Source organism: Pleurodeles waltl, chromosome 10 (assembly GCF_031143425.1).
Source record: "Pleurodeles waltl isolate 20211129_DDA chromosome 10, aPleWal1.hap1.20221129, whole genome shotgun sequence".
In the NCBI taxonomy this organism is placed as follows: domain Eukaryota; kingdom Metazoa; phylum Chordata; class Amphibia; order Caudata; family Salamandridae; genus Pleurodeles; species Pleurodeles waltl.
This window is the reverse complement of record NC_090449.1, coordinates 907,770,707-907,842,795: the sequence shown is the minus strand read 5'-3', so window position 1 is coordinate 907,842,795 and position 72,089 is coordinate 907,770,707.

Genomic DNA, 72,089 nt, shown 5'->3' with positions numbered 1-72,089 from the left:
TTCACAAATGGTTGAATGATAGATCGAAAGATATTCAATTTACCATACATTCAAGTTCTTCTGAAATTGAATTTTTGAATGTAACCATTAAAGTGGAGGACAATCAATTGTAAACCACTCTACATAGAAAACCGAGTGAGAGAAATTCTCTTTTACAATATACGAGTCATCATCCTCATAATCTGAGAGTTAATTTGCCTTACGGGCAATTTCTTCATCTCAGAAGGAATTGCACTTGTAAACAAGATTATTTTGTGGAATTAGAAGATCTGTTGAATCGTCTTATAGCACGAGGTTATCCTAAAAGTATAGTTAAGAAGTCACTTAAGAGAGCTTGGTTCTGTCGTAGAGACCATTTACTTGAACCCAAGATAAGAACAGATAGTGATGTGAACAGGTTGGTGTGTGTTACGACATTCTGCCATTTCAGGGGCCCACATGGCTTCATTTGCTACTGCTTCACACATAGCTAGGCCTACACTCCACACACATACAGGAAGTGTTTTGTGTTGTGTTCTGTGTATCTGTGGGTACATACCTGGGAATTTGTTGACTCTGTGGTCGCTGTTGTCCTTCCTAGGCACCGTCAGCTGGGACATTTGAGAAGATGGCGGAATCCTCTGGTGTACCGACCGCTGTTGGACCTGTTGACAATGGAGGAGCGACATTTAATCGTCACCTACAGGTTTGACCGTGCCACTATCCAGGAACTATGTACCCAGTTGGAGCCAGACCTGATGTCACCAAACCGCCATCCCACTGGAATCCCCTCCTGACGTGCAGGTGCTGTCAGTGCTCCATTTCCTTGCTAGTGGGTCTTTTCAGACAACAGTGGCCATGGCATCAGGGATGTCCCAGCCTATGTTTTCCAACGTGTTGTCCAGAGTGTTGGCTGCCCTTCTGAAACACGTAAGGAGATACATCGTTTTCCCTGAGGTGGAGGATTTGGCTACAGTGAAAGGTGACTTCTATGCCCTGCGACATATCCCTAACATCATAGGTGCCATTGATGGGACCCATGTAGCTCTGGTCCCCCCCCACAGGAGTGAACAGGTGTACAGGAACAGGAAGAGTTATCATTCGATGAATGTACAGATGGTATGTTTGGCAGACCAGTACATCTCGCAGGTAAATGCTATGTTCCCTGGCTCAGTGCATGACGCCTACATCCTGCGGAATAGCAGCATCCCTTATATGATGTGTCAACTCCAGGGGCACCGGGGGTGGCTATTAGGGGACTCTGGTTACCCCAACCTGTCCTGGCTATTGACCCCCGTGAGGAATACTAGGACCAGGGCAGAGGAACGCTACAATGAGGCCCATGGGCGGACTAGGAGGGTGATCGAATGCACCTTCGGCCTCCTGAAGGCCAGGTTCAGGTGCCTCCATATGACAGGTGGTTCCCTATTCTACTCACCGAAGAAGGTGTGCCAGATCATCATCGCCTGCTCGATGCTTCACAATCTTGCTTTGCTACGCCAGGTGCCTTTTCTGCAGGAGGATGGTCCAGATGACGGTGTTGTGGCAGCTGTGGAGCCTGTGGACAGTGATGAGGAGGAAGCTGAGGAAGAAGACATCGACAACAGGGAGTCAGTCATACAGCAATATTTCCAGTGACACACAGGTGAGAACATATTCATTTTTACCATTCAATTAACTTTCACACGTCTACCTCTATCCTGTATGTCATTTAATAGCAGTATTTGGTCACTGAGTTGTACCTTTCTATTACGGTTTCACAGGTGTGGTTACCAACGTGTGTCATCTGCTTGCATCCTTCAAGGACTTGTGATGTGTGACATAGGTATGTTGGCTTTACAATTGGAAACGCATTATGACACGGTCATTGATAATACATATTTTCAAAATCACAGACTGACTCCAGATTTTTTTGTGGTTCAAGGGTGTTTATTGAAGTGCTCAACAATGGAGTGGGGTTGTAATATGGTGATGGGGGACGGTGAAGGAATGTCCATGGCAGAGTCCCGTCCATTGGTCACACATGTGCACTGCCCATATGGGCATAGGAAGTAGAGCTGGGGCAGTTTAAGTATGGACAGGGTAACAAAGTGGGACAGTGGGAGGACAATCAGGGTGGTCTCATTTCCTGGCGGGGGTCTTGCCATCTTGCTCTGTCCTGTTCCTGGATCTCAGGGACCGTTTGCGTGGTGGTTGTCCGTCTTCAGGGGGTGGGGTGCTGGTGTGGTGGTCCTGTGGCGGGGCGTCCTGTCCACTAGCGCCGGCGGAGGTGGTGGGCAGTTCATCGTCCATGCTAGTGTCAGGGGAACCTTGGAGTGCCACGGTGTCCCTCATGGTCTGCTTTATGTCCTTCAGCACCTCTACGATGGTGCCCAGGGCGGAGCTGATGGTCCTGAGTTCCTCCCTGAACTCCAAATACTGCTCCTCCTGCAGGCGCTGGGTCTCCTGAAACTTGGCCAGGACCGTTGCCATTGTCTCCTGGAAGTGGTGGTATGCTCCCATGATGGAGGATAGGGCCTCGTGGAGAGTGGGTTCCCTTGGCCGGTCCGCACCCTGTCGCACAGCAGCCCTCCCAGTTCCCCTGTGTTCCTGTGCCTCAGTCCCCTGGACCGTGTGCCCACTACCACTTCCCCCCGGTCCCTGATTTTCTTGGGGTGGTGGGTTGTCCTGGGTTCCCTGTAGTGGTGGACACACCGCTGATTGACGTGTCCTGGGTACGGAGGTATGGGCCCGCTGGGTGGGTGCTGTGCTGGTGTTACCAGAGGGTGGAAGGTCAGTGTTGGGCTGTGCCTGTGCAAGGGGAACCGACTGTCCCGAGGCCCACAATGGTCCGGGCTGGTCATCAGGATCCAGTAGGGCAGAGCTGCTATCGTAACTGTGGGCCTCTTCTGTGGGTGGAGTGGAGTTGTCTGGACCCTCCGGTGTGGTGACGTTCCTTAGTGGTCCTGCAGGGACATAAGATCATGATTATTGCATGTGTGTGTGTAATGGTGTGCAATGGGTGGGTGGGTGTGTCCCCCAGTGCAAGCATTCCTGTGTGTGGGTTTGTGTGATGATGGTTAGGGGGTTGTTCTGGGTATGTGCAGTGAGCATGCTTTGGTGAGGGGTGACCATGCTTTGTTGTGTCATGCAGGGCTTGGTGTTGGAATGGGTGGTTTGAGTTATTAGTACATTAGTGAGGAGTTGGAGTGATAGGGGAGGGGTTGAGGGTGAGGGTGTGTGATAGCATGCAGGTAGGGTGGGGGATATGATAGTTAAGATTTGACTTACCAGTGTCCATTCCTCCACTGACTCCTCCAAGGCCCTCTGGATGCATGATGGTCAAGACTTGCTCCTCCCATGTTGTTAGTTGTGGGGGAGGAGGTGGAGGTCTGCCGCCAGTCCGCTGAACCGTGATGTTGTGCCTGGAGACCACTGAACGCACCTTCCCCCGTAGGTCGTTCCACCTCTTCCTGATGTCCTCCCGATTTCTTGGATGCTGTCCCACTGCGTTGACCCTGTCGACTATTCTGCGCCATAGCTCCTTCTTCCTGGCTGTGGATGTGTGCTGCACCTGTGAGCCAAATAGCTGTGGCTCTACCGGTAGGATTTCCTCCACCATGACCCTGAGCTCCTCCTCGGAAAACCGGGGGTGTCTTTGGCATGACATGGGGTGGTGTGTGGGGTGGTGTCAGTGTTGATATGTGTGGTGATGTGTAGTGGTGTGTGGTGTATTGTGCGTGTAATGTTGTATGTGTGATGGTGTTGTGTGCCTCTGTGTGGTGGGGTTCTCAGTTGCTGTGCTCTCTGTCTCTCTGGCCTTCGGTCGTGAATTGTGGTCGTAGGCGTTTGTGGGTGATGTGGGTGTGTGTTTTATGTTGTGTTGGGTATGTGGGAGTGGTGTGTGTATGTGTATCAGGTGTGTGTCCAATGTGGCGGTGTTTTGGAGATGTGTGTGTATTTTGAGCGCGGCGGTATATACCGCCAATGGAATACCGCGGTTGAAAAACCGCCGCGTGGATTCGTGGGTCGTAATAGCATGGGCGTGTTTCTGTTGCCGTGGAGGTGGAGGTTTTGTTTTCGCCAGTTTTACACTGACCTTTGGTGTGGCGGACTTGTGTGGGTGTCTGAATTTCGTCGGATTCCGAGATGTGTGTCATAATAGCTGTGGCGGAATTCCGCGGCGGTGTATTGGCGGTCTTCTGCACGGCGGTAAGCGGCTTTTACCGCCGATGTTGTAATGACCCCCAAAGTGTCCATGTGATCTTTTGTATGTGGGGCAAACTAAACAAAAAATAAAGTTGCACATTTTACAACAATGCAGTCGAACAAGATACAAGGTGCAAGGGGCACCGTTGGTTGAAAAGTTTTCTACATTGAATCATTCAGTAGATTTCCTAAAATGGGGGATGATTGATAAGATTACCGTCACCCCTCGGGGTGGCAATTTGACAAATATACTGAACCTACGACAATGCAAATGGATCCATCTTTTGGACTCTGTTGCTCAAGGCCTGAATGAATATGAGGAGATAGCTAGGCAGACAGCTAGTTTGTCCAAGGGTTAGATCAGATTTCATGAATTTGATATGGGTTGATTGCTATTTTCAATAGGTCGTTTGGGATCCATATTGTTTATGGTGAATAAGATAAGATATTGATCTTACGGTTTGATTAATATACCTTGGATGATTGGATGTCTGGGTTGCATGGGTCTGCGGATGATTTGGTAAAATGATGTTATATAAATCATTTCATGTTTTGATAACATGATTGGGTATATTATGGTTGATATCTGTAAGAGTGAGATATGAATCAATTATCCTAAATACCTTTTTTGTCCATCTGGGTATTTGAAGAATTGTTGGCAATATTAAAGGGTCTGTGAAGTAATATGTGTAATTGGATTTTTCGTTGGTTGCTTATACAGATTAAAAAGGGTGCTGAGAACACATAGCCTTCTGTATACTCAGATAGGACGAGGCCACTCGTTCCGTTGTACATCGTTCTGTTTGATTTACTCGTTTGTGGCATTGAAGGAATTTTTATTGCCGAGGAGAGTGCATTAATAACCTTCCGTGTTTTGATCGGAATGGAACTAGTGAGTTTGTCCATTTCTGCGTTATACGATGAAGTTGTTTATTTCTTTAGAATGTTGGAGAGGACGCAAGGAATGTTTTTGAATAGGCTGACTTTTTTCGTTCATTTCCGTGGTAAACAAAGATGTAATTAATTTCCATGTATTGCCGGAGAGGGCATTGGGAATGTTTTTACAAAGGCGGACCAGAGTGGAACACCGTATTAATGGGCGTCACACCTGTGTCTGCTCAAGGCAACTGATGAGGATATTTAAGCGCGTTGAATTAACGGCGCATTTTCTTTACTGATGGTTTGATGTGGATTGAGTCCGCTACGGTGTAAACACTTCAACGTATATTTTTCAATGTATGGGTATGGGTATATAAGAAGGGTTTGTTGTGTGATTAGATAAGGATGTTGGAGATAATTATTGTGTACAAATAAGTATGGGATAGTGGCACTTATGAGGTATGTCTGCTATACAGGAGAGAGTTGGTTGTTGTTTGGAGAGGTTCTTATGATTTATGATATAATTATGTTTGTTTTTAAGGTGTTATTGTGGATTAAACGGCTTTAATGAAAATATAAGGAGTACCTTTCTGGGAACCTTTGGTAAGAATATGGGCTGTGTCGGTCAATTTAGGAATATTATGTGGTTTGGTGTTTTAGTCACTAAAGTGTTTTGTATGTTTTTAGATGTGACGTTTGGTGTTTTCTGGAAGAATATTTGGTGAATGGAAGTGTTGGTTTTAATGGTGTTCTAGCAGCATAATAATGATTAATTATTAATTATGGAAGTGTTTATAAGAGTGGACTAAGCTTGATTATTATTTTGTGATTGATTAAATTAGACCCCCATCATTCTAGTCCTGATGAAGACCCTTATATGAGCCCGGATTTAGCCCGAGAACTGGATGGGTTGAAACGTTGACGATAGTATTCTGAGTCTGGTTGTAGTTTTGTTTGGACTTCACTGAGGATTTATTATTTCCTGTTTTAATGATTCAGTGAGGAGAAAGTTGAAACAACAGGCTCTTTGTCTGTGAATTTATGTTTCTATTGGATGGACCTTTTCTGTCCCCTTTTTCTTATAACCACGTGCACTTTACTTCTGAGCACTTTATTCTGTCCTACATAATTTTAATGTTGTGATAGGGTTTTTTGTAGTTGTGTATGTGATTTAATTGTTTGTATAATAATAAATGATGTGTTTTCTACATTGATTTTATTATGCTGCTAACTGGTCAGTATATCAGCAATGCTCAATGAGGCTACACTCTTATTATGATAGTTAGAGATAAAGGTGAGCAAAAATGATTACCCAGACCATGATATGGTGATTATTAAAGGTGTTTATTTCCCTATGTTAATACAGTGGTGATGGTGAGTTGATTCAAAAGAAATTGTTGACAATATGTTGGCGCCTACGCAATCCTGCAGCTGTGTTTGGTTTGTCCCCCTGATGTTGATGGCCAGCATCCTCCTCTTCCTCCTCTTCAGGCATTTGTGGTTCTGGTTCTAATAGGGGAATGTTCCTTCGTACACAAATGTTGTTCAGGATGGCACAGGTTAAAATGATCTTGCAGGCCCTTTCTGGTGAGTATAGGAGGCTGCCTCCAGTGATGCTGAGGCACCTGAATCTCGACTTCAGGATGCCAAAGGTCCTCTCGACTATGGTGCGTGTCCTACTATGCGCCTCATTGTAGGCACGCTCTGCTGCAGTGCCTGGGTTGCCTAATGGGGTCATAATCCATGGCTGGATTCCATACCCCTGATCAGCTGAAAGGGAAAATGATTGAGATCATGTTGATGTAGATTACCCCATTAATCTCAGCTTGCATGGCAGTAGTTCTCTTGTGTTGTCTGTGACTCATTTGTGTATGTGTTATTGTGTTGATTCCTAGGCTTCTAGGATGTACCATCAGCTTTGGGTTGTTTCCTTGGCTGAACAAGTGTTTGGCTGCTGACCGGTTGTCAGCAGTATATTTTGAGAGTTGCAGTACAGTGAGTACTCCGTTGCATTGTGAGTTGTGATACAGGTGTCCCTGTGTCTTCACTGGGAGTGAGATGATAGTTCCATACACAGAATCAAATCAACAGTGGTGGTGACAATTAGCCAAACTTCTCTGTACGTTGTGATCATTGACGTCTTAACATTGGACTGTACAATGATTACACATGTGTGACAAGTTCACTGCAGACCTATTTCTCTGCCCTTGGCAAGTTGACTCAGGTTGTAACGTCTACCTAGACTACTGCACATGGTCAAGTTTAGCTGCCTAACTTGGTTGTAAGGTTGTCGTTTTGTGTTTCAGAAGGTCCGTATGGCAGTACATCTGTTGTGTGTGTGTTAATTTGTCACAATGTGTATGTGTAGGAATGTGCACCTTCCATATAGTACCATCAAGATGTTTTCTTCGCACATTCCACTTGCCTCTTGGTAGAGGGCAATGGGAGAGCAGGAGTGATGTGAGATATTGGAATGGCCTCCGTGATTGCATGTGACCTTTATTGTAGTCATCATAATGCTATGTGAGTCACGGTGTTTGACCTGCAGCTAATTACATTCCACACCCCTTAAACAGTACGTATTGGCTGGAAGGGTGTTTGATTGGGTGTTATTGATGTGTTATTGGAGTTTTATCTTCGCAGATGTAATGCCATTTGGCACCATGTGTTTGTCATTGTGTTGTTTTACATTTTCCCCTTCTGTCTGCAGGGTGGCATCAGTTTTTATTTGGAACTGTACTTTGTCCCTAGGTGTGTCTCCCATTGGGTGAGGATATCAAACATGCCTAGCAGTGTCACAACCTCCGTGTGTTCCTGTCCACATGTCGCTGTCGTGGTGTATGTGTTGTTTGTCCTAGAGGGTTGCTGTGCAGTGTATATATAAGTAGGGTTCTGTACTTACCAAAAAGTAGTCCATTTCCATATCGTCCATCCTGGAAGTGTTGATTGATGTTACAGTGACGGAAGATGAATGAATCATGTACACTCCCAGGATACTTTGCCACGATGTTGGTGATCAATCCCTGGTGATCACAATGGACTGCACATTGATGGAGTGTGTGTGCTTCCTGTTGCGGTATAGATGTTCAGTTGCAGCAGGTGGCACAAGGCATACATGTGTGCAGTCAATGGCACCAAGGACGTGTGGAAATCCATTAATGAGGTAAACCCCTGTTTTGTCTCCTGCTGCTTCTGCTGTGTGTTGGGGAAGCAGATGTAGCGGGGTGTGAGTGTGATGATGGTATCCAATTCCTTGGGCAGGAAGGCAGAGAATGATGGCTGTGAGATCCCAGCAACCAGGGCGCCAGTGGTTTGAAAGGAGCCACTTGCCAACATTAGTACAGCTAGCAGCTTGGTTTCTGGTGGGATGGTGCGGGTGTCTGCAAGCTGGGTGCCAACTGTGGCTCAATGTTGCGCAGCAGCTGCTGAATGGCTTGCCAGTTCAACCTGTACCTCTGGATGATGTCATGTTCCCTGAGGCCATGAAGGGTTGTCCTGGTGCGGAATATCCTCTCCTGTCTTGTGCGTTGCCTTTGGGGTCCCTGCTGGTGTTGTGGAAGCTGCTGTTGCTGGTCCTGTGCTCTGTGTCTGCGTGCACGCTGGATGAAAAGCACCTCCATGTCTTCCTTTTGGAACTCTGCTGTTTCTTCTGTGTGTTTTCATTAAATACAGGTGTGTTTGCCCCATTTTAACGCCTGCCCTGACCCAGGCGTTGATTTTTGACGCAAATCGGGCTGTGCGTCATTTTCCGTCTCCATCTCCCGGCCATGAGGGATTTTTGCACGGTAGCATTAATAAGGCGCACAGGTGTTTGTGTAATTTTTTGGATGGGAACGCCTACCTTGCATATCGTAAACGCAAGGTGGTTTCCCGCATCCAGAAAATGACGCACACGGCGGGATTTTGACGTCCGCGGGCGTCAAAGTTTAAATATGGTGCACTGTTTGCGCTGAATATACGTCAAACCTTTTGATGCACATTTGGCGCAGACGTAGTATAACTATGCCCCTGAGAGTCTCCTGTCTGAATTGCGTCTGTTTGTATGTATGGTTGTACTGCCACTGACGGCTGCCACCCCACAGTATTCTAATGAATAACTAAATTGCTAACATTCTATATTTATTACAAAAGTGTGGCATGCCTGACTACCTCTTGATATTATCAAAATTGTAATACCAAAAGCATTTCCTTTAGAAATTATAAAAATGAGAAGGTCTTATGTCCATAGAAAGGATCTAAACAACTAAAATGAGAAATATATTGCCTGATTTCTTAAAATTCTGACAAAGCACTTTTAAATTATTTGCTATCTTTATGTTTTTCTATCTTCTTCATCACTTGATTATGTTTCATTTATTCACTTAGGGAGTAGGTGGTGTTACAGCCAGAGCTGCAAACTTTGCAACTGGGGAACTAGGTTTGAGTTTCGGCATCAGCTCAAAATCTTGTAATTCTGGGCAAATCACTTAATCTATGCATACCTAAACCCAAACTGCGTAATGTAACTGATTCTAATGTAAAGCACTCCAATACCTTTGAGTCAAGCCTGCGTAATATATAAAACTGCAAAAAAAACAAAGAAATTATTTACTTGTACAATTCTGTCATTGGGCCATACTTAGGCTACATTTGGGATATATTTGTGCTACATCTGGTTTTTTTTCCCTCTGGTGTCCATCTTGGGAGACTTAGGGGCTGATTTAGATGCTGGCAATAACAGTCTCTCTGTTGACTTTTCAACTGTAAACCTGCTGGCTGCAGTGATGGTCAGCCTGCCCAATTTAGATGTCAGCGGGAGCATAGGCGAAAGACCACCATCACCTGCTTCAACAGCACCATAGGCAAAAGCTGGCGATGGTGGGACAACAGACCCTTTTACCACTGAGCGGATCACTGTGTGCATTCCCACCGATGCAACTGTGGTGTCTAAAATTCCACACCTGAGTTGGCAGATTGGGAGCTACATAAGGATGAAACTCAACTTTTTAACGTTTTGCACATTTCATGCTGCCATGAACCCACTGCTACCAGTCATACCGTTGCTCCTGGGCCAGGTCCAAGATGGAAATCAACTCCGTAATTTCTGTAACAGAAGGTAAATCATGGGTATTTCTGTTATCCTCAGAGTTGTAGCTTCACAGTAGTACTGGATTTGTGCATGGCTCAATAATTTATGCCAACACTACCATAATGCTGCACAATGCTGAAGTGTGTAATGTTGTACTCAGAAAATGTATCAGACCTGACCTCGAGATATGAGAGTAGGTACATGACATACTTATCAGCACAAAGAACATCATCAGCAAACATTTAGTAACAATCACAAAATAAGGCCAGGGCCAAGGTATTTTCCAAAGAACAATTATTTATATGAATGAGATACCTCTATCATATATAAAATCAAGAAAATAACAAATAAACAACCAAAGGCACTAGTTCATTAGTCCATTGTGTGGGTGTTTGCTCACAACCTGAATCTTAAAGTCAGTGCCAAAATAAACCTCCTCTGAAATGGGCCTCTATGGGGCACAGAGCAGACACCTCAATGATCTTAGTGTGGGGGGCGGGGTCCTTGGGCTGGGGGTGGTTTCAGATGTGGGGGGACAACTTTGGGTTTGGGGGGTGGTTTTTGGTTTAGGAGGGGTGGGTTTGGATTTGGGAGAGGTGGGTTTGGATTGGGAAGGGGTTTGGGTGGGGTAGTGTAAGACAAGGAAAGGATCAGGGACAGGGCAAACATGAGGTTTTTAAGAAAAGAGGTAGAGTGTTTGTGAGGGAGTTGGGTTGAGAGGTAGAGGGAGTGTCTGTGTCTGTTGTGCATGTGTGTTTTTAAGGTATGGATGCTTGAGGGACTGGTGTATGTGGTCTCTTACTGATTGTCTGTTGGGTGGGTGAGTGTGGGCATTTGGGACCAGTATGTATGATGTGGAGGTGTGTGTAGCAGATCTGGTATGTGTTGGTGTGGTATCTCTGGGTGTGTTGGTGCATCTATGTGTGGTGGTGGGTGCACTGACTGGGGTGTGCTTGTGGTGTGTGTGGGTGTTGCTGTAGTGGTGGGCGTTGTTCCTGTGGGCGTGCTGGTAGTGAAGTGTGTGTTCATGTCCTGGTGGATTTATTGAATGGGGTGTGCCTGTGGTGTGTGTGTGTGTGCTGGTGTAGTGATGGGTATTGGGTCTTTGGGTGTGCTGGTGGTGGGGCTGTGTGTTTGTGCCATGGTGGGTAAACTGACTGGGTATATGCTTGTGGTGTGTGTGGGTGTTGGTGTAGTGGTGGGTGGTGTATCTAGGGGTATGCTTGTGGTGTGTGTTTGTGACTTGCGGGTGTGATACCTTTGGTTATGCATGTGGTGGTGTTGTGTGTTGTCTCTGCATGTGAGTGTCTGTGCCTCTGCTTTTTGCTGTATCAGTGTTCGGATGTGCTGGTTGTGGTTGTTGTTGTGGGTGCATGCGTGCATGTTTGCTTCTGATTTGTATAGGGCTGGGCTGAGGGATTTGGGATGGGTAAGGGGTGGTAGTGTGGGCACGAGTTTGGGGCTGGATGGGAGGCTGCAGCCAATGAGGTGGCCAGACCCTGGAATGAACACTGCAGGCCAGATAGGGCACAGTGAATGCTTTCAGCCAAGCCAGCATCTGGGTGTTCTGGCCTGCCTGCTCCTGGATGGCATTCAGAAGTACAGTCTGGTCTACAGCCTCCAATCTGAGTGCAGCCTGGGACATCATGGCAGGGGCAGAGGTACCTGCAGCAAAGGTGATAACACCCCTTTTAGCAGGGCAGCTATGGCTAACTGGAAGGGAGTAAAAGGGAGGGCAGAGATTGAAACTGAGGAACAGAAAAAGACACAGGGGTTACAGTCGCTCCAGGATTCACCACCACTCAGGACTGGCCTTCATTTAACTACTATTCATGATCTCCTGGCCAGACCCCTCACCCTCCATGCCACTGGGTCCCTCGGTGTTGGTGGTGTTGACACCCAATCCCTAGTGGCCAGTTTCATCCCCGTCGATGTGGGCGCTGTCACCTTTGCCTTGCCCAGTTGATGCTGATAACACAGATACAACAACTATAGTATATATATGTGAGAATACAACTAGACATCAGTGTATATCACACAACATTTGCAGTAAATTCAGTAATCCTCCATCCCAGCTCACATATCTGATATGCCTTTGTCACTTATACACTTGTAGTACACTCCATGACAAAAGGTTCCAACATGATGAATAAAAAACACATAGGCCTGGGGACACCTCTGAACCACTGCAGTACAGAGCTAAAATTGATTTGCATCTTCCAGAGGGCATTTTATTTGGAAAGAAATGTAACTGCTCAAGATGGAACCCCACAAGATCTATGTGATGTAACAGTCCATATGCAAATATCCCTTTTAGTATCACATTGCTCTCCATCATCAGTTTCCCCTCTGGGCAGAACTAAGGACACATAAATGTTGACTGTGGGATGTACAACTCTCTCACCAATGTGGACACATTCCTGTCTGTTGCAATCAATACAGGTTGGAAAACAAATTCACGTTGGTGATCACAGACTGGCTCACATGAACATTTGTGATGGACTACGGACTCTGGTCCACCTGTTCCTGTCCACATTAACGTACTAGAAGTTTGCGCGACAAACTGCTTTAAAACATGTGTTGAATAAGGAATTATGTCACTATACACATAATTCCAATGCTTTTGGTGCAGATGCACACTCTCATAGTGTCATAGCACCGACTTACCAATGTTAACTCTCATACATCAGCTGCATTATAATTGTGCACTTTGCTACAGCTACCAGTATTGGGGCCTACATTCACTATCCATATTTGTGATGTACCATCCCACTTGACCCAATCATGACATAGGGCATGTTTTGTGAAACTGTCCTTCATGTCATTATGAAAATGCTTGAAGTTTCCCTTTGTTTGAATCAGTCATGTATCCACCCAAAACAGTGCTTGCCTTGTGAAGAGAAATATAGTTGCATCCTTGTGCACAAAGCAATACACTACACAAAGCATCAGACACTGTCTGATCAACTTACATCTCCAGAAACCCTCATGTGCTTTGGATGTGTGTCAACCTCAATGTGGAAGGCATACAAAACAATATCTACAGACATTAACTTACCCTCTTGTTGGGCCCCCAACTGCCTATCTGGGAAGCTCTGGGAAAGCCACCACATGGATGCTGGCTATTATGTGGGGTCAGAATGGGGTGCACCCTTCTGGATCACTGGTAGGACTGCCCAACTTGACTCTCAGCAGACTTCAGTGTCATGCCGCGCAGGTCCTCCCTCCTTTTTCTACTGTGCAATCTGTGTCACTTGTGGACCCCCAGGGGCCACATATTCTTTGGGAAGACCTTCCACATTTCCAGCTTCTGATGAGCATTGACCTGTAAGGTTGACAGAAAAGAAAAAAAAAAACTTGACTGTTTCTGTTTGACAGTACTGCTATGAAATTACATTTTGGATATTTACATGTAAAGTCACCAAACAGTAACTAGACTTTTTTTCAAACATATATTACAGGTAACTCAGAAATACTGATTTGCGGTGATCTCATAAGCACCATAAATACTTTCTAGCTCCTCATTCTTAGAAATGGGGTCTCTGGTCGGCAGTCAGTTTGCACTTTGTCCAAGCAGGACAGAGTTAACTCTAGTCGGGGTAAGGGAGGTACACACTTGGCTAACCCCTGCTAGTCCCCTTGGTAGCTTGGCACGAGCAGTCAGGCTTATCCCAAAGGCAAAGTGTAAAGTATTTGTACCAACACACACAGTAATACATTAGAAATATTACAAAATGGACACCACACTGGTTTAATTAAAGAAAAAACAGCCAATATTTATCCAAACCAAACAAGACCAATACCATCAAAATCCGACATACATTAGAAAAGATATGACTCTCCCAAGAATAAACACAAAATAGAAGCACAAATGCTGCAATTTGTTGTAATCACAGCCTTGTGACAGAGTCGTATTCCACAATGCGATGCCACTGACTTCAGTCATGGAGTAAAACGGTCCTCCAGGTACAGTACCTTAGCAAAAGTGAAGAAACAAGCCAGTGCACGGAGTCGGGAACCGAGGCATCGCTGGATCCGATGCGGCCTCGGTTCCGGTGCCTCGGGGCGAAGGAGCGGAAGTGTCGGTGGGAAGCATCGGGTTCTTGAGCATGAGCTGTGGAGCTGAGGTGGGGTCAATTGCAAGATGTCAGTCCCTTACGCCTTTGGCAGCATCGATGCTCAGCGAAGTCAAGATGCTGTGGGGCGAATTCACAGGGTCACGATCACACCACAGGGCCCCAAGCACTGTTACAGAGTTGGGTGTCACAAACATCAGTGCTACAACACTCCGAGCTCACAAGTTCTTTGGACGTCTGCGGCTGAAGTGATGTTGAGCCTGTATTGCCAGTGGGGTTGTGTTTCAGTGAGGACTGTGCCTTCAGGTGCAGGCGGCTTTAGGGGTTTCGTGCAGCGGGTATCCTTTGAGAAGTCGCATGGAGTCATCTGAGGTGTTTCACAAGGAATTTCACCAGGTTTTACTTCCAGAGGCCCAGGAGTTGGAATGGCACCCTCTGCCAAGCTAGAGTCCACAGCAAGCTGACTCAGAGACTAGTTGGCAAAGTCTTTGCTGTCCCTGAGACTTTTAAAACAGGAGACAAGCTCAGTCCAAGCCCAGCAAGCAGCTGCAGGCCAACCCAGCAAAGCACAGTCACAGGCAAATGGGCAGTACTCTTCCTCCATATTTTCAGCTCTTCTCCTTAGCAGAGGTTCCTTTTGAATCTAAATCTAAGTAATCTAAAAGTCTGGGGTTTAGGGTCCGCTACTTATACCCCTTTCTGCCTTTGAAGTTGACAAAGACATGGAGGTGCTATTCATCCAGCTCCAGACTCACACCAGGGGGTTGGAGACTGCATTGTGTAAGGGCAGGGACAGCCCTTTCAAGTGTAAGCGACCACTCCAGCCTATCCCAGATGACCCATCAGGATATGCAGGTTACACTCCAGCACATTTTGTTTCACTGTCTAGTGGAGATTCACAAATTGGCCAACTATCAGTCTGACCGAGACAAGGAATACACAAGCAGGAAGAGTCACAGAATTCTTTAAGCAAGAAAATGCCGCATTTTTAAACTGACAAATTAAAAAACAACTTTACTGAAAGATATATTTTTAAATTGTGAGTTCAAACTCCACATCTCTCTATGCTCCCAAAGGGAAACTGCACTTAAAAGTTTTTTAAAGGCAGCCCCTATGTTAACCTATCAGAAAGATAGGCTTTGCAACAGTGAAACCCGAATTTGGCAGTATTTCACTGTTAGGACATGTAAAAACATGCAAGTACATGTCTGTGGCAGGTCTGAGACATATTTACAGGGCTACTCATGTGGGTGGCACTATCGGTGCTGCAGGCCCACTAGTAGCTTTTCAGTTACATATCCTTGGCACCTCTAGTGCACTTAACTGGGAACTTACAAGTAAATAAAATATGCCAATAATGGAGAAGCCAAATATACATACAATGTACAGAGGGAGCACTTGCACTTTAGCACTGGTCAGCAGTGGTAAAGTGCCCAGAGTAACATGACCAGCAAAAACATAGTCTAGCACACAGTCAAAATATGACAAGCAGATGCAAAATAGATAGGGGAGACCACACCAAGGATGCCAGGTCTAACACTCATATTACCCAATCAGACCTACAAGGTCCGCTTGGGCAGAGCTATGCCACCTATCCTGTTGTGAGACCCACCCATGATTACTCACAATCATTGTGAGCTACTAAAGACCAAACAACCTATACAATCCTTGCACATAATCTCACTTACAGCTGTATTGGCTTCCTGTCTTAACTTCCAAGAGTCAAACCCCATGGTCTGCATCACATACAGTGACTAAGAGCTGCTATGTGTCAGTGAGAACAGGGATTTGTGGGATGTATGAACAAGTATGTGTTGGAATGTGGCAGACTGGGATGGATGATTATGAGCCAGTGGCATCTGAACTTGGTGCCCATAAACTAACGTTACCCATATATATGGCACTGTGACAGGTTTAAACCATACAGAGCAATCTAATGCACATTTTGTGCTGGAGTCCCACTTGACAGAACAGCACCAGACAGCTTCAGACCCTCTACATTTTTACCAGAACATCACTATCATTTTGTATTGGCTACATGTTGTCAGCCATACTACTAGTACACTGTCTACTGGCCACTTGTAATCAGTGGCCTGCAGTTTGTTTGATAAAATAGGATTTTTGTAGTACTTGGACACACATTACAGCTTCTACTTTCAGGTGACTTGCACACACGTTTTAAACAGTGACAAAAAACAATCTGTCCCAGCTACATCAGCCTGTCAACTCCAATCACAACACTTCCTGCATTACCAAAAAGGAACAAAATAGCCTGTGTATCAGAAAGGAAGAGGTTACTCAGTCAGACACTCCCCAATCAGACATATACCTGTTCCTCTGAAGTCCCATAAAGATGGTACAGGGACTGGACCTCCCTGGCAAGGAGTGCCAGCTCTTCTGTGCTGAAGGCAGGGGCTCTGTCACCTGATTTGCCGGCATCCTACTTCCCAGAGGTCAGTAACAGAAGCAAAAAATCGAGGAGGCCTTGTTGGCTGCAGTGTTAGGGAGCAAGTGAGTGTTTTTTCAAAACAAGGTGAACAAGTACACAGTGGACGCGATCTGTGATGGATATGGACACAGCCACTGGCTTTCATGCATACCCATCACACACATTAGCCTGTGGCAGGAACCGTTGTGGAGGGTACCACCTACTATGCAGTCAAATTCCACAGATGGCCATCGAAGAGCCAGTGTCCTGATGGCAAGGTCAGGCAGCTGCCATTTTAGGGTGTGAAGATGCACATTCTTCAGTTGTCGGCACATCAACAGTACTTAAAATGGAGGCTAATATATTTCTAAATCAAATAGAAATTATGCTTTTCTTGGCAAGATATGACTCGAAAAAATGCGAATCATGACTGTGTTTGACACCAATATTGCTGCAGGGGAAGTATTACCTCTGTTGATGGCATTTTAAATTTTTTTTAAAAAAGAAACACATATATGTGCAAATAATCCATTTCAAATGTATTATTTGCACATAATGGCAGAAATAAGAATTGAAAATAATTTTTGAGGTCCAAAAATGTGATGTTAATGTATGTATATGTATTACCCAATGACATTTCCACTGTTACCAAGAAGTCAAATGTGTGTTGACATTAAAAATATTTCAGCTGATATTTTCTTTTCCACACATACAGACGTCTGAACCCAGTGATGGGTAGGATGCAATGGCCTCAGGTGCTCTGACCTTTCCAGACCTTGCCACCATGGAGGAAAGGAACGTCATCAAGAAATCTTGACTAAATAGGCAAACTATCCTGGATTTGTGTCGGCATTTTGAGCCTAATGTCCTTTCTCACTATATGAATCCAATAGCCGTAACACCAATAGTGAAACACATGGCAGTACTGCATTTTGTTGCCACTGGGACTTTTCAGTACACTGTGGCATTTTCAGGGGTCATGTCCCAGCCAACTTTCAGTGGTGTGCTACAGTAAGTCTTTGCTTCCTTGATGAAACATATCAACAGCTACCTCCAGTTCCCACGTCCACAGGATTTGGACTACCACATGTGGTTAGAGCAGTAGATGACACACATATTGCCTAGGTGCCACCACATACAAGGGAACAGGTCTCCCACAATCAGGAGAACTTACATTCCATCAATGTGCAAGTTTTCTGCTTACCAGACTTATACATCTCAAGTGTGTGTGCCCACTTCCCCGGGTCAACAAATGATTCATTTTTACTACAGAATAACAAAATACCCATGCAGATGTCACAACTTGGACCAAAGACGGCTTGGCTTGTTGGTGAGTACAATATGACTTGAGGATCTTTTGCCTGAATACTGGTTTAGGAAGGGGCAATGGCTTGATATGTGAGTAATCTGTTGATGTGTTGCGTCCGTGTTGGAGACTGAACGGATCCTAACCAACCGTGGCTATTGGCATCACTGAGGAAACCAACAACGCCAGGGAAAGTACGCTTCAATAAGGCCCATGGAAGAATTCAGAGACCAGTGGACTGGGCATTCAGGCTCCTGAAGGGCAAGTTTAAGTGCCTGGACAAGACCAGTGGAGCCTTCATCTACTCACCTGATAAGGTGTGCCAAATCATATTGCCTGCTGCATTTTCCATAACACTGCCCTGCGGAGGAACATGCCTGTAATTGCAGAGGAGGGACACCATGATGAGCCACGAGAAGGATGATGAAATGCCCAATGAATATGACAGTTGTGAAGAAGAAGGAGTTGACTTACATCAAGATGTGATTGATCACATCTTCAGTCTGAGTGTACGTTTGCCTTTACAAATTGCAACCTCCAATGTTAGAAAAGTTTATGACTTATGGAGCATATCAGTCTGCTATGGTAATTTGTTTGGAATGGTCAGTACAGGGAAGTCCCAGGTAAAGATGTTAGTGGAAAGGAGTTTCCCTACATTGAGTACTGTGGTCACTGAAAGAGATTAACTGTGTTTGTGCTAAGTATGTGTGTCCTCATGACTTGTCAATTGAGTTTGATTTAACGTGGTAAAATTAAATTTTCCCTTGTCATTCTGTTACAGGGTCATTCACCGTGTCATCTTCGTTTGGGCACTTGAAAGTTGATACATTTGCAGTGATATGTTGCTTTTTGAAAGTAGAAAGAGAACATGTGTTGATCCTTGGAGAGATACACACTTGGGATGGACAAATCTTTTACAGAGGCAACTTTCACTCAGATAATGTGGAAGTGCAGATGATTGTAGTAGATCTGCTTTCTGTTTGATGCTGCCTTCAAGGCAATATATGACACTTTACTTGCTCAAACGGCATGTGTATATCAAGCCCTAGCGTGCTGTTCTTCCTTCACATTGGCTAAGTCTTCAATTTGTAGACAGTGGAGGTAGCTGTTGATATATTTCCTCATAGTTTGTAGAACGTTTTGTGAGCACACCATTGAATGGTGAATGTGTCATTGCACCAGATACTACCACAGTGTCCTCTAATGGTCATGTGGCCTCAAATGTTGTTACTGCTATGATGTAGACTATTGGTATTATTGATCTAGGATTCCTACTGTGAGGGCAGGATGTATGCCTCCAACTGAGGTCATGCATCAGTGATATTTTTCCATTTTATTTGATCCCATTGCATTTTCCTAGTTATTGAAACCCAGATTTTTTTTCTTCAAGGACTTGTTGCCAACATATGTAAGTTCCAAATACATTCTGATTTGAGCTTGTTTTCTTTAAATAAATTGGAGAACACTTTCACTCTTTGTCATTTCTACATTTTTTGGCAAATGAATGTTCGAACGATTTGACAACTTGATGGTGGAAGACAGACCTGACAAATGAAAGGCCACAAATAATCCAACAAGAGTCTTGTAGCCTGTGTTCATAACATTTATTTTTATGACATGAATGAATAAGGTGAATCAAAAAAATATTAAATGAACAAATAAAGTCTATCATGGTGGATGGAAACATGGTAATAGAGCCAAAAACAGTTTGGAGTCCAATGTCCAAGATACAACTGTCCTCAGAAAAGCTAAATGTGTCCATGAAGTACTCCACATAGTGAATGGTAGACACACACTGGAAGAAATTAAGTTCTGCGACTCTTGGAGGTGGTGGTGTTGGTCTTGCTATCCTCTCCTGCTAGTCCGGATGACCGTCTCCTCCAGAATGGAGAGGAGCACAGGTGCAGAGATGTGAATGGGGTGGGGGGGACTCCTTGGCTGTGGCTGGCAGTGGTATGCATGGCCTAGTTGTGGAGGGAGCACAGACAGGGACATATGGTGATAGATGTCAAAAAGCATCTAGTTATGGATATCATTCTTTCATTGTGATTCTGTAGTTCCAAGATGTGCTCCTTCTGTACCTCCTTAATTGCCTGGAGCTCAGTTACAAGCCAGCCCATTATGTCTTTGGACTATTGTACTGATCCCAAGACTTGGTCAATGGTGGTCTGGCTGACAAAGAACCCAGGGTTTTTGGGTCCTATTTAAGTTAATGGAATTTTGATTTCTCCTTGAGCATTTCCTGGATTGGAATGTATTTATAGTTTGGACATTGATTAAAAATGTATGGAATACTAAGATTCAACAAAAGAAGACTTCTTCAAGTACTGTTTTAATTTAATTTTCAAAAAACTGCCGATTAGAATTGTGTTTAATTTTTGCAAGACAAGATAATGAAGTCAGGTTGTATTATAACTACAGTTAGTATTGTACAATGCAGCAATGGGCTCTAGATAGTCCATGCAACCGAACATGCCAAATTGAGGTACTTTTCTAAGGAGTCTTCCAATAATTTCTTTAGTTTTTTAGGTATTCATGGCTGAGAAACAAAATGCAAAATATTCACTTTCTCTCAAATTGTGAACATTTTTCTACTTTTTGAAAATTTCTAAAACATTTAGGCTGGGATGTTACAACTGAGCTCCTAAAAAGTTATGCCAACCCTCAGGATCATTATAAGTACTTGCCCTTCCCTCTAAGGAGGTATGGTAGCATTTCCACCTCTCAAATTGAGATGTTGCAGCTCTTCTTCTGCCTGGCCTGGTTAGATGACCAGTCCATGTTTCCTTAAAGTAATTTAGAAGCGGTGCATTAAATTAATTTAGATGCAGTGTCATTCCTTCTTCTTTTGATAAAATTAACTTAGAGTGAAGAATAGTTATATATTGAAAATCACTTGAGCAGGAGGGCAAAAAAAACGAAAGAAGTTATTTTAAAAAATTTTAAATTATAGTTTACTCTCAGGCGTGTACTCAGCTGCATGTGATGTTTTAAAAAAAAATAATTCAAACTAGCCTGAGGAAAATTTAAAACATCCTTGTAAATGACTAGGTAAATTGTTCTAATCATTTAAATCATGGCTTATGTGCTTTGGCCCTGATTTAAGAAAAATGATGCACAACTGCACTAGACGAGTTGTGCCTAAAAACAAATAATGCTACCTAATGACATTCCTTTGCACCATCCACATACCGGATGTAAAAAATGATGCATAATGATGCAAAGGAAAGGTTAACGTAAAAAAAAAATTACGCTTACCATTGCGACATGCCAGAAAGAAAATTGACACTAATGAAGCAAAAGTGGTGTTAGAGTTTTTTGATGCATGTTTGTTGATGCAAATCGTGTTAGCACAATATTTAGCAGCATTAGCGTAAAAAAGCGAGCGAGCAACAAAATAATAGGGAGCAAAGATGGAGAATGCAGGCCAGGAGAGACCCCAGAGAGATCCTAAATCAACCCAGTAAGAGCCAGGATGGACCAGCAAAGTCCCAGGAGAATGAGACAAGGAAGAAGAAGTGTCACTTCAGTGAGGAGGACAATGACATCTTGGTCAAAGAGGTGACGGAGCACCAAAACCAGCTTCACATCGCCTCCAAATTGCCAATAGATAGGAGAGAGGCTATATGGCAGGAAATAGTGGATTAAGTCAACAGTATGCAGAGGTGAAGAGGACTGTCACCAATTGTAAGAAACGATGGCACAGTTGCAAGCACATAACAAAACTGTCCAGGAACCGATTGGCAGCTCTGCAGACTGGAGGTTGAAATCACGCACCCCAGGAGGACCTGGATGAGCTGGAGGAGATGGTGGCTGCAGTCAACTTGCAGGAGCTGGTCCCCACAATCTCATGAAAGGACAGCGCAGACTATCCAGGCCTACTACAAATGCATGGTAAATTGCAGTGGGGGACTATCTGGAAATGTACAAATGGCAGAAGGGGGAATGTTAGACCTGAGAGCCTTAGAGTGGTCATCCACCAACTTTTTGCCTGTCTCCCTGTATTTTCCTGACACTGTTTTTGGTGGTTTTAGGACTATGTACAGTTTACCACTGCTAACCAGTGCTAAAGTGCATATAGTCTCTCCCTTGAACATGGTAACATGGTTTCATCCCCAGTGGGCATACTTTATATACTTATAAGTCCCTGGAAAAGTGCACTACATGTTCCCAGGGCCCGTAGATTAAATGCTACTAGTGGGCCACCCACATAAGTAGCCCCTTCACCATGTATCAAGCTTGCCATTGCAAGGCCTGTGTGTGCAGTTTCACTCCCACCTCGACTTGGCATTTAAAAGTACTTGCCAAGCCTTAAACTGTCCTTTTTCTACATATAAGTCACCCCTAAGGTAGGCATTAGGTAGCCCATTGGCCACGGTGCTATGTAGGTGAAAGGCAGGATATGTACATATGTGTTTCATATGTCCTGCTAGTGGAATACTCCTAAATTTGTTTTCCACTATTCCATTCATAGACTAGCATTAGGACTGCCCTCATATCATTTTTGTGTGGTAGATTCTGATCTGAAAGGGGTAACTAGGTCATATTTAGTATGGCCAGAATGGTAATAGAAAATCCTGCTTATTGGTGAGATTGGATTTTATATTACTACTTTAGAAATGCCACTTATAGAAAGTGCAAACAGAACAGATGATGGACTTTTTTGCACTTATAGAAAGTGAGCATTTCTCTGCACTTAAAACCATCTGTGCCTTACAGCCTGTCTCCAATCAAAGTCTAGTCTGTGCTGGGTGACAGCTCCCTTGTGCATTTCATCCAGACAACTACAAACACAGGACACTCAGTCAAATCTGCATTCATCTGCATACTTAATGGGTCTTCCTGGGCTGGAAGGGCGGAGGGCCTGCCACTTATATTTCGAAGGCCAGTGGCCTGCCCTTACAGAATGGACTGCTAACCCCCCCCACTGGGAACCTGGAAGATAGGACTGGGCTGAAAGGAGAACTTGTGCATGTCAAAACCACTCTTTGAAGTTTTTCCCACTTCTAAGGCATTTTTAAGTATATAAACCCGGTCTCTGACACTACCAACTCAGATACTTCTGGACCTACAACTGCACACTGTCAGAGGAGCTGCTGGCTGCCCAAAGTATTCATCTGGACTGCTTTGCTGAGAAGGGCTGCTGCCCTGCTGTTGTCCTGCTGCCCTGCTGCCCTCTGACTTTGCTAGAAGGACTCTGCCTTCCCCAAAACTGCTCTTGAGGGCTTGGATTGAGCTTGGGTCTTGTTTCTGAAGTCTCAGGGCCAACAAAGACTTCACCTCTGTAAGAAATTCCTTGTGTGCTGAAAATCGACGCAATGCCTGCAGAAATTGCCGCGAAGCCTGCATTGCGGCTAGGAAATTGCCACACAGTCGACCGGAACTATGCAACCCGACTTCCTGACTGGAAATTCGGCGTAGCGCATACCTTATGAGTAAAAATTCTATGCATCGGCAACCAGATCGACACAGCATCTGTTTCTTCTTCCAGTGTGTCAAGGATTTTCAATGCATTGTCCCTGGGCATCAAAATATCCCCGCATCACATTGAGGAACAAAGACTGCACACCGCAAAATGACACAACCCCCTTGCAGTGAAGAAAGAAAAAACGCATTGTTTGTGCCATGTCGGAAATTCTGATGTGACACCTTATTTTTACACACATCTCCTCCTCTGTGGTCTCTGTTGTTGTTACATTTTATGCATCCCAGGTACTGTGTCTAACAAGAGACATCTGTTTATTTTTAAGGATTGAGACTCTTTTAAACATTTTAAAAGTGATATTTCAACTTGTGCTTAGTGGAGATTTGTCATTTGACCTTATTTTATTCAGATAAATATCTATTTTTCTAAACCTGTGTGGTGTATTTTTTAGTGTTTTCACTGTGTTACTGTATGATTTATTTCACAAATACTTTACACATTGCCTTCTAAATTAAGTCAGACTGCTCAGTGCCAAGCTACCAGAGGGTTGGCACAGGATAATTTGGATTGTGTTGTGACTTACCCTGACTAGGATTATGGTCCCTACTTGGACAAGGGTGTATACCACTGCCAACTAGAGATCCCATTTCTAACAGGGAGGCACATAAGACACTCTGAATGCATGCAATAAGGTTAGCCTAGCACACAGGGGAGGGGGGGAGGAAAGAGAGAGTGACACACACCCCCAACACGCAACACCCCCACCCTCACCCACGACACCATACACACAAACACATGCATCAACATTACATTTACACCTCGTAACCCCCTGGAAGAACGCAAGGACAAAAGGAATTGAGTTTTAACAAGTGTAATAATCAAACTATCAGGTAGGCCAAGATAACTTTAAATCATCAGTATATACAAATATATTTACAGCAACTACAAAAGTCCGTACACAGTCCCAATAAATGTTTGTGGACCAGCGGCCCCAAAAAGCATGGGCAAAGCCCATACATGACACCTGCCTCGAAGTGGAGAGAACACTGCAGGGGCATCAGGTCGGAAAAAAATAGGCACCTCAGGGGAGGGAGGGCACCTCACCCGAATGATGGGACGACGCCAATGCTCCTCGAGGGGGCTCCATGCCCACTGCTTGGTTCTGAGGAGTGCAGAAGCCACAGTCTCTCAGGTCTCTCAAGTGGGTGGGTTGCCCACTGCTTTATCCTGGGGAGTGTAAAGCCACAGTCTCTCAAGTCTCTCCAGTGGGTGGTTTGCCCACTGCTTTATCCTGGGGAGTGCAAAGCCACAGTTTCTCAAGTGGATAACAGTCTCCACTGGTTCTGGAGGGGGCTTTGTGCCCAGAGTGCTTCATCCTGCCAAGGACAGAGGTAATGGATGCCTTACTCCACTGGAGGCAGAGCCACACTCCTCCTTGCGATGACTTAGGCTGCAAACTGCTGGTAGTGTTGGTGGTGTTGGCTCATGTAATGTGTGCAGGGTCCAGGACGTCTCCTGCAGCCTCAGACGCCGGCCCACTGGGGATGCTGCTGATGTCCGCTGTAGTGGCACTGGCTGGGCACATCGTGGGGCAGGTTGCAGTGGCTGCGGCAGTGTCTGCGGCAGAGATGCCGCCGGTGGTGCAGGTGTCTGCACTTGTGGAGGGAGACACCAGGCCGTCTCCTGCCGCCTCAGAAGGCTCCCCACTGGGGATGATGCTGGTGACTGTAGTAGAGACAGCAGACGTGAAGGTGGCGGTGCAGGTGGTGGTGCAGATAGAGGTGCAGGTGGCGGTGCAGATGGCAGTGCAGGTGGCGGGTGTTGCGGCGGTGCCCACCGCCGTACAGGTTGCTGGCCTGTCTTGCGAAAGGGGTGACACCAGTCCCTGAGATGACTTCCCTTTGCCTCTCTGTCCCCTCCCCACCTTGGAAGTCGCTGCTGGGATCTTAGCACTGTCCTTTTTAATTCTGGAAGAGGCCTTGCTGGGTGGTTGGTGCAGATTTTCTGCTCGACATGCTGGCCCCTTCTTTACCTTGGCAGGTGGTGGAAGAGGTTGGTCCTTGGCCGCACTAGGTGGCACACTGGCAGCCCTGATGGGTGCCCCCTTCGATTTTCCCGGACTTTCAGAGACCACACTGGATGAGGATTTGGTGGCTGAGGTGCTGGGATGGGATCTAGACATCCTGGCCCTAGGCGAAGGACGGGGGGTGTAGGGAAGAGTTCAAAGTTAGTTAGGAAAAGTTTTTTAGACACACTGGAACATGAAGATGGAGGGGGTTTGGGAGTGGAGGAAGAGGTAGTGGTTGTAGGAGGTGTACATCTGCTGAGTTTGGGTGAAGGTGCATGGGCTGGAGGCTGTTGTGAGGTGGATGGCCGCAGACACACTGGGAGAGGACACAGGGGATGTGTGCATGGTAGTGGGGGTGGTGATTGCACGTCAGCGGTGTGTGGTGATGGGCATGCTAGTGATGGTGGTAGTGGCTGAGGATGTAGTTCATGCAGGTGTGAGTGGAGACAAGACTGGAAGGGAGGTAGACAACATGGAGGAGGGGGACACAGTGGAGGCAGTGGATGTTGTTGTGTTTGCATGGGTGTGGTGCTTGTGTGAGTGCCTGTTGGATGTGTGGTGCTCATGCTTGCCTGAGCCACTTTTGTGTGTTGATGTGTGTGCATGCTGGTCTGATGGTGTGCTTGGGAGAGGCTGCGGTATAGGGGATTAGGTCTAGGTAGTGGAGGTTGGAGGGGGAGGTTGGACACAGGGACAATGGCTGCCATCAGTGCTGAGGCCAGAGCCTGAAATGCTCTCTGTTGGGCCACCACGCCAGAATGAATGCCCTCCAGGTATGTCTTTGTTTGCTGCAAATGCCTCTTGATACCATGGATGGCATTCAGAACGGTTGACTGCCCAACAGTGAGGGATCTCAGGCTGTCAATAGCTTCCTCACTGAGGGCAGCAGGGCTGACTGGGGAAGGGCCTGAGGTGCCTGGGACGAAAGAGATGCCTACCCTCCTGGGTGAGCGTGCACGGGAAACACACTGAGAGTCTTCGGGGAGGGCAGTGCTGGTAGGGGGGGTTGTGCGGCTGTACCTGTTGTTGCTGGGGGCTTAGATGTGCCCGCCACCGCAAGGGAGCTCCCATCAGAGGAGGAGTCGCTGTCGCTGGTGTCCCCTCCCTTTCCCCATCGTGGAGCTCCCCTTGCCCTCCGTCCCACTGGTGCCTTCAGACTCTGTACATTCACCCTACAGGCCATGTGGGTTGAAGCTCCCTCCTGCTCTGGTGCCACTGGTCCTCCGCCAGATGATGCTAAAGCACACAAGGACAGGGTGACAAAACAAAAAGGTGGGGAAAGACAGAGAACACACATGGTCAACGCCAGCAACACCACTTCTGTTGGTGGACACAACACATAGGGAGCAGTCCTATGCACTAGCACATGCACTAACAGTTCTTAGGAAAATCACCTGCCCATGGGCGACTATGCCTATCCCCATTTGCTGCACACCTGAAACCCACAGGAGCCTGACTAGTTGTCGATGGTCACTACCACTATTCGGGTTGGAGTGCCACAGAGCCTGCCTAACAAGGGACCTACCCTTGTAAGTTTGCCCTGGCCTCGGGGAACCCACAGCCCACATCCCCCATCCAGACACCTCGTTCAGCTGAATGAGACTGTACTCACCCCCTTGTGGCTGCTGTGATGCCCTCAAGCACCCATCCAACTCCGGATGTGCCACTGCCAGGATCTGGAACATCAGGGGTGTCATGGTGCGACGGGCACCCCTTCCACGTTGGGAGGCTGTCTCCAGCTGGGCCTCAGCCGTCTTCAGCGGTGCAGGTCCTCCCATCTCTTGCGGCAGTAGGTGCTCCGTCTATGATAGACCCCCAGGGTCCGCACATCCTTGGCGATGGCCCGCCAAACACTCTTCTTCTGGTGTGTGCTGACCTACAGGAAATGTTAAGTAAGAATAGAACTTACTCCCCCGTCTGGTTCTTCTTACTCATTGGCTATAACTTCTTTCCACCCATGCCTTAAAGCACATACACCTACCATCCTCACATGCAGGCCACAGCACCCCCCATGTGTCTGCTATCCAGACCACTCCATACATTCATGTCCCATCCATCATGCTCACAGTGTACTCACCTGTTGGTCTAGAGGACCTTAGAGTAGCGTGTACTGGGGGAGGACCTCATCCACCAGTTTGTCCAACTCCTCCGCGGTGAAGGCAGGGGCCCTTTCCCCAGACACTGTAGCCATTGTCGCTTCCAGACGCAGGTCACAGCAGCACCTGCAGTGTCGGTCCTCTCCTGTTGAAGGTCAGGTACCAAGTGAGTGAACAGCTAGAAAGTGGCGGTCACGTCTGCGGCGGTGCGTATTGTCACCGCCGGCATACATCGTCATTGGCCCCTGGAACCCATAGGGCCAAATGATAACCAAAGCTGAATTGCGCTGCGGTCTTCGACCGCCTACTGTGACGTTGCACAACACCAGCCCAGTTACCTCATTTCCCCTTGTCCCTCCTTACAGGTCAGGCAGCCGCCATTTCAGGGGGGCACATTGCAGGGCACCTAACTGCGTCACAGCACATTTGAGCGGAAATACGGACAGACAGCGCCTCACACCGATTAAATCACTATAGTGCAGAACACCCTTGTGCAACCTATGTGGTATATGACCCTCTGCTCACCATTCTCTTCATAGGGCCCATCCGCTGGGGCAGATGATGAGATGGTGTCATTCTCCGGTGTACAGAACCCTGGTGGACCTGTCGACAATGGAAGACAGACACATCATTATCACCTACAGACTTGATCGTGCCACAATCCATGAACTGTGTGCCCAGTTGGAGCCTGATCTGATGTCAGCTATCCACCATCCCACAGGAATCCCCCCTCTAGTGCAGGTCCTGTCAGTGCTCCATTTTCTGGTCAGTGGTTCCTTTCAAACAACAGTGGCCATGGCATCAGGGATGTCACAGCCAATGTTCTCTAACGTGTTGACCAGAGTGTTATCTGCCCTGCTGAAACCTCATGCACAGCTACATCGTTTTCCCCCAGGTGGAGGATTTGCCCACAGTGAAAGGTGACTTCTATGCCCTGGGACATATCCCCAACATCATTGGTGCCATTGATGGTACACATGTGGCATTTTCCACCCCGCAGGAATGAACAGGTGTACAGAAACTATAAAAGCTACCATTCGATGAATGTGCAGATGGTGTGTTTGGCAGACCAGTACATCTCTCATGTGAATACCAAGTATCCTGGCTCTGTGCATGAAGCTTACCTTTTGAGGAGTAGCAGAATCCCTTATGTGATGGGCCAACTCCAGAGACACCATGTGTGGCTAATAGGTGAGCCCAAGGACCCCACACGGTTTGAATAGGTGTCTGTGTATGGGAGAGTCCCTAATAGTTGGTGTATGTCTAACAGATATCCCTTGATATTTGCAGGTGATTCTTGTTACCTCAACCTGCCATGGCTACAGACCCCAGTGAGGAATCCCAGGACAAGGGCAGAGGAACACTACAATGAGGCACATGGTGAACTAGGAGCGGACTTTCGGCCTCCTGAATGCCAGATTCTGGTGCCTCCATCTAACAGGTGGCTCCCTATACTACTTACAGAAGAAGGTGTGCCAGATAATTGTGGCATGCTGTATGTTGCACAACCTGGCTTTGTGACGCCAGGTGCCTTTTCTGCAGGAGGATGGGCCTGATGTTGGTCTTGTGGCAGAGGTGGAGCCTGTGGAGAGTGAAGAAGAGGAGGCAGAAAAAGAAGATATTGACAACCGAAACAACATCATCATGCAATACTTCCAGTGAGACACAGGTAAGAGACTGGCACTGCTTATCTCATATCAGACTACTGTAGGACATTGTATAAGTCTGCCTTTTTACCTCTGTGAATAGACCCCGACAGTTCACTTTGCTTTTACTTTTAATAGATCTGGGTACCACATTCTGCCTTCTACTTGTTCACTGCTGCCCAACAACTGTGATACTTTGGTATGTGCAAATGAACACTAACATTGATATTTGTCAGAGAGGTTGTAATAACACATTTGTGAAAGTACAGACTGACTCCAGATTGTTTTGTGATTCAAGGTGTTTATTTCAGTGCTAATAAGTGGAGGGGGGTGTGCAATGGGCTAGGGTGATGGTGGAGGAATATCCATGGTAGAGTCCAGTCTCTTGGTATCACAGGAGTATGTCCAAGGGGGCATAGGAAGTGGTGCAATGGCCGTTGAAGGTGGTCAGGGTGACACAGTGGGACAAAAGGGTGACAATCAGGAGAGTCTTATTTCCTGGTGGGGGTCTTGGCAATGTTCTCTGTCTTGTGCCTGGATCGCAGGTACCGTTTGCGGGGTGGCTCTCCTTCTGCAGGGAGTGGGGTGCTGGTGGCCTATGGACCTGTGGTGGGACCTTCTGCCCACCTGCGCTGCCGTACGTGGAGGGCTGTTTATCGTTCAGGCTAGTGTCTGGTGTGCCACTGTCTCCCTCTTGGTGTTGGCCATGGCTGCCAGAACCCCTGCAATAGTGACCAGGGTGGTGTTAATGAACTTCAAGTCCTCCCTGATCCCCAGGTAGTGTTCCTCCTGCAGCCGCTGGGTCTCCTGAAACTTGGCCAGTACCGTGCCCATGGTCTCCTGGGAATGGTGGTATGCTCCCATGATGTTGGAGAGTGCCTTGCGGAGAGTGGGTTCCCTGGGCCTGTCCTCCCCCTGTTGCACAGCAGTCCTCCCAGCTTCTTTGCTGTCCTGTGCCTCTGTACCCTGAACCGTGTGCCCACTGCCACTGACCCCAGGTCCCTGATTGTCCTGTGTTTGTGGGTTTGCCTGGGGTCCCTGTAGTGGTGAACACACTGATGATTGACGTGTCCTGGGACAGTGGCATGGGCCAGCTGGGTAGGTGCTGTGGTGGTGTTTCCTGAGGGGGGAGGTTCAGTGGTGGTTTGTGACTGTGGCAGGGGAATCGACTGTCCAGAGGTCCCTGATGGGCCAGGCTGGTCATCTTGATCAAGGCATGCAGAGCTGCTGTCGTCACTGTGAGTCTCTTCTTTGGGGAGACTCGATATGGCTGGCACCTCCTGTCCGGTGACGTTGGGTGGGGGTCCTGTTGGGGTGTAAATGCATAGTTATTGTATCTATGTGTGCCATCTTGTGCAATTGGTGAGTTTCCCCCTAATCCTGTACTTGTATTACTGCCTTGGCCTTTGTGTGAGTGGTGATTGGGTGACGTGGCTGTGTCTCTCTACTGGACATGCTTTGGTGATGGGTAGAGGTCTGTAATGGGTACCCATGCATTGTTGTTGTCACATGAAGGCCTTGGTTTTGGGATGTGTGGGTTGTGATAGTGTGGAATCTGTGAGGTGTAGGGGTGATGGTTGTGAGGGTAGGGGTAGGTGTTTGTGAAGGCATGCAGGTAGGGTGGGTGATATAGTAGTAAAGATTTGACTTACCAGAGTCCAGTCCTCCTTCTTCTCCTGCGAAGCCCTCAGGATGCATGATTGCCAAGACTTGCTCCTCCCATGTTGTTAGTTGTGGGGGAGGAGGTGGGGGTCCACCGCCAGTCCTCTGTACGGCTACCTGGTGTCTGAATACCACGGAATGCACCTTCCCCCATAGGTCGTTCCACCTCTTCCTGATGCCATCCCGTGTTCTTAGGTGCTGTCCCACGGCGTTGACCCTGTCGACAATTCTGCACCATAGCTCCATCTTCCTTGCAATGGACGTCTGCTGCACCTGTGATCCGAATAGCTGTGGCTCTACCCGGATGATCTCCTCCCCTATGACCCTGAGCTCCTCCTCAGAAAACCTGGGGTGTCTTTGAGGTGCAATGATGTGGTGTGAGTTATGTGTGAGGTGATGGTTGATGTGATGTGTGGGGTGATGTATTGGTGTGTGTTCTTAGAGGTGCAAGGATGTTGTATAAGTGATGGTGTTGTGTGCCTCTGGATGCTGGTTTGTCTTTGCTATTCTCTCTCTCTGTGCTTCTTCCAAAATGTTCATTGTAAGGGGTTGTGGGTAATGTGGGTGTGTGTTTTATAGTGTTGTGGGTGTGTGGGTGTGCTGTGTGTATGTGTATCAGGTGTGTATTTTGAATTGTCCAATGTGGTGTTGTTTTGTAAGTGTGTGTGTATTTTGACTGCGGCTGTGTGTGCCGCCAATGGTTTACTGTGGTTGAAAGACCGCCATGTCGATTCGTGGGTCGTGATAGTGTGGGCGTATTCCTGTTAGTGTGACGGTGTGGGTTTTGCTATTGCCAGATTATCACTGACCTTTGGTTTGGCGAACTTGTGTGGGTGTCTGTGTTGTGGTGAATTTCTAGATGTGAGTCATAATACCTGTAGCGGATTTCCGTCGCGGCCATGGTATGTTGGAGGCCGTCAGCACGGCAGTAAGCGGGATTTACCGCCAGGGTTGTAATGAGGGCCATAGTGCCAAATCAAAAAGCCCTATCACCACAGGATTCCCACATGAAGTGACGCTATGGTGGCACTATGCACTCCACCATATTCACCATGTGGCATTAAGCACTTTTTGTGGCTTAACACCACCTTGTAAATATGGCCCCTTTACACGCAGCACTTTGCCTGGAAGGGTTGTGCAATAGATGTTGCTGTGGCTGTGCCACAACAACACCCATTGCATATTGTTGTTGCCCCAGATTTAAGAAGACTTTCTGTAAACCTGAGGCTGCGACTAAATCTAACACCACCCGGGGGGTTGGGGGGGGTGGGGGGATGTTCAAATGGCAAACAAGGAGAAATGCTTTCCTTCCTCCTCATGTTTCTGCTCGTCCTATGTGTGCAGCATCCTGCAGCAAACATAGAAAGTGGAAATGTCCAGAGAAGATTGTATTTTCCTTCCCAAAAACAATCACCCACTCAGCCATCGGCAGCAAATATAGAGCTGATGCAGGGGCCTACATAGGGCTGTGTCATATACGCTTTAAAATGGTGCATAGAAGCATATTGAAAATGACGGAGTGTGGCACTGCCAAATGTGGCACAACGTTGCACTCTGTCATTTTCCCTGAAACCTGGGCAATAATGGTACAACACTTCAGATGCACCCACATCTTCCCCCTATATGCACCAACCATTTCTCAACCATCCCAGCAATCGCTTCACTATTGCCACTGATCCACCTGCCCGTGTGTAACACTCAGTGGGCAACATGTACTACACTAATTTGCACAAGGTGGCCCAACAGCTTTCACACACCTCTGTGCACCATTTGGGAATGGGCACAAAAGTGAACATATACAACATAAAAGGCATGTCTGTGATCATCATTTGTGCTGCTTTACAAGTAGCTTCTATTTCGCCATGTAACAAGGTTGCCTGTTTTGTGAGAACAGTTGGTGTCATGCACAAAGGGGCACCTTCATTCGTGAAAACAGTCAAAAGTGCCATCAATGTTGCAATAGGGGCCCAAATATACAAGCCTGTAATACAGCATTAGCATCATACAAATCGTTTTCAATGTGGATCAAAACTGCCCATTTCCCTTGTGCCACTTTAAAAAGTCACACAATGGATTGATCCACTTTGTACATTCTTACACTACTATATGCATGTAGCAGATATGCTGTATGCAAGGAAATATCCCTTGCGCAGGGAGGGAAGAACTCATGGGGCTGGCAACTGATAACAGTTGCTCTGTGCCATCTAATTATCTTATGTGTGACACCTGCAAAAGGAAGATGGCAAAGTGACGCAAGGATTGTAAGCAATGGACCTCCTTGTGCTTTGCTGCACTAGTGCCATCATTCATGGTGCCAATACTGTAAAGCACCAAAATAGTGACAAAACTCATTATACTACTGTGGGAATGTCCACCATGGTAAATAGTAATGAAAATGATGTGCTACCATGCTGTCAGTGGCTAGGGCAAGGGAAATGGTGGTGTGGGATCAATGCACCAAATACCTTGAAAGGTTTCCGTATGTGTGATGCACAATGCAACACATAATAAACAACTACAACCTGTAGAATTAAAAACTTGTCCCACACCACCATGGGTTCTTGGACTACACTAAACCTAATCCAAATGTGCTGACCTTTCCAAAGGAATCAGAACGTGGGTGAGTCACACATGTATTGCATGGGAAATTTGCACATGGAATGGCTATTAAATGCAGAGTCAGGCGTGAGAGGGGCACGTGGAAAATACACTGGGATAGGTTATGCAAGGTGCTTCACCTTTGCATGTTAAGTATGACCTATCACTATCAACCACTCAAGTATCATTTTAGATGCTTGGGTATAGCACTATAATGTCTGTGTCTGGATACATGGGCACATATTTACCCATTTATAAAGAAACAAGCAGTGCAGCAGCTCTGCTTGCTCCACTGCACAGTATCAATTCAAATGTCCTGGGATGTGTACTTGTCACAGATAGTCAATGCATCCCTTACTAACCTTGGTAATGCCCAAATATATGAGGGACCTTACCAACATTGTCACACAACCTGCAAGGTGTAGGGGTGTCCCTCTTGTCTGTCCTAATGCACATCTGCAGGAAGAAGCACATCCTGATCTATCTACTAACAGAAATGCTGTCTGCCACTTACAATGTTTGACAATGAGTGCAACACATATTGAAAGTAGTCCACAATAGGATTACTACAATGTATTATGTTCTTAGTACCACAACTGCATTGCCACCCTTGATGTGCGGTCCCAACATGATGAATCCACACATCAACAAGCCTCTGAATGTTTCAGGTTTCTCTTCTACCACATATGTGTTCACAGAGTGACGGAAGTGGATGGGCTTTCCACATACAGCCCCCTAGCCACTTAGTCCCAGATACCTGACAAAGTGGTGCAGCATGCATCAAAAATAACAGTGCTGCACCACTTTTGAAATGCATGGATGCACCTTATTTATAGGAATATATCTCACTCCTGCTGTCAGGAATCCCCAAGGTGCCTCCTGCGTTATCTGTCAGCATCTCCAGGGATTAGGGTTAAATCATATCTCTGTTTTTGGTTAAACCTTCATGTTTCTAAGTAAACATAATGTGCTGTGTTACACAATTGGTTTTATCAATGCTTGTTTTTACCAATGCTTGTTTGCTAATGTGAGCAGCTGTAGACATGTGCTTCTAATTGGGTGTGGTGTAGACATGTGCTTCTAATTGGGTGTGGCAACTCATCCACATGTGGAAACTCAACTGCTTTCCTGATTGGCTATAAATAGCAGAGTGAAGCATGCCTTCCTGCTTGGCTGTGTTTTGCTTAATGATCTCAGCTTCTGATTTGGCAGTCCAGCCCCTGCTGTCATCCTTGTATTCAGGACTTTTTAGGCAATTCTTTTCTTCATTCCTGTAGCAGCTGACATCAGGCATTCCTCCAGCCTTCCCGGAAAAGACTGCAGCTAAGTGACTAGTATTCTCCAGGGAGTTTGTTCTTTAAGCGCCGTGCTTTTCTAGAACAGCTGGTATATTTCAGACCTCGTATTTTTGGCAGAGTGCTTATCTTGAAGAAACAAATGCATTTCTGAACATTCTACATTATTATTGTAGTTACTTGCCTAAAAGTGCTTCAGGAAATCTGTTTGAGCTCAAGTACTACAAAAAGTGACAGTGCAATTTTAAAAGAGCATTTACGTGACTTTTCTTTCTCTAATAGCATAAATATTGGATTTCAATTGTGTCATTCATGCCTGTGTTGCAGGTTTGAGGAATTTGCTTTTTGAAGGGTTTTTCACACACAGAGTGAAATCAAACCAAACTGTGCCACACTAACTGTTTGAACCCAGAGTGGACATTTGTATTTCTTGGATTGTTTTTGTTCCTTTTAGTTTAACCCTATGCATGCAGGAAACATATATGTGATATAATTAATGCCCTTGTTTGTCTTTCTTGTGCATGATAAGTGCAAGCACAGTTCTAATTGTAGTGTGCAACAGTGCATCTCTGTGAAGTCAGCCCTAGTGTCGCAGCACTTATTGTTATGGTACTCAGTTTGGGTTTTTGGTAATGCAGTGTTAGTAATTGTGCCAACAGCTATTATTTTTCAAAAAGTGCTGGAGCATCCCGGTGTTCTTCTACTGCACCTGTGTCCTTATCAGAAAGAGAGATTCAGTTTCAAGGAAGTTGAGTGCACTAACTCTACTATCACTCTGTCAACAACGACCTGCCCCCGAAGACACAGGGTCCCTGGCTGGACCGGCAAGACATGGCCATGTTTTGTCTCTTTCTCTTCTACTCCCCTTTCCTTTTGGGACAACTGCCGGGGTTTCTGTGTCCACCAGGAAGTGCCGAGAGGTGTTCCAGGAGGTCAGGGGGCATACCATCACCCCTGCAGATATTTTGCTTTTCAGGTGGGAGTGGCCCATCTCGACACCTGCGGTTCCCCTTATGCTGGCGCTGAAGTAAGCTGCATGCGCCAACGTAGGCATCCTTGCACCATAGTGTAAGGGTGTCTGCTTGGAGGCGACTGAATTTTTATGAGCAGGAAGGAACACCTTCCTGTGCATAAACAAACATCCATGGCATTGTGCTTCTCCTATGTGTGCTGCATTATGCTGCACATATGAAAAAACCAAACAACAAGGAGGAATAAAACCATGCCTCCTTATTTTGCCATGTTAATGCCAACCCTAGGTTGCTGTCAGTTTTTGCCGCAGCCACAAATTTAGGATTTCTTGTATATCTGTGATAGCATGATAAGTTATGGAGGTTGTGGTTGGAGGCATCTGCAACACCCATTGCATGCCCTTCTGATGTAGAAAACTGTATTGGAGGGGCCCATTTTTACAAGGACGCATAATGCCACAAAACATGGCATTACACCTCCTTGGAAAAATGGAGCATTAAAAAGCCCCACTGGACTATTTCTAAAGGTTAAGCTCCGGTGATAATAGGGCCTTGTTAATCTTGCCCCCAGAGTCATGTATTCTGCATCCTGCACCACAAAACATAACAATGAATCATACTGTGTGTATGTGTGCAAACAAGAAGGTCTACCTTCCACCAAAACAGCACTCTGTCCAGCAATGCAGCCATCCTTGTAGCTATGCAACAATGAAACCTGAGATACACGGATGAAAGTTGTCCTGCGGGAAGGGAGAAAATCCTGTTTGGTCACATTCACACAATGTGGTTGAAACTCACAATGGGTGGTGCAGGATGCTGGACACATCACTCAAAGTGTCTAGGAGGATACATGTGGACAGCTCACTCCCTACTATCACTCCAACAACACACGTATGATGGCAGATGAGTCAGTTAATAACTCAAATATCTGGAAGAACAAATTCCAAGCATATCTGAATACCAGTCTCTTGCATATTTTACACAGTCAAGTCAATGAAAGAGGTACATATATCGAAGACCATGATTAAAAAATCAAGGTGGGTGTAACATACTAGGAACTGGGAACTGGCAGATTGTGCAAATTGTGACTAGACATTAATGATGTTCAGGTGGCATAGTGAATGTCCAAGTGGACAAATTAGCACGAACAAGCTTCATCACCTTGAAGACTTTACGACGCATCTTCCCCCACCTCGGATTTCCACACAAGGTGCAAGCTACTATCTCGCTTGTACTATCCAAACTGGATTATGCCAATGGCCTCTTCCATGGATCATCTCTATCTATTATGAAAAAACTACAACGTATCCAGAATTCCGCAGCCCGGCTACTATTACATGTAAAGCCGCAAGCCCACATCTCCCCTGCCTTGAGAGCACTACACTGGTTACCCGTTGCCAGAAGATGCACTTTCAAGCTACTTTGTATCACCCACAGAGCTTTACATGGAACAGGACCGCTTTTTATCAGAAACAAAATAACCAAATACACATAACAAAGAAACCTCTGCTCAAGATTGGCATCCCGCCTTAGAACACCACCATACAAGAAAAAGTCTATAGGTGGTACATTCTTCTCCGTTCAAGCAGCCAAACTATTGAATTCATTACCCCCAACTATAAGAGCCACAGATAACTTTCTTGTCTTCAGAAAACTACTCAAGAGTTGGCTCTTTCCTTCATAACCACCATATTCAAACAACTATGGACTGCATATGCCTATGTTGATAAATATTTTTTTCAGATTATGTGTATATTTCTAGTTATGTATAGTTCTGTAGAAAATATGTATCGCTACCATGTCATAACAATAAAATACACACACACTCTTTAAACCTGTTTGACCAAGTATATTTTACCCATGGTTCTAATTATGTATTGTATGTGCATATGTGTGTGTATTCATGTGTGTTTGTATGTGTGCATGTGCATATATATATATATATATATATATATATATATATATATATATATGTATGTATGTATGTATGTGTACATGTTGTTTTTGTGCTTGCCATGTTCGTGGGTCATTGCATGGCTCCTGGGTGGGTTGTTATACTAGATATCTATGAATTCCTGCTCTCATCTTATCACACTTATCTACCCATCATCATATGTCATGTCTCTATCAAACTATCCTCCATTCTCACTCTGACTCATCCCAAATCCTTTCTACTATTTTAATCTCCTAAATAACTCTGCCTAAGCTCTTCCCTCCGCTTCCACATCTAACTCACCAAACCTCACTCTACTACTGTGCCCTCCCACACAACCCTACTAAATTCTCCCGCATTTATCTCACCCTGCTACTATGCTCTCCCTAACCCTTCCACAGACTCTTCCCTCGTCCATCCCCCTTTACTCATCCCAAGCCTTTGGGTTTGAGTAAATGAAGGATATACTCCCAATTAACACTTCTGGATTTCTTTCCTCCTCTACCCCTCCATTACTCCAGTCAATCTAACTAACAAACTCTCATATCCGCGGCTCAAATCAACTCATAATATTACTAAAACTGTACTCATTATTTGCCGATACTAATCAATCACTAACTCTTGTTGGGTTCCATAGTAGCGTGCTACTCACCGAAAAGCGCTTCGACGCCTCGTCAGGGGTAGTAAGCGCTACATAAATATGATTACAATACAATACAATACAATAGTGTACCATTAGGGGTCCACAAATGTGGACCTCGATAGGGGGGTCTGTTCCATGTCACTGAGCCACCAGTAGCAAGTAAATGATGAGCCATGTCAACAGCCCTACAGTCAAGTGTTGACCTTTCACTATCCCATTGTAGAGGATGATGCCTTACCTCCTGCGGACCTGCCTGTCCTGGATTTGACAGATGATATGGATGACCAGCTTCCGACCATCAATGAATAGACTCTCCAGGATGTCCTGCGTTCCTTCCAGACACCACCTCAATTCGCAGGGAGGACACACAGCATTGCAGGGTCTCCACATGAATCACCCAACCACCAAAGCACAGTACCAACCAGTCCTGCCACTGCCCTGGACTCTGAGGACCAAGACATTACCTTTTAGAGGACAACTGTGGGAGTCCAGCATGAGCTGGCACAGCAGGTGCGGGTGGAGAGACCATGGCAGGCAGCCTGGAGTGAGTACAGAGGTGCCTCAGTCCGAAGGACAACTCAGCTGCCATCAGAGGTGCCCACTCCCTGCTACCTGGACTCCAGCAGCCCCTGGCCAACATTGCTGCTGTCATAAGGCAGAGGCTTGACCAATTGCCCTCCCAAAGTGGCAGCAGCATGAGTGATAACAGGCTGGGGGCTATACAAAATGCCCTGGAGTCCATACAGCGGGAAGTGGCCTCCCTTAGGGAAAACATGGCTGCTTACAACCGTGATGTAGCAGTGGTGTTGCAAAATCAGCAGTTCCTCCTTGCTGCCGTGATTCCTTAGGTATTCCCACAAATAGCAGCTGCTGGGACCTTTGATTCCACATCTTTATCCCATTATGTGTGTGTGTGTTAGAAATTAGGTCTTTGGTTGGCAGTCAGGTTACCCTTGTCCAAGCAGGAACCCTCACGCTAGTCAGGGTAAAGGAGAATCACTGTCAGGTAACCCCTGCTCACCCCCTTGGTAATTGGCATGAGCAGGCAGGCTTAACCTCAGAAGTATTGTCTAAAGTATTTATACCAGCACACACAGTAACTCAGTGAAAACACTACAAAATGATACAACACAGGCGTAGAAAAAAATTGGGAATATTTATCTAAACAAAGCAAAACCAAAATAACAAAAATCCAACATACATGTCAGGTTATGAATTTTCAAAAGAATAAGAGTCTTAGGCCCTCCTTATGACATTTGCGGTGAGTACCGCATACCACAGTGCTGACTGCCAACAACATACAGTCGCTGCAGCGGAATAACGCTACCCATATTATGACACACACAAAGCAATCCATCACTATACAGCCACACACACAAGTCCGCCAGCCCAAAGGTCAGTGTTAAACTGGCGGTAGCAAAACCCACACCGTTACGCTAACAGAACAATGCCCACAGCATTATGACCCACGAATCACAGCAGCAGACATTCAATGGCGCTAAACCATTGGCAGTACTTATCGCCGCGCTCAAAATACACACACACGTACAAGATAACATTACATTGGACAATTTGAATAACACACACCTGACACCCATACACACACCACACACACACACCCACACCACTATAAACACATACCCACATTACCCTCAACCATTTACGACTAAAAACGATTGCCACAAGAGAAAAAGACCACAGACAAGACCACAACCACACATCACCATGACTTACACACAATCCATGCACCTTACATCACACACCCCAACACATCTCCTCACACACCCTCACCCACACCACTCACACTACACCCATGCAACCACAAGGACACCCAGATTCTCAGAGGAGGAACTAAGGGTCATGGTGGAGGAAATCATCTGGGTAGAGCCACAGCTATTCGGATCACAGGTGCAGCAGACATCCATTGCAAGGAAGATTGAGCTATGGTGGAGAATCTTGGACAGGGGCAACACCGTGGGACAGCACCCCAGAACAAGGGATGACATCAGGAAGAGGTGGAACGACCTATGGGGGAAGGTGCGTTCCACAGCAGCAATACACCAACTTGCTGCACAGAGTACTGGCGGTAGACCCCCACCTCCTCCTCCACAACGAACAACATGGGAGGAGCAAGTCTTGGCAATCATGCATCCTGAGGGCCTGGCAGGAGTAGGAAGAGGACTGAACTCGAGTAAGTCAAATATCTATTACTATCACTCTCCCACCTGCATGTCAGAACAAACCCCCACACTTAACCTCACTCACATCACTCTACCACCTCACACACACCCCACCATCACAACCCACCCCTCCCAATACCAAGCCCTGCATGTAACACCAATGCACGGACCCCCATCACAGACCAGCATGGACACCCATCACTAAAGCATGCACACTAGAGAGGATCATCTAGCCCACCAAATAACTACTCACACAAGGCAAAGCTGCCAGGGCATAACAACCATAGAGGGCAACACACCCATGCACAAGATGTCACACACAGAAACAATAACACTGCATTTACATCCTCACAGGTCCCCCACCCAACGTCACCGGAGAGGAGGTGCCAGCAACATGCAGTCCCCCCCACCCACAAGATGTCAACATTGATGACAGCAGCTCTGGACACCTGGATCTGGATGAACAACCTGGCCCATCAGGGACCTCCGGACAGTCCGTTACCCAGGCACAGTCCCATACCACCACAGAGCTTCCCCCCTCAGGAAACACCACCACAGTACCCACCCAGCGGGCCCATACCTCTGTCCCCAGGACACGTCAATCAGCAGTGTTTCCACCACTACAGAGACCGCAGGCCACCCCACAAACACAGGACGATCAGGGACCTGTGGTCAGTGGCAGTGGGCACACAGTTCAGGGGACAGAGGCACAGGACAACAGGGAAGCTGGGGGGACTGCAGTGCGACGGGGGAGGACAGGCCCAGGGAACCCACTCTCAACAAGGCACTCACCAAGATCCTGGGAGCACACCACTATTCCCAGGAGACGATGGGCCAGATACTGGACAAGTTGCAGGAGACCCAGCGGCTGCAGAAGGGACAATACCTGGGGATCAGGGAGGACTTGAAAGACATCCACACCACCCTGGTCACCATTGAAGGGGTGCTGGCAGACATGGTCAACACCATGAGGGAGGCAGTGGCACACCACCAAGCCCCTGACACTAGCCAAAACGATGAACAGCCTTCCACCTCTGCTGCCACAAGCAGAGAGGAGGCCCGCCACAGGACCAACAGGCCATCAGCATCCCTCCCCGTGCAGAATGAGAACCGCCCCACAAACGGTCCCTGAGATCCAAGCAGAAGCCAGAGACTATTGCCATGACCCCCGCCAGGAAATAAGACTCTCCTGATTGTCACCCTTGTGTCCCACCCTGTCACCCTGTCCACCTTGAACTGCAGTTGCTCCACTTCCTATGACCCCTTGGACAATGGACCTGTGATCCACATAGACTGGACTCTATCCTGGACATTCTTCCACTATCACACCAGGCCATTGCACATCCCCCACTACTTATTGGCACTTAAATAAACACCATTTGAATAAACACAAGTATGGAGTCTGTCAAATGATTGAACTATGTATTCGTTCAACAAGCTTTAAACACTGCAATACAACTGTACAGTAATATATACATAGGAAAGACCTGTAGTTGGCTGCAGTCAACACACCAGGAGTGATAGTAGGGCACAAATATCTGAAAATAGAGATGGCAAAGGGTACAGTAAGTGGCAATAGAAGTGGGAAGATCAGCCTGCCAGTGACAATGTCAAACACAAAACTGTCAACGAAAAGTGAAGTTACAGTGTCTTACCTGTGTGTCATTGGAAGTATTGTCATATTATTGCACTTCTGTTGTCCTCATCCTCTGCCTCCTCATCTTCACTGTCCACAGGGTCCACTGCTGCCACACGGCCATCTCCAGCCTCATCCTCCTGGAGAAAAGACACCTGGCGACGTAAGGCAAGGTTGTGAAACATACAGCACGCCACGATGATCTAGCAGACCTTCTTGGGTGAGTAGTACCTGTTAGATGGAGGCAACGAAACCTGTCCTTCAGGAGGCCGAATGTCCTCTCTATGATTCTTCTTGTTCGCCCATGTGCCCCATTGTAACATTCCTCTGCCCTTGTTGAGGGACAACTGTTAGACACACACTAACCCTTAGGGGCCACACCATACCCATCCACCAACACCTACTGGGTGGGAACCAGGGCTCACCTATTAGCCACACCCGGTGCCTTTGGAGTTGGGCCATCACATATGGTATGCTGCTATTCCTCAGGATAAAGGCATCATGCACAGATCCAGGATACTTTGCATTGACATGGGAGATGTACTGGTCCACCAGGCACACTATCTGAACATTCGGGTGGACAAATGTAATATGTGTACCATCAGTAGCCCCAATAATGTTGGGGATATATCCCATTGAATAGAAATCAGCTTTCACTGTGGCCAAATCCTCCAACTGGGGGAAAATGATGTAGCTGTGCACGTCTTTAATCAGGGCAGACAACACTCTGGTCAGCACTATTGAGAACATTGGCTGTGACATTCCTGCTGCCAAGCCCACTGTCACTTGGAAGGAGCCAGTTGGCAGGAAATGGAGCACAGATAGGACTTGCACAAGAGGGGGGATCCCGGTGGTCTGACGGATAGCAGATATTAGTCAGGCTCCAATTGGGCACACAGCTCTATGATTGTGGCCCTGTCCAGTCTATAGGTGAGGATAATGTGCCTGTCCTCCATTGTTGCCAAGTCCACCAGGGGCCTGTACACGGGGGATGTCTCCATCTCCTATTCATTGTCAGCGGTTGCAATCTAAGGGGCAAAACGGTAAGCAGCTGGTCAGTATTCCATATCTACAAACACTATTCTGCATTGCATGTTATGACTGTAACAGTTTATTGTCGGATAGGCCCAAATTATGCATATGGGTACTGTGACACCCTTGCAGGAGGTGGTCGAGAACCGCTGTGCAATTCCTCATTGGATACCATTGGGCCCTTAGGGGTTGCAGTGGCCAATGGTGGTGTACGCCAGCAGTGACGACACTGCTGCGTACGTGACTGCCATTTTCTATCTGTTCTCTCACTTGCTACCTGACCTTCAACAGTATAGGACCTACACTGCAAGTGCTGCTGTGACCTGTGTCTGGAACCGACCATGGCTTGTGTCACTGGGGAAAGGACCCCTGGCTTGACCGCTGCGGAGTTGGAGAGACTGGTGGATGGGGTCCTACTCCAGTACCGAATGCTGTATGGGCCTCCAGACCAACAGGTGAGTATACTGTGAGCACAATGCATGAAGCATGAATGCATGGAGTGCAGTGTGTGAGGGCCTCGTGTGGGGGGGTTGGTGGAAGGGCCCTGGGTAACTTGCTGCATGTATTGTGGGCAATGTCTGTGCGTAAGGGGATGTGAGGGCTATGGTGAGCCATGAGTGTAACAGGCAGGATGGTCTGATTGATCCCTTTTCCTATGTGTATTTCTCGGCAGGTCAGCGCCCATAAAAAAAAGGGTATATGGAGTGCCATCGCCAAGGACGTGAGAACCCTGTGGGTCTATGGCAGACGGAGCACCCACTGTCGGAAAGGTGGGAGGATATGAGACGCTGGGCACGGAGTGTGGCGGAGGCCCAGCTGGGGATGGCCTCCCAATGAGGAAGGGGTGCTCTTTGAACCCTAACCCCCCTGATGGCCTGCATACTGGTGGTGGCCTATCCGGAGCTGGATGGGCGCTTGGGGGCATCACAGCAGCCAGAAGGGGGTGAGTACAGTTCCCCAATTTACTACTTGCGCATAGTGGGGTAGCATCCGGGTGGGGGATGTGGACTTGTGGGTTCCCCTAGGCCAGGCCGGACATTGCAGGGTAGGTCCCATGTTGGGCAGAGTCTGATGTAAACCTCCTCCAACCAAGGTAGTAGGCGTCCACTACTGGGCAGGGGTGTGTGGATCTCAGGTATGCTGCAATTGGCATTAGGTACCCCTGTCCTTGGGCTGGTGACTAGCATTGTGATTGGTAGTGCATTGCCTAGTGTGTAGGGCTGTTCCCTGTGTGTGTGTGTTGTGTACGCCAATGGAGGTGTTGTTGCCGCCATTGACCAAGGGTATCCTTTGTCTCTCTACCCTCTTTGTCACCCTGTCCTTATGTGCATTAGCATCATCTGGCGGAGGAGCAGAGGCACCGGCAACGGGGAGAGCTGCATCCCACAGGGCCCAAGAGCCCAAATCCATTGACGGTAAGGGCACCAGTGGGACGGAGGGCAAGGGGAGCACCACAGCGGAGACTGGAGAGGACAGTTCTGACAGTGATACCTCCTCCGATGGAAGCTCCATGGTGGTGGCTGACACCTCTGTGCCCACCCCAACTACAGGTACAGCTGCCACCCCGTACCAGCACCGCCCTTCCAGCAGCCCCTCAGCGTGTTTCCCATGCCCGCTCACCCAGGAGGGTGAGCATCTTCTTCACCCCAGGCACCTCAGGCCCTGCCCCAGTTGGCCCTGCTGCCCTGAGTGAGGAGGCTATTGACCGCCTGTGATCCATCTCTGTTGGGCAGTCAACCATTGTGAATGCCATCCAGGGGCTGGCAGCCCATTTGCAACAAACAAATTCATTCCTGGAGGGCATTCATTCTGGCATGGCAGGCCAACAGAGATCAATCCAGACTCTGGCCTCCTCCCTGATGGCAGCCACTGTCCCTGTTTCTAGCCTCCCCCTCAAACTTCCTCTACCCAATCCCATTCCCCTCAACCCAAACCTATCCCAAGCACACAGGCAGACCAGCATGCACACAAGACAACACACAGGAGTGGTTCAGGCAAACACAAGCACCACACATCATCCCACAGGTACACACACAAATGTCAATCAGATGCAGACATACCAACATCCACTTCCTCCACTGTGTACTCCTCCTCGTCCACTTCCCTCCCAGTAGCTTCTACACTCACACCTGCATGCATTACATCCTCATCCACTCCCACCATCAGCATCAGGACTTTCACTACACTCCCCTCACTGGCAGTCACCACCCCCACATCCATGCACACGTCCTCTGTGTCCTCTTCCACTGTGTCTGTGCCCCCTCCTTCCAAAGTATACAGACACAAGCACTCAGGCACCCTACAGCCATCCACCTCACAACAGCATCCAGCTCATGCACTTGCACCCAAACACAGCAGACAGACACTTCCTACAACCACTTCCTCTTCCTCCACTGCCAAACCTTCACCCTCTTCTTGCTCCAATATCCCTAAGAAGCTCTCCCTCTCTACCGTTGACCTCTTCCCTTACCACTCCCCCATCCTTCATGTCGTGCCAGGGTGGTCAGAACCCAGGCGAGCAAATCAGCCACCCAGTCCACAGCCATAGTAGTGTTGACAGCTGCTGCAGGTGGGAGAGGATCCCGGGCACCAGGCAGCAACACTGAAAGTGTGCCTGCATCAGGTGCTTCAAGGAAGGGCAAGGAGGCACCACCAGCTACGATAGGGAAGGGCAAGTAGGCACCACCAGCTAAGACAGGGAAAGGCAAGGAGGCACCACCAGCAGCATCTTTGAAGGGCAAGGAGGCACCACCAGCTGTGACAGGGAAGGGCAAGGAGCAACCCCCGGATGTTGACAGAAAGGGCAAGGGGCCTGCACCAGCAGGCAGGAACGTCAGGAGGCCTGGTGCTGGGACTCATTCGGAGTCCCCTCCACCAACCATGGTGTTTGAGCTATTCGAGACTGCAAGGGATGGGCTGGAACCTCCCCCCACCACTGCCAGCAATGCCACCAGCACCGCCGCCAGCACTGCCACCAGCACGACTGCCACCAGCACCGCCACCAGCACCACTACCACCAGCAGCAGCCCCAGTGGGCAGTCATCGAGGCTGCAGGGGATGGGCTGGAGCCTCCCACCACCACTGCCAGCACCGCCACCAGCACCGCCACCAGAACCACCACCAGCACCATTGCCAGCAGCAGCAGCCCCAGTGGGCAGCTGTCAGCAGCTGCAGGGGATGGCTGGAGCCTCCCCCCACCACTGCCAGCCCCGACACCAGCACCGCCACTGCCACCACTGAGCAGCCATCACCGCCGGCAGACAGGGTGTAGTGCTGCCTCCTTGGGCTGTTGTGTGTCCTGGCCCCTGCAAATCCTGTGGGTCTGACACCCAGGTGAGAGACTGTGACCTTGCACTCCCCAAGATCTGCATCACAGGGCACAATGCCCCCTCCAGGACCAGTGGAGAAGCCATCCACTCACCCCATCCTTCCCAGGATTAAGCACACTGGGCACAATGCCCCCTCCCGAACCAGTGGACAAGCCATCCACTCACCCCATCCTTCCCAGCATGAAGCACACTGGGCACAATGTCCCCTCCAGAACCAGTTGAGAAGCCGTCCACTAGAGAGACTGTGGCCTTGCACTCCCCAGGACCAAGCAGTGGGCAAATCACCCAGTTGAGAGTCTGTGGCGTTGAGCTCCCCAGGACAGTGCAGGGGGCATGTTGCCCCACCCAGGACCAGTGGTGTTGTACAATCTTCCGGCTGAGGTTCCCCCCATTCCCCTGTCCTCCTGAGGTGCCTGTGTATTTTCGACCTGATGCCACTGCAGTGTTTTCTCCATGTAGTTGCAGGAGTGAGGTGGAGCCTTGGCCTATGTGTTGTGGCCCTGTGGCGCACGGACATTGAGTACTGGGCAGTGCCCTACATTTGTAAATATGTATATACGTTTGTATTTTGATGCACTTATTCATGTTATTTTATCGTGTTACACTCACTTTCTTCAAATCATTTTGTCCTTTCATTTTTCCTGAGGGGTAAGGGGTGAATATGTAATGTTTGTGCATCTTGTTGTGTGTACGGTGTTGGGGGTGGGTGTGTGTGTGTTGCGTGTGTGTGTGTGTCACTCTCTTTTTCCTCCCCCCTACCTTGTGTGCTGGGCGGCAGTACTCACTGTAGTCGTCTTCACCAGCATTGATGTTCATAATGCAGCAGAAGGTAGACGAGTATCGGAAATATGTGCAGCTCGGGCTCCATGGAGTTGTGGTTGTTCCCTGAGTCTCCACAGGTGAGTCCTTTGACTTCTGTGCAGTGTTTCTGCCATGCTTTTGATGTCATTGGTACCGCCCCGGAAAAGGTGGTGGATAGGCCAGTTGTAATAGTGTGAGTGGTACATTATCTTCCATCTGTCTGTTGGTGGTTACCTCCGTGGTGCTTGTTGATTCCGCTGTAGCAGTTGGTGTGTTAAAGTGGCTTTCCGAGCAGTTTCCGCCGTGGTCATAATTCCATTTTGGTTACCACCGGCCTGTTGGTGGTATTACTGCTGCTTTATCACTGACTGCCAGGATTGTAATGAGCGTCTTAATCCTTAGAAAACAGTGAGAATACTGTTGTTACACAATATACCTGGTTAGTGTAAAAAATAAAGCCGCACCGGAGAGCGTGCATCGGAAAAGTCAGCGATGTGTTGATTCCTTACTCGCAAGTGAGTCCGTGCGTCGTTTCCTTCTCGGGTCGGGTCGGGTCGGCGATGCGTTGTTTTTCTCCCGCAAGACAGCAATGCATCAATTCCCAGATGGGGCACCTCGGACCCGCACAGAGTCAGGTTGGCATTGACGCCCAGGGACGATGTGTGGAAAATCCAGTTGCACTGTATCACAAAACTGCGCTGTGTGGGTTTTGTGTCATTACCAACCTCCGTTAGTGCGTGTTGCGCATCATTTCTCCAGACGCGTTGCATCAATCTTCCAGCAGCAATGCAAGTGGAGCGTTGATTTCAGCAACAAAGCTGGCGGCGCTGCGTTTATCAGTCGTGTCAGGGAAGGTGCATCAAAAATTTCCCCACACCGCGATCTGTGCGTGAATTATCAGTTCTTGTTTGCCAACTTTACCTTTCAAGGGCTCAGGAAGTGGATAGGGCACCACAAGGCAGGGCAGGAGTCTCCACAGAGAGTCCAGGTGCTGGCAAGGGAAGTCTTTGATAGCACCTCACACTTCAATAACAGGAGACAAGATCAATTCAAGCCCTTGGAGATTCTTCTCAAGCTGGAAGGTACAACAAAGTCCGGTTTTTGTCCCCTTTCACAGGCAGAAGCAGAAACTGAGGGATAGCCCAACAAAGCACAGTCACAGGCAAGGGCAGCACTTCTCCTCAGCTCTTCTCCTTGGCAGAGGTTCCTCTTAATTCCAGAAGTGATCTAATTTTTAGGGGTTTTGGGTGCTGTTCTTATACCCCTTTCTGCCTATCAAGTAGGCTTACTTCAAAGAGAAGTCTTTATTGTTTTCAAGATCCTGCCTTGCCTAGGCCAGGCCCCAGACACACACCAGGGGGTTGGAGACTGCATTGTGTGAGGGCAGGCAAAGCCCTTTCAGGTGTAAGTGACCACTCTTCCCCTCCCTTCCAGCACAGATGGCTCATCAGGATATGCAGGCTACACCCCACCTCGCTTTGTGTCACTGTCCAGAGAAAGGTGAAAACAGCCCAACTGTCAAACTGACCCGGACAGGGAATCCACAAACAGGCAGAGCCACAGAAAGGTTTCAGCAAGAAAATGTCTACTTGCTAAAAGAGGCATTTTAAAACACACTATCTAAAAACAAACTTTACTAAAAGATGTATTTTTAAATTGTGAGTTCAGTGACACTAAACTCCACATTTCTATCTGTTCTCAAAGGGACTCTGCACTTTAATAATATTTAGATGCAGCCCCCATGTTAACCTATGAGAGAGATAGGCCTTGCACAGTAAAAAACGAATTTTGCAGTATTTCACTGTCAGGACATATAAAACACATTAGTATACGTCCTACTTTAAACATACACTGCACCCTGCCCATGGGGTTACCTAGGGCCTAACATAAGGATGCCTTACATGTAAGAAATCAGAAGGTTTAGGCCTGGTACACTTGCCAAGCCTATTTGGCAGTTTAAAACTGCACACAGCCACTGCAGTTGGAGGTCTGAGCCATCTTTACAGGGCTACTTATGCAGGTGGCACAGCCAGTGCTGCAGGCCCAATAGTAGCATTTGATTTACAGGCCCTGGGCACCTCTAGAGCACTGTACTAGGGACTTACTAGTAAATCAAATATGCTAATCATGGAAAGCCAATTACACATAAATGTTACATAGGAGCACTTGCACTTTAGCACTGGGCAGCAGTGGTAAAGTGCCCAAAGTATCAAAAACAGCAAAAACAGAGTCCACCACACATCAACAACCTGGGAAACAAAGGCAAAAAGTTAGGGAAGACCACACCAAGGATGCCAAGTCTATCAGTGTGCCCCCTTCAACTTCAACAACAGCACCACCAGTGGCATAGGAGGTATCAAAAGGATGAAGATGAGGAAGGAACAACATTCACACGTAAAACCACCCAGTTGCTCCAATCTGTGCCACATGGACAGTATCTCTTTAGTTCTGTGCTTATGATCATGCCAGTGTTGTGATAGCTGGCAATGTGCCCTCTTAACAATTCCTCTGTTAACCTACTTTGCACAGACTGTCATTGTCTCAATTCCTACCTATTGTCAATTAGGACACCTCCTAACTAATGCACACTTTTACACATCTTGTGACATGTCCCTCACCCTTGGCCTCTGAATGAAAATGAAATGGCTCACAATTTCTCATGGGGTCAGTAACAGTACACTGTATAGCATTGGAAACAAAACTTGCACCTATAAATAAATCACCATATTCACATGTATCATGCTCTTTTTTCAATGTTCAATCAACTCATATAAATGTATGCTTTGTGTGAGGCTATGTCAATGAGAACAGAACCAAATGACATGTGTGGATTACTGTCAGACACAAATGCACACACTAGGACACACATAAGATAAAGGTGACCAATAGTATTGTGGTCTACAACCAACTTTCTGAACCTTCAAAGCATATATTGAACAGATATCCAAGCAATTTGACATATGGCATGTATGGTTCAGAACTCAAGTGTCTGGCAATGTCCCTGATGATTACACCAGTACAACAAAACTGTGAGGAACAGAAGAGGTATATTTATGACTGTGATGGGTAGCTGTTAGTGTGCCAGTATCCGCACCCCAAATACGGTGGAGTTTAATGTGCTAAACCTTTCAAGAATTATTGTGATAGACCTTAGCGATGACAGTTGATGTTGCATTATTACCTATCAAAGAGTTTGTATCCATACACAATCTGAGTGTCAGAAACTGCACTGAAAACTATCCTGAGTAGCTGATGCCATATCACAGCCAATCAGACAGCTCCTTGGTAATAGGGGATACTCATAGTCATACATATAAATCAGTACTGAATATATACCTTAAGGCATTTCTCTAACTTGGCCAGTGCAGATATGAGAACACACAGACAGTCAATCATCATGGACACTTAATTGTCTATAATTAACAGGATTTATTGGTACTTCAAAACACAATCTATTAAAAACCTAAACTAAACACTAACCTACCCTAAGATAACCTACACTAACTTATCTTAACTTACTCCTATAGCTATGTATCCTAATGTAAACTTAACTTATACATGTAACGCTACACAATAAACATTGTTTCCCCACCCCCCCTTAAGAGACAATATACGAGTAGGACAACATCAACTAAAACTACACATAGACTAACTTAACCTATAGCCTAAATATATATACCTATTTTTGTATTTCTATATTTTATAATGTTTGTAATTTTTTGTTTTTACATAGCGCCCCATACATAACCCCCTCACAAACCCCAAAATAAAAACTAAAACTAAAACCCACCCCCAACTATACTATGTTCTACAAATAACCTAATCTATGTTACCTAACCTATTATTACCCACCTAAAACCCACCAAAACTATTTACAATAAAAAATAGGGGAAGGGAAGGAACTGGGAGGCTGTGTATATTGTTGTTCACAGCTTTTTGAGCTATTCTTTAGAGTACTTTAAAAGTTTGTAATTTCTGGCATTGCCCTGCTCTAGTTTGGCCAACCTGGCCTTTATGTCAGCCATGTCCCTCCTCATGTCTACCTCAAAGCTGGAGACTGTGGCACCTGGTGGTGGCTGTTGCTGGGCTTGTGTCAAAGTTTGTGCTGTGGACGTGGAGGGGTTGGGACCAGCTGAGGCACCCCTGACCCTTGCCGTGGAGCTATATGTTGTTTTGGTGGTTGCGGTCTGTTTAGGTTGCCCCCCCAGGTGGAAATACCTGCCAAGACACCAATTACTTTTCCCTCCAATATCTCTTGCCCATCTTCCAGTAACCTGCTTTCACTTCCACAACGTAGTAGAAACACTCTGCCCTCTTCTCTAAAGCACGCTTCAGTGCTGGGGTCATTATGGCAGCTAAAACATGAGGAGAACATGGCATCAAAAACTGCACTGGGTAGAGGTAGAACAACCATGCAATGTATACAGAATTATCAGATGACACATTGTCCACCAGACATACCACAACAATGTCGATATCCGAATCAAGACTAAACTTCCTACCAGGCATCTACGGTATCATGTTCATGTCACAGGGATAAACAGGTATCTAATGTTGCACATTAGGGCCTAGATTTAAGTTGGACTAGTGCCTCCTTGCGCCACATTAGCATCATCATTCTTGTGAGGCTGATGTGGCCCAACAGGGACAAAATCTCTGTGCTATAGTCACAAGGTGGCACAATGCATGCATTGCACCACTTTGTCACCTCTTATGCTACACTATGCCTTGGCCAAGAATCGTGGATGCAGGTTGAGGTTCACCCAGTAGGGAGGCAGGATAAATGGCACTGGGGATTCTAAGAGATTCCACAACATAATTTATTTTTTCTTCATTTTTAACACCTGTTCAAAGCAGGAGTTACAAAGGGGCAGATCATTGCTTACAATGGGCCCCTGTGTACAGTTCAGGGTTAGTGCCAATATTTTTAATGCTGAGCCTGAAAAGTACATCAATATAGTCTACACATTTTATCCTATTGCCCCCTACCCTGAGTCATGGTGTGCCAAATTTCTAATACAGCTCACACATGGTGGCAGTAGGGGTGCACAAAGGGGCACAGGAAAAGTTGTTCTGCACTGGGTGCAGCGTCAGTTTTTGTGAGTGTTAAACTACCTGTGCACATGCCTTTTTACATCTTCTAAATACTAGGTAAACACTCACCATGCATATCTCATACACACGTGATTTGGCCATGCTCACTCACAATTATCATTATGGGTAGAACATGTAGGTTGATATGCACACATATTTTTTGCTACAATCCACAGACATGTCCCACACCCATCTGCAGCAGAGCTGAAATCTTAATTGGTACTCAACTGACTGCTGCCCATCACAAAAAGGCTCCTTGCACAGTCACTGCCTCACTTCTTCAGAACAGTAGAGAAGCAAGGTAGTGCAAGTACCTCAGTGATAAGTCCCCTAGAGACCTCAACACATGTACAAAATGTGTACCATGTCCAGAGTAAATTAGTGCAACGTGTGGCACACAGTGCAGCAACATGTGCTGTGACAAATATATTTGCAACAGCCATACACATCTAAAAACCAGCACCTCTGACCTATATCTTGACTGACATCACTGTGTTTGTGAGCATAATTACCTTTTCCTAAAACCCATAATACCATTGCAGTACACATTAGCACCAGTGCATCAATCAACTTATCCCACATCCTCAACATTACATCAGGCATGATGTCGATACCCAAGCTTAGATGATGGTATTTTATTTGTCACATATGCCATTTTAACATGGTATTGCACATGTCATACCCTCACACACACACAATGCAATGGATGATTGCTTATGTGCAGAAAAGCCTCCCTCCACATTAACAATGTATAACACATGATACTTTGGCACCTCTGTGTGTGCTGCATGCTGCAGAACACATAGAAGTGGCAAATTGTCATTGTAGATTGTTTACGTGCAGGAAGGGATGCATTCCTGCACATTAACACTCCTCTCAACGCAGACACACTTGTGCTGTGGTCCAAGTATGCCTACGTTGGTACAGGTAGCTGAATTCTGTGGCGGTGCAGGAGCAGACGCAGGCCTGCGCTGTACTCTTGGCTGTACTCTTGAAAATACGGCGCGGCCCTGTGTTTAAAAACCGGTGCAGCACTTCTGATGTTGGCACAGCACCGTACTGTGCCTGTTTCTTTTATGTGTGGCTCATAGTTAGCCCAGAGTAATGTGTACAGATTTGGGTGGCAGACATATGTACAGGTTTCAGATACATAAGTTTCACATTTCTGAGGGATAGGATACTGTCCATTGGCAAAAGCTTTGAATTTTGTAGTTAATGTATGTGAAAAAGAAGCAACCACTCAGATGCTTGACGGTTTTCAAACCCATAGCCCCACCACATACCTCCATCATGTGTGTGTCATATGTAACATATGGCACACCATGGCTGATGTCAGGACACTGATGTTGAAAACTGTTTCATTAAGGTTGCACTTAGCATGTTTAGCACCATACATGCAGATGCTATAGGAGCAAAGTGAAAATTGGCATTTTGATGTCAAAGGAATAGTAATGTAACCAGCCTCCGTTAGGCACAAATACAAGTTGACTCCAAAAAATGGCATAGTTTAATCAAGTTGACTTGAAGGCTATTATTTTTGTGTGCCACCTATGGCAGGAATACACACCTTGCATTCTTCAGGCCTGGAGCTGCCATCATGAGGCACTAGGCTTTTACACTGCCACAGTGCTTGCATGGGACAAATGTTGACATATGGTTAAATTGTAATTGCCTCATTGGCAATAGCTCCTTCAAAAGCGTAGACACAGATGTTGCATTAAGAGGCAATCACTCCTTACATTTGTGTTCTTGTCATGTCACTCTGCACATACATGACTCAAGGCGCCATGTTTCTCATCACTTAAACATTTCTTAGCACATTCACACAGTTGTAAAGACTATGATGGACATGTACTTTTGTGCCTGGGAAATTTGTACCCTTGCACCATTGCACATGTGTCTCTGATATTTGGCCTTTATTGTGTATATGTGATATAAAAGGCACACAGAGAGGAATATGCAGTTTGTCTGCAACGGGTGCATTGCTGAGCTCTCATAAATGCTGGTTGGTTTAGACACAAAACTTCCAGTCCTGACCCTTGCCATAACATACTGCAGTCATCCTAATCTCCTGTCATTCACATGCAAATGAGAGTGTTGCAATGCAAAAGGGGTACTTACCAACAGGTCCGCCAACCAGAATCAGCAAGTGATCCAGGAGATCTCCTTCACGGGCAATGAGGTCTGCCCACTGGTGTTTGAGCTGGTGGTCCATCTGCTCTTCAGACGCGCTTGGTGCCACATGTCATTTTAGTGATTTGCGATGTATGGCGAAGTACCGTATACATCAATTTTTTGACGCGTAACGGCCATGCGTGGATTTTGATGGAAAGGCTGACAGTGCACCCACATTCACATTCCTTGTTACATGGGCTAAGCATCTATGTAGTTTGTATGGTATGGCTACATGTGTGTGCATGTGCATTTCATTTTGTACCCATAACATAGGAATGTGTTACCATATATTTATATGTGTGTGTGATGCATGCGAGGACTGATACTGTTTGAAAATGGGCCTGTGTGTGGGCCTGTGTATGAAGACTGTTTGCTGAATACATGTTTACACATGTGTACTGAGTGTACATATGTGATGATACTCATCTTGTGAGTCTACCTCACTGGCATGTCAGAATTCCAACTGTACATTACAATACACAATATGAGATAGGAACAGCCATGTGAAATACATGTTCAGGCATATGTTTAGCAAGGGATGCTGTTGCCTAAGGCTGGGATAAGATCCTGTAAGCCATTTCAATGTGAGTGCACGTATGTGCACACTCTGGTATTTTGTAAGGAGCAGACTTAATGATGCAAAGCCACACATGGAATATATGGTTTCTCATGCATGCAAAATGTTGGAGATGATGTACTGACATGTGTCATTGTAGGTATATAAGTGACATGTTATTGTGTGAAAATGTATGTATCATGTCTGATAAGGGTTGCATGATACAGTGGTGTGTTTAGGGATTGGACACATACCAAATCTCTATTCCAGTTGACTTATATGTAGGCCTTTGCTCCAAAGCTGTGTACTCCTTACTTTTTCCAAAATATGTTTCACAATGGGGGGACATGTGTACTGGTCATGATAGGTTGTAAGTTATCATGTGACACATACACATTTTATCACGTAAATTGTTCTAATTTGTCCATCGTCAAATTGACAGCATCAAGCCGTGTCAACCTAGCTGGGTCATGTGTGATAACATTTAGATATTATTGCCCTCATTACAACCCTGGCGGTCGGTGTTGAAGTGGTGGTAATACTGGCAACAGGCCAGCGGTAAATTTAATGGGATTTGGACCATGGCGGTTACCGCCATCCAAAACAACCACTTTAACACACCGACCGCCAGGGTGGTAACGGCCGCTGGGCTGGAGACCTCAGTCTACAGCCCAGCGGCCGCAACAATCTCACCCTCGGGATTACGACCCGGCCTACCCCCATGGTTTTCGTGACAAGCATACCGCACGAAAACCATAGGAGTAGGCACCATCAGTGTCAGGAAATCCCTTCCTTGGCACTGATAGGGGTCTCCTCCTGCCCCCTCCCTCTCCCCAGAGTCCGCCTCCACCCTAACCCTCCCGCTCCTGCCCCGCACATATACACACCCACATGCGCACCCATATACACACATGCACACATGCATCCCCACCACCACCCATGCATGCTCACATACATACCCACGCACCGCAACACACACCAACATACCTTGTCACACACATTAATTCACAACACACAATACTCACAATCACTCATTCATGCATGCGTCCTAAGCGACTCACACGTGCCTGCACGTATACCACTACATATACACACACACACACACACACACACACACCCACATACACACAACACCTCCCTCTCCGGTTGGAGAACCCGACTTACCTGCTTGCAGGGGGTCCTCAGGCTTGAGACGGTCTGCGGCGCTGCTGTCAGCAGCAACGTCCGCCAGCAAAACACCGCCAGGCTGTATCCTTGCTCCTGATACGTCTGTGGTGTTTTGCTGGCGTGGTGGTGCTGCTGTCAGCAGCACCGCCTTACCGACGTCTGCCGCCATGACCGTCGGCAGTGCTCCGCCAGAATTCTAGCGGAATTCCATTGACGGTCATGATACTGGTAGATGGCTAGTAGCCATGGCGGCAGTATATTGGTGGCCGTGGCGGTAGGTGGTCAATACCGCCAATGTTGAAATGAGGGCCTATTTGTTAACAACATACATTTTCAATGTTCAATGACTCAAACTTTAATGTTATTGGCAGATTGATAAAATGTATTCAATCTTTATGGTGGGGGTGCTCTCATGTGATGGCAACCTAGTCATCAGTCAGTGCTCCTGTGGCACTTTCAATGGCCACACAGGGCCGTTGTTGCATGTATCAACAGTGGTTGACTGTGGTCACAGCAGCTCAGTTCACTGTGCACAATCAGCAGGCCACTGACTGTGTCAATGGTCTATGTAGTGTCCTCAGGAGATTAAGGGGGCGTTAGGTGGTGATCTGCCATCCTTATAATGGATCATCATCACTGCGATGCACAGTTCCCTGCAGACATACACCTGCACATTTGTGATCCCATGGCCAAGTCTGTTTTTTCCTTTGAGGTTCTTTATGTCAGGCTTGCCCTATCATGTACTGGAGACTGACAGCTTGTTCGTGTTCCCATGGTTTTACATGATTTGCCATAAATAGGTGATGCTATTCCTAGGTTGCTTGGTTAGGTCATTGATAGGTTGCGGAACTGGGTCTCGTCTGTAGACCCAGTGTACAGATAGTATCCTCTTTGGGCTTCCTTTCTTTGTGGATGACCACTATGGAAGCCCGGCACTGGTCTAACAGGAGTCCTCATCCTTTCTGGCTCCCTTCATAAATCTTCTTGGGATGTGAGGCAAGCTTGGTGGCTGTCAACTTATAGGGTTCTATTGGTACCCGGTTGGGCCCTGATGCTTTGCCGGGCTCCACAACCCTGATGGCTCATATGATTTCCTCCAGAAAAAGTGTATCTTCTAAGGCTTCACAGTCCTCTGTAGTGAGGCTTGGAAAGGGAATGTCACACAGGAGCTTGCTTGCTTTGCTTTGTGGTGAAAAACCTTGCATAATTGAATTTCCCAGAGTAGTGGGAAAACCTATGGGCTATGGTTTGTCGACTACTAGCAAGTTCCCCTGACTCTTTCTGGAACCCAGGAGCCCATCTTTCCACTTCCTTCTACCTGTCCAGCCTGGCCAATATCTTTCCTGCCTTGTTCCCAATTACATTGATGTGGTGCGGTGTAGCCTTATGGTGCATATTAGCAGCTTCCTGGGCCACGTCTCAGTATTCTTTTTGCTTAAGGGCTAGGATGTGGGCTCTGTATGATCCCTCCTCATCTGGTAAGGTAGCCTCAAGGGACAAAGATTCACATTCAAGAGCCTTCAATCTGGCCCTTTTTACTTTTTTCCCTTGTGTCATCATAGTGAGACCCACCTACCCCCTTGACTACTGTCTCATAGGTCGCCCACAATTTGAGTGGAGACTCGACTGAAGTGCTGTTTCCCTGAAAATAATGGTCTTTTGCAGCTAACATCCCTTCTCTAATTTTTGGCTCTTTAAGGTACCAAGGGCTCAATATGATGCAGCACGTGTTTGGCCTCTCACCCCTGCCATACACCAGCCACAGGAGAAAATAGTCATATATACCCCTGGTTAAGTTAGTGGTCTCTCTGACTTTTAACAGCTGGAGAGTAGGCATTAGAAAGTGATCAATTCAGGCGAGACTATCATGCACTACCAAGCACAAGGATAAAGTGCTGGGTTTCTGGGTTAAGGGTACACCACACATCTGCCAGACCCTGGGCAGTGAGGAATTTTGCAAGTGGTCATCTAACTGAGTCCAGGGGCATCTGGGAATGTTGGTGAACGCTATCACTCACCGTTGGGTTAAGGTCCCCTCACATGATCAATTCCCCATCTGGAAGTCTGTGTACCAAGGTGGTCAGAGCTGGTAGTACTTAGTTGTGAAGTCATATAGTAATATCTACTGAAAGTATTTTTCAGATGCCTCCCATGCTAGGTCCTGGAGAGCACCACATAGTGACCCAGCAGATTTAGCCATATTTGCCAAAAGACCAGGGGCAGCGTTCTCCTCACCAAGATTACAACTCCTCTAAAGGAGGTGGTATGGCCTACATTAGCAGCCTTTTTTTCCCCCAGTGATCAGGGGCATGGCACCTATTACATAGGAGTTGAGTCTCTTGTAGGAGAACTATATAAGGGGAGAATGATTTGATGTACTGGAACACCACTCCCCATTTGTCTTTGTCACCTAGACCATTGACATTCCAGGATGGTATCTTTAGGGTTCATATACTAACTTTGGACACCCCACTGTATGGTTAATGGCCAACCCCCGTGGGGAGGGGGGAGCAGGCCAAAGCTGGGTGAAGTTCAGACTGTGAGAGTGAATATTCTGTGTGCCTCAAATATGTTGACTGGCTGTATATATCTTGCCTGAATATCAACTATAACAATTATCCAATAACCCCTCTTCAATCATGAATCCCCTGTCCTCCTACACTGCACTTCAGAATCCAAACTGCCCACCTCCCCACCTGCAAATAGTGCCTGTTGCCACCACCCAAACTTACTGCCAACTCTGAAGTATCACTACTGCCTTCTGGCCCCCATCCAGAATCTTACTGGAATGTCTTTACCAGGTTGGTGTCCCATCTCCTCAGTCTCAATCTTCCCCCAATCACTGACTAAGGACCATAGCGGGCTGCTCCCATCCCACCCACTAAACCCTCTGGGTGCATCTCTGTGCTACATTTTCAATTCCACAAGCCCCTCTTGTCTCCCCATGGGTCCCAAGATCTGTTCAGGTGATCAGGACGATGCCCCAGGCTAGGTGTAATTTGTTCACTTCAAGTGTTTCACAATTCTCCTTTGCCATGCCGCCATCCGGATGCCTCTTATGGTGGTTACAGTGCCTTGACCCTCCTGCTATCTGACATATAATCCATCCAATCACAACCAGCTTCTGGGCTTGATAATAAGCGAGTTTTACATGCTGCGACTAATCAAAGCTGTGCCAGATAAGTAATTGAATACTTGTGGTCCCGTTCCCTCACAGACTTCTTCACCTAGAGGAAACTGTGGAGCAGCATCTGGACCTAAGGACTGAAATTGGGGAAGAAGGTAACCCGAGCATTATCTTTATGCAATGGAGGGGAGCTGCTTGGAGAATCACGTCCTGGTATCGGACATGTATGAGTTTTGCTATGAGAGGACAAGGGTGTGTTGCAGGGTTTCATGGTGCACCTGGGATGAGGTTGGCTCCCTCCCCCTAAAAAGTCCATGTGTTGGCAGCTATTTCAGGATGCGATATTCTACAAACAGGGCCATGGATGGCCCTTGGTATATAGAGTTACCACTAGCATCCATATATTATTTCATATTATATTCATAATATTATCGCAGGACCAGCCCTCCAAGACTTCCAACTTCTCTAACAACTGTGCTACTGTAGCTTCACATCGTTTGTTATACATGGCCACATACTCACCTTTGCATTTCACAACCTATGTCACATTCCCAATGAGAATATTTTGGTACTGTGATTCCTCATGTCAGCTATGTGCAGAGGGAAGGACACAGTCAACCTTTCTATGTCATTCTTCACACATACAATTTGCCAAGGCTCTGTGACTTGTAAGTATATTGCTTGACTTACCTGCACATTCCTAGATGATTGGGTGTGATACACCTATTTATGTGTATTGGTCCCCAAATGTCACTCTTTTGCTAATGCATGAGTAGCACTGAGAAGTATGTTCTCAGTACTCATGTGTGATATTGTCATTCAGGCTTAGCCAGGTTACCTAGCAGACACAAACATACCATTGTAGGTTCTTGCTAGCCTTTTCCTACCTAGCCCATACATCTTTACATCAGTCTTCACATATATTTCCAGGATTGCTACAGGCATATGTCAAGCCAACACACTTGTGTGATTTGTGTGAGTCAATATAAAATGTATTAGCTACAGACAGCGCCTACATTCTGCCAACCCATTCATGTGGAAGTGAATTATTTCAAAATGTTTTTTGTTCCTGACTATGGGGCAGATTAAAGTAAAGTGGTGCAGCATCCAGTGCAGGACCACTTTTCTTCCCCCCGGCACGCCCCTACCACCACCATGTGTGCGCAGTATTTGAAAGACTGTGCTCCATGGCAGAGTAGGGGGCAATTGATATACTGTTCAGGGTTAGAGCTAACAATTTGGCCCTAACACTTAACTGTATTTAGGGTCCTATTGGTAACAATGGTGCACCCTCTTTAAACAGCTGCACTGAGCAGATGTTTATAGTAGCAGCAATATATGGCACAGTTGTTTTTGATCAATTCCACGACACCATTTTGGCACCAACCTACTGGCTGTACACCCCTATACTGATTTAAGAGCCCCTAGCGCCTCCTTGTACTACATTAGCCTCATTTTTTACACTAATGTGGCCCAACAAGGCCAAAGTCGCCACACCAAATTTACAAAGTGGCAAAATGCATGCATTGTACCACTTTGTAACCCTTTGCGCTGCAATATGACCACACCATGCATAGTGTGTGCAAAGGGGGCGTTCCCCCATTAGCGGGATTGAAAGAATGGCACAAAGAAATCTATTTCAGCACTTTTAAAGCCTGCTCAGAGCAGGAATTAGAAGTCATGCCATTGTTTTTAATGAGCCACAATGGGATTTGCAAGATTAGCGTCAACATTTTTTACACTAATCCTGCAAAGCTCCGAACCAGTGTAACAAATGTTGACGCTAGTTCCCCTAACAACCACCGTGGTATGCCATATCTTAGATACAGCGCACACATGGTGGCGTTAGGGGGGTGCTAAGGGGTGTTAGAAAAGTGGCACTAGACCAGGTGCAGCGCCACTTTTCTTAATGCAGGGTCTTAATACCTGTCTCAGGCATTTTGTAGTACAAAGTGTTACAAAGTGGCACAATGCATTTATTGGCCACTTTGAGTTTCTGCTGCTAATATTGAACAAGGATGCACTAGGCCCTATTAAATCAGGGCCTATATTCCAAAGTTGTTTAAACTGTTGTGGTGTCGTCATGGTCTCTGAGATATGGGCAAATTACGCATGATCAGCTGCAAAGGAATGTGATAACATGTGTCAATCATGCACATTAGTTAATTGCTAGATGTCATGGCCTGTATTTGTTTTGAGTGGAGTAGTGAATCAGACTTGCTTCTGGTATTGTGTGTGTTCTTGTTTGGATGGATGGTTGCACTGGTCTGTGGTGGTGCACTTTCCTATCATAGGTTTTGCCTTAGGTATATGGTGATTGTAATTGGAATTTTTGTCTGATAGTTCACCCATGCCACATATGTGTGGTTTCTCTATATTTGAGCCAAGGGACAAAATTTACAAGGCCCTAGTAGCTCCTTACACCACATTAGCCTCATTTTTGTAGACACTGTTGTGCGCCAACTAGACTAAAAACCACAGCGCCATGTTTGCAAAGTACCACTACCCATGCAGTGTAACACTTAGCGACCCATTGCGACACATTATGCATGTGCAAAGCATCATGTATGTAAGAGGTGTGTTTTTACTCATTAGGCAAATGCAAAAACAATGCAGAGGAATATAAGAGGTTCCAATTGCGTCATTTTTATCTGGTACTTTTGACACCTGCACAGAGCAGGCGTAAGTATGGGGCACACATTTGCTTTAAATGTGCTCCTATGTACTGTGCAGGACAAAAATCCTACACAGTCCATGTTGGACCTTGCCCTTTTGGCAGGTTCTTCCCCTGACTTTTTGCCTCCTTCCTTCTATTTTTTCTAAACTCTCGCTGTTGGCTCTAGGACTCTGAGCACTTTCTCACTGTTAATCAGTGCTAAAGTGCAGGAGCTCTACCTTCTAAAGTTGATATGATTGGCTTATACCTAATTGGCATATTTAATTTACTTGTAAGTCCCTTGTACAGTAGTATCTCTATACCCAGGGCCTGTAAATTAAATGCTGCAAGTGGGCCTGCAGCGCTGATTGTACCTCTGAAGTAGCATTCCAAGCCTGTCTCAGGCCTGCCAGCGCAGGTCCTGAATGCACAGTATTTTGGCACAGGGACTGGGCATCTAAATTTACTTGCCAGACCCAGAACTCCCCTTTTACTACATGTAAGTCACCCCTATGGTCGGCCCTAGCTATCCTTATGGGCAGGGTACTATGTATGTAGAAGGCATGACAAATGCCTAGTAGCGTGGCCTGTCCTGGTAGTGACAAACAGCCTATTTGGTTTCTCACTGCTGTGAGTTCTGCCTTCTCATAGTATTGCATTGGAAATGCCCTGCCTTATGTCTAGGGGTTATTGTCTGATTTATGAGGGGTAGCGTAGGCATGTTTGGTATGGTTGTAATAGTAGTGAGAAATGCTACTTGTGGATTTTTTTTTACTATTACAGAAATGTGACTTGTAGAAACTGAGCATTTCTCTGTGATTATGACCCTGGTGTTTTGCAGCTTGGCTCTAATCCACATCTGGGAAGAGTGACATTTGGGCTTTGTGCATACTTTTCAGACAGCCTGTACACAGGGAGGGTGGAGGTGTCACAGAGGTGCATCTGCATACTGAATAGTCTTCCTGGGCTGAGATAAGGGGTAGGCGGGGCACACATGAATCTAAAAAGGCTGTGCCCTGGCTTCACAGGGTCGTTTACACCCAACTGATGGTTGGAGCCTCTGCTGGAGGAGAGAGGGGGCACTTCCAGAACCAGTTGTAACCTGTTGAAACCTCCTCTCCCTTTCTTTTTCAACACTGCTTAAACTGAGTATAAGTATAGGGGAGATTTCCCCAGAATTTGGTGATATTTTGGAACTGGACACAGAATGCTGGAGGGACTCACCAGGGAACCACCATGGACTGCTGCTGCTGTGGTGACCTGTGACCTGCCTGGTCACTTAGAGGAACTGCAACTTGCCTGCATCCACCATGCTCTGGTCTGCTGCTGGGTGCTGCCGACCTGTGCTCCATGGAACTTTGTCCCCCAAGGGCAGGGTGCTGTGGCCCCTGACCTCTGTAACTGCCTAAAGAACAAGTAGTGCTTCCTTTCCATGGGAGCGCTTTCTTTCAGCTGGTTATGAGCTTGAAAGCACTGTAGCCATAAATCCTCAAGCGCTTTCAAAAGATCTTTTGTCATTTTATTGCCCCCTGTGCTTTGGAAAGCGCGTTGCCGCCATGAGGAAGTCACTGCCATAAACCGGCTTTATTTTACAAGCATGCCAGAATTCCCGCTGCCCCTGGGATCCACTAGGCACCACTGAAAGTAAACAGAGGAGTGAGCGCACTCCTACTGTGTCCCGGGGCGGAGCACATTTCAAGGGGCACCCCCGGGGCACAAGCAGGCACGTGCTTTGGTGCTGCTTCACCACCACAGGCTCGGACAGGCTCTGCTGTTGTTCTTGGAGCCGGGCAGGAAAGGAAGCCTCATCGGAGGCTCCCCCCTTGCTTCTCGGCCCTTGTGGTATATTCAAGACAGTCGGGAGAAGAGGAAGCTTCATCGGAGGCTCCCCCTGCCCCACTGGAGGCCCGATTACCTTTGTGGAGACCGCGGGAGGGGCAGAAGCTTCGCCGAAGGCCCCCCTAGCCGCCGGTCCCGCATCTATGGCCCCAGTTGTCGTGCTGGCTTTGGTCCCCCCCCTCTGGAGGGCCAGTTGTGGTCCGGGGGGCCAAGGGATCGCAGGCACCAGGAGGGGCCTGTTATAAAACCGGAGGGGGTGCGGATTACTCCTCTCCTTCCAAATCACCACTAGGTCCCCGTTGTGCGCAGAGGAGCACCAGGGGCCCTCCTTATTTTGCTTCATGGCCCTAGAGGTGCCTCCTCTTCATCAAGGCATGTACGTTTTCTAAAGGGCATATGATTTAAAATGTTCCTGGTATTGACACAATGGGGGTCATTACAACCCTGGCGGACGGTGTTAAAGGTGCGGTAATACCACAAACAGGCCGGCAGGCAAAAAAAGGGAATCATGACCCTGGCGGAAACCGCCAACAAAGACAGCCACTTTACCGCACCACCCGCCACGGTGGTACAGACAAGCAGCGCGGCGGTCACCGCCAACAGACAGGCGGAAGACAATGTACCACCCAAAGTATCACAACCCGCCAATCAGCCACCTTTTCCGGGGCAGATTCACCGTGGATAAAAACACGGCGGAAACAGTTTCTGCAATGGGAAAACGCTCACCTTAACACATCCCACGAGGAAGGAGGACTCCATGGATCCGGAATTACAAATCCTACCGGCCCTTGTATTCCTACTCATCTACGAAGAGCAACGCCGGCGCCGGAGAAGACAATGGTGAGTACTGCACCTACGACATAGGGGAGGCAAAAGTTAGGGGGACACACACGAAACACCCCCACCCCCACCCACACCCTCGCATATTACATCACACACACCAATGCATTCACAAAAATCACAGTAACAACCCACAACCCCCCCCGGAAGAATGCAAAGACAAAACGAAATCAGTTCAAACATTGTAATGTTTCAATATACATGTCTCAAAAATATACAGATATATTATAAAATCATTCAAAAGTATATACATTACGAGAAGTAGTGCAGGTATGCACATATCAATGTCCGTGCACCACTAGTCCAAAAATACATGGGCGAGGCCCACAAAAGATACCTGTCCACAAACGGAGAGAACACTGCCGGCGCATCAGATCGAAATACTACAGGCACCTCAGGGGGAAGGGAAAGGGGGGGCACCTCAGCATGATGAGTACAAAGCCAGATCAACGACGTGGCTCCATGCCCATTGATGTATCCTGGGAGTGCAAAGCCACAGACTCTCAAGTCTCTACAGTGGGTGGGTTGCCCACTGTACCATCCTGGGGAGTGCAAAGTCACAGTCTCTCAAGTCTCTATAGTGGGTGGGTTGCCCACTGTACCATCCTGGGGAGTGCAAAGCCACAGGGGGTCATTACAACATTGGTGGTAAAAGGCGCTTACCGCCGCGCAGAAGACCACCAATACACCGCCGCGGCCGTGGAATACTGCCACAGCTATTATGACATACAGCTCGGAATCCACCGAAATTCAGACACCCACACAACTCCGCCACACCAAAGGTCAGTGATAAACTGGCGATAACAAAACCTCCACCTCCACGCCAACAGAAACACGCCCATGCTATTACGACCCACGAATCCACGCGGCGGTCTTTCAACCGCGGTATTCCATTGGCGGTAAACACTGCCGCGCTCAAAATACACACACTTCTACAAAACACCACCACATTGGACATTTCGAAATACACACACCTGATACATGTACACACACCACTCCCACACACCCAATACCATATAAAACACACACCCACATCACCCACAAACCCCCACGACCAAAATATCACGAACGAAGGCCAGAGAGAGAGCACAGAATAGACAACCCCATCACACAGAGGCACACAACACCATCACCCACACAACATCCACGCAGCAAACACCACACACCACTACACATCACCACACTCATCACCACATACACCACCCCACACATCACACAAACCACCCCATGTCACGCGAAAGATACCCCCGCTTCTCCGAGGAGGAGCTCAGGGTCATGGTGGAGGAAATCATCCGGGTAGAGCCACAGCTATTTGGCTCACAGGTACAGCACACATCAATAGCCAGGAAGATTGAGCTATGGCGCAGAATAGTGGACAGGGTCAACGCCGTGGGACAGCACCCAAGAAATAGGGAGGACATCAGGAAGAGGTGGAACGACCTACGGGGGAACGTGCATTCAATGGTCTCCAGGCACAACATTGCGGTTCAGCAGACTGGCGGCGGACCCCCACCTCCTCCTCCACAACTAACAACATGGGAGGAGCAAGTCTTGACCATCATGCATCCAGAGGGCCTCGGAGGAGTCGGTGGAGGAATGGACACTGGTAAGTCAAATCTTAACTATCAGATCCCCCACCCTACCTGCATGCTATCAAACACCCCCGCCCTCACCCCCTACCCTATCACTCCAACTCCTCACTAATGTACTAATAACACAAACCACACATCCCAACACCAAGCCCTGCATGACACAACTAAGCATGGTCACCCCTCACTGCACATACCCAGAACAACCCCCTAACCATCATCACACAAACCCACACACAGGAATGCTTGCACTGGGGTACACAAACACCCACCCATTACACACCATTACACACACACATGCAGTAATCATGCTCTTATGCCCCTGCAGGAACCTGAAGGACCGTCACCACACCAGAGGGTCCAGACAGCACCACTCCACCCCCAGAAGAGGCCCACAGTGACAATAGCAGCTCTGCACTACTGGATCCTGATGACCAGCCCGGACCATCGTGGGCCTCGGGACAGTCGGTTCCCCTTGCACAGGCACAGCCCAACAATGACCTTCCACCCTCTGGTAACACCAGCACAGCACCCACCCAGTGGGCCCAAACCTCCCTACCCAGGACAGGACAATCAGCGGTGTGTCCACCACTACAGGGAACCCAGGATAACCCACCACCCCAACAACAACAGGGACCTGGGGGCAGTGGTAGTGGGCACATGGTCCAGGGGACGGAGGCACAGGAACACAGGGGAACTGGGAGGGCTGCTGTGCGACAGGGGGCGGACAGGCCAAGGGAACCCACTCTCCACGGGGCCCTATCCTCCATTATGGGAGCATACCACCACTCCCAGGAGACGATGGCGACGGTCCTGGACAAGTTGCAGGAGACCCTGCGCCTGCAGGAGGAACAGCATTTGGGCTTCAGTGAGGAGCTCAGGACCATCAGCTCTGCCTTGGGCACCATCGTAGGGATGCTGAAGGACATACAGCAGACCATGAGGGACACCGTGGCACTCCAAGGGGCCCCTGACCCTAGCATGGACGATGAACTGCCCACCACCTCCGCCGGCGCTAGTGGACAGGACGCACCAACACAGGACCAACACAGCAGCACCCCACCCCCTGCAGACGGACAACCACCACGCAAGCGGTCCCTGAGATCCAGGAACAGGACAGAGCAAGATGGCAAGAACCCTGCCAGGAAATGAGACCACCCTGTTTGTCCTCCCACTGTACCACCTTGTTACCCTGTCCATACTTAAACTGCCCCAGCTCCACTCCAGACCAATAGACTGGACTCTGCCATGGACCTTCCTCCGCCATCACCCATCCTCTTTTTACAAACCCCTCACATTTCTGAGCACCTCAATAAACACCCTTGAAACACAAAACAATCTTGAGTCAGTCTGTGATTTACTAAATATGTATTAATGCGTTTCCCATTGTAAGGCTAACATACTTATGTCACACATCACAAGTCCTTGAAGGATGCAAGCAGATGACACGTTGGTAACCACACCTGTGAAACCGTAATGGAAAGGTACAACTCAGTTACCAAATAGTGATTGAAATCGACAAACAGGATAGAGGTAGACGTGTGAAAGTTAATGTAATGTTAAACATGAAAATGTTCTCACCTGTGTGTCACTGGAAATATTGCTGTATGACTGACTCCCTGTTGTCGTTGTCTTCTTCCTCAGCTTCCTCCTCATCACCGTCCACAGGCTCCACAGCTGCTACAACACCGTCATCTGGATAATCCTCCTGCAGAAAAGGCACCTGGCGTCGCAAAGCCAAATTATGGAGCATGGAGCAGGCGATGATGATCTCGCACACCTTCTTCGGTGAGTAGAGTAGGGATCCACCTGTCATATGGAGGCACCTGAACCTGGCCTTCAGGAGGCCGAAGGTGCGTTCGATCACCCTCCTAGTCCGCCCATGGGCCTCATTGTACCGTTCCTCTGCCCTGGTCCTGGGATTCCTCACTGGGGTCAATAGCCAGGAAAGGTTGGGGTAACCAGAGTCCCCCAATAGCCATACACGGTGCCTCTGGAGTTGACCCATCATATCAGGGATGCTGCTATTCCGCAGGATGTAGGCGTCATGCACTGAGCCAGGGAACATAGCATTTACCTGCGAGATGTACTGGTCTGCCAAACATTCCATCTGGACATTCATTGAATGATAACTCTTCCTGTTCCTGTACACCTGTTCACTCCTGTGGGAGGGGACCAGAGCTACATGGGTCCCATCAATGGCACCTATGATGTTGGGGATATGTCCAAGGGCATAGAAGTCACCTTTCACTGTAGGCAAATCTGCCACCTCAGGGAAAATGATGTATCTCCTTACGTGTTTCAGGAGGGAAGACAGCACTCTGGACAACACGTTGGAAAACATAGGCTGGGACATCCCTGATGCCATGGCCACTGTTGTCTGAAAAGACCCACTTGCAGGGAAATGGAGCACTGACTGCACCTGCACGTCAGGGGGGATTCCAGTCGGATGGCGGATTGGTGACATCAGGTCTGGCTCCAACTGGGTACATAGTTCAAGGATTGTGGCACGGTCAAACCGGTAGGTGACGATGACATGTCACTCTTCCATTGTCAACAGGTCCACCAGTGGTCAGTACACCCTAGGATTCTGCCATCTTCTCAACTGTCCCAGCTGACGGTGCCTACGAAGGACAACAGCGAAGAATCAGTCATTAGTCCTCCAGGTATGTACCCACAGTTACACACAAGACTACACCACTCACAAAACCCTTCCTGTATGTGTGTTGGGTGTAGGCCTAGCTATGTGTGACGCAGAGGTAAATTAAGCCATGTGGGCCCCTGAAATGGCGGCTGCCTGACCTCTAAACTGGGACAATGGGATTGTGGGGTAACTGCGCTGGCGTTGCACACCGTCGCGGTAGGCGGTCGTAGACCGCGGCGCAATGCTGCATTGGTTAACATTGGACCCTATGGGTCACAGGAGCCAATGAACAGGTGCGCCGGAGGTGATGATGCGCCCCGCCGCGGACGTCACCGCCGCGGACATCACCGCCATTTTCTATCTGTTCAATCACTAGATACCTGACCTTCGACAGGAGAGGACCTACACTGCAAGTGCTGCTGTGACCTCGGTCTGGAAGCGACGATGGCTGCTGCGTCTGGGGAAAGGGCCCCTGCCTTCACTGCACAGCAGTTGGAGAAACTGGTAAACGGGGTCCTCCCCGAGTACACGCTACTCTACGGTCCTCCAGACCAACATGTTAGTACACAGGGAGCACGTTGTATGGGCTAGGCCTGGGTGGAGAGGGCTGGTTGAAAGAGGGAAGGGGGCAGAGTTCATAGAACATTAATGCATGGGAATGAATGGGCCACATGGCCAGTGTAGGGAGGGGGCCACTCACAACGACGGTGCAGCTGGCAATGACTGTTCCTCTTTCCTTGTGCATGTCATGGAGGTCAGTGCCCACCAGAAGAGGGACATTTGGCGTGCCATCGCCAAGGAGGTCCGGACCCTGGGGGCCCACCGGAGACGGGGTACCCACTGCCGTAAGAGATGGGAGGACATTCGGCTCTGCAGCAAAAAGACGGCGGAGGCTAGGCTGGGGATGGCCTCCCAACGTGGGAAGCGTGCCCGTCGTACCATGACCCCCCTGATGTTCCGGATCCTGGCGGTGGCCTACCCGGAGTTGGATGGGTGCTTGAGGGCATCACAGCAGATACAAGGGGGTGAGTACACTGTCATTCTGCGGACTTTGCGTGCAGTGGAGGTGTCTGGGTGGGGGAGGTGGGCTGTGGGTGTCCCTAGGCCAGGGCGAGTTCAGTAGGCAAGGCCCCTCCGTAATGTAGGCCATGTGGCACTCTACCCCACCTCAGCAGAGTGCCAAGTCGAGGTATAGTTGCCCCTGTGGCATCCATGTGCGCAGATGTCCACCATTGCCATGTAGGCCATATCCCAGAAATTGCATGTGCAGAGGGCAGGAGCACGGCGTAATGCAGGGGGCTGCTGTGTCTGTTTTGTCCGCCAAAGGTAGCGGTATGCCATGCACTAAAACTCTCTTTCTTCTGTCTCCCCCCCTTTTTCTGCTCTCCCTGTCCTTTTGTACTTCAGCATCATCAGGCGGAGGTACAGTGGCACCGGAGCACGAGGGAGCTGCATCCCACATGGCCATGGAGGGCCACACCACAGACTCTGAATGCACCAGTGGGATGGAGGGTGAGGGGAGCTTCACGTCGGCCACCGGATCACCAAGCAGCGACACGGACTCGTTCGCCGATGGGGGCTCCCTTGTGGTGGCGGCACCATCTGTGCGCCCCACTTCTACCGGTACAGCCGCCACCTCCCCTACCAGCACTGCCCTCCCAGCAGCCCCTCAGTGTTCGCCCCGTGCCCCCTCACCCAGGAGGGTGGGCATCACCTTCGCCCCAGGCACCTCAGGCCCTGCCCTAGTCACCCCTGCTGCCCTCAGTGAGGAGGCCATTGACCTCCTCAGGTCACTCACTGTTGGGCAGTCTACCATTGTGAATGCCATCCAGGGTGTAGAACGAGAGTTGCAACACAGTAATGCATTCCTGGAGGGCATTCATTCTGGTCAGGCTGTCCTTCAGCGAACCCTGCAATCTCTGGCCTCAGCACTGATGGCAGCCATTGTCCCTGTGTCTAGCCTCCCCCCTCCAACCTGCTCCACCCAGACCCAATCTCCTGTACCCCAGCCCATCCCAAGCACACCTACAGACCAGCATGCACACAAGTCAGCACACACAGGTAGCTCAAGCAAACATAGGCACCACGCAACCCACAGGCACCCACGCAAGCCTCACCCACGTACAGACACAGCAACATCCACTGCCTCCACTGTGTCCCCCTCCTCCTCTTCTCCCTCCTCCCTCCCAGTCTCGTCTACACACACACCTGCATGCACCACATCTACAGGCACCATGAATCGCACAAGGAGACCCAGCATCACAAGCCGCTCACCTGCACTCACCACCTCCACTCCCATTTACACGTCCCCTGTGTCCTCTCCCAGTGTGTCTGTGACGCACCCTCCCAAAGTACACAAACGCTGGCAATCACTCACCCAACATCCATCCACCTCACGACAGCCTCCAGTACCTGCACCTGCACCCAAAAAACCTAACGTGACACCTCCGACAACCACCTCCTCTTCCTCCACTCCCAGGCCCCCTCCAACTACCCATCCCAGTGTTCGTCAGAAACTGTCCCTCTGCAAAGTTGACCTTTTTGCCCCTACCCCCCCCCCCCTCCAATTCATCAGTCCCGTCGTAGCGCCTCAGCCAAAAAGCCTCCAGTACCAGTGGTGCGTGTTCAAGGTGTGTGGAGTGCACCGGCAACCAGGGCAGGCAGTGTGACCCGGAGCCAAGGCAATGGCAGTCCACCCCCTGTAAAGGCTCTAAAATTGTCCCAGCTGCACATGGGATAAGGATGCCTGATGTGGCGGTATCTTCATTCCTACCCGGTGCTTGCCCTGTTCAGCGGTGTTTTGCCATGGCGGTCTTTGCCCTGTTCAGCGGTGCTTTGACATGGCGGTTCAGGACTGTTCAGCGGTGTTTTGCCAAGGTGGTCTTTGCCCTGTTCAGCGGTCTTCACCATGGCGGTGCTTGCGCTGTTCAGCGGTGCTTTGCCATGGCGGTCTTTGCCCTGTTCAGTGATGCTTTGACATGGCGGTTCAGGACTGTTCAGCGGTGCTTTGCCATGGCGGTTCAGGACTGTTCAGCGGTGTTTTGCTATGGCGGTCTTTGCCCTGTTCAGCGGTCTTCACCATGGCGGTGCTTGCCCTGTTCAGCGGTGCTTTGCCATGGCGGTCTTTGCCCTGTTCAGCGGTGCTTTGACATGGCGGTTCAGG